The sequence below is a fragment of the Schistocerca americana genome, chromosome 2 (genome assembly GCF_021461395.2).
Source record: "Schistocerca americana isolate TAMUIC-IGC-003095 chromosome 2, iqSchAmer2.1, whole genome shotgun sequence".
Lineage (NCBI taxonomy): Eukaryota > Metazoa > Arthropoda > Insecta > Orthoptera > Acrididae > Schistocerca > Schistocerca americana.
Genome location: NC_060120.1, coordinates 759,632,483 through 759,704,571, shown reverse-complemented (window position 1 = coordinate 759,704,571; position 72,089 = coordinate 759,632,483). Strand labels below are relative to the sequence as shown.

Sequence of the window (72,089 nt, the reverse complement as noted above, 5' to 3'; positions counted from 1 at the left end):
GTAGTCATGAGATCATTCTCAGATGGGACTTTTTGAAAGCTTCTCAGGCAGTTATAGATTGTGGTCGCTCGAAGATAATACTAGACTAGATGAGATACTGTGGACGGGAAGATGCACATCCGAGTGGGTGGAGACTATGTGTGCTGGATGAAGTGATCGTTCCTGCAATCAGCGCTAGAAAGGCAACTGTCATGTGTCATGGTATGCATCAACCCATGGATCTTGTAGTGAAATGTAAGAGAAGCATACCACTGAAGAATAACTCGGTCATCCCAGCCTCTGTCATCTCGTTTAAGAATGGATTCGGTGAATTGTGGATAGTTAACTGTCGCTGAGAACTGCAGATCCTTCCAAGACGGATGTGCATAGCAAATGCTGAGCTGTTAATTGAAGAACAGCTGAGAGTCATAGAAACCTCCCATGCCGAGTCTGTGGGCGAAATTTGCGCTACCACTACGAGACAAGATCTTCTAGCTCGACTATCACCAGATCTCACTAAGGGACAACAGAAGAAGCTACTTGCCATTCTTCAACAGTTCTCTGAATGCTTCGATCCACAGGTAAAGAGCAAATTAGACAATTCGATAGTGAAGCACCGGATTAGAACTGGAGACCATCAACCAATAAGCCAGAGAGCATACCATGTGTCAGCAACGGAATGTCGAACAATTCTCGACGAGGTAGAGAAAATGATGAAGAATGACATCATTCAGCCTTCGCAGAGCCCATGTCGTCACCAGTGGTCCTCATCAGGAAGAAGGATGGCAGTTGACGCTTTTGTGTTGATTACAGGAAGCTTAATAAGATAACTGAAAAGGACGTTTACCCTCTTTCACAAATTGACGATACACTAGATTGTCTGAAGAGGGCTTAGTTTTTCTCAACCATGGACATGTACTCAGGATACTGGCAAATCAAAGTAGATGCTGATCGTGAGAAAACTGCATTCATCACCCCTGAAGGCCTGTATGAGTTTAAGGTAATGCCGTTTGGTTTGTGTAATGCACCAGCAACTTTTGAAGGGATGATGGATAATCTTCTAAGGCACATGAGGTGGACGTTGTGTCTTTTTTATTTAGATGACATTATAGTGTTCTCAGAGACATTTGATGAACATATAAAAAGGCTGAGGGCCGTTCTTAAGTGTCTCCAACAAGGCGGACTGAAACTTAATCCAAGAAAGTGTCTCTTTGGAGCAAAAGAAATCAAACTACTTGGACACCTTATGTCAAACGAAGGTGTGCGGCCAGAACCAGAAAAGGTGAGATCTATAACGTAATTTCCTACTCCTAAAAGTATTCGAGATGTGTGAAGCTTCCTCGGATTATGTTCTTATTACTGCTATTTTATCAAAGACTTTTGTTTCAAAGTCAGGCCACTCCAAGAGCTGTTAAAAGCTGATGCTAAATTTATCTGGGGTGGTGCTCAACAAGATTTTTTTGATGTGCTGCGAAAAGCTCTGGCGACTGACCCTGTACTTGGTCTGTATGATCAGAGAGCACCTACAGAACTACACACAGATGCCAGAGGGTACAGGGCCAATGCTGTTCTGGTGCCAATTTCGGATGGAAAAGAGAAGGTTTTAGCCTATGCTTCTAGGCCACTTAGGCCGGCCGGAGTGGCCGAGCGGTTCTAGGCGTTTCAGTCTGGAACCGTGCGACCGCTACGGTCGCAAGTTCGAATCCTGCCTCGGGCATGGATGTGTGTGATGTCCTTAGGTTAGTTAGGTTAAAGTAGTTCTAAGTTCTAGGGGACTGATAACCTCAGATGTTAGGTCCCGTAGTGCTCAGAGACATTTGAACCATTTTTCTAGGACACTTACAAAAGCCAAGAGAAGCTACTCAACTACAGAAAGGGAATGTCTTTCTGTGATCTGGGCCATGTGCAAGTTTCGACAGTATCTCTATGGAAGGCCATTCACAGTTGTTACAGACCATCATTTACTTTGTTGGTTGACACGTCTTAAGGATCCATCAGGACGACTCGCCAGGTGGTCACTACGTCTTCAAGAGTATGACATTACCATAGTGTACAAAAGTGGAAGAAAACACCAAGATGCCGACTGTCTCTCAAGAAACCCTGTGCAAGACCATCAAGACTTTGATGAAGATAGTGACTGTCTCGCTGCACTCCAGGAGCTGAGCAGAAGAACGACGCCAAGATATCTCAAATCATGCTTGCCTTAAATCGGTCAGAAGATGTGAAAGGACAATTTAAGGTAGTTAATGGATTACTTTGCAAGAAAAACTTTGATCTGTTTGGAAAGAGGTGGCTACCAGTGGTTCCTAAACACATGCGCTTAGATGTTCTACAGAAATTCCATGACACACCTGAGGCCAGACATTTAAGATTTATTAAGACATACGTTAGAATCATCATGAGATTTTTCTGGCCAGGTTTGTTTAGGAGTGTCCGTCACTATGTGTCGCACTGTCGAGAGTGCCTGAGGAGAAAGGCAGTTCCTCAGAAACCACCTGGTCGACTCATACCAATTCCACCAGCCAAAACGCCTTTCTAGTGTATTGGGATTGACCTCCTCTTACGATTTCCAACGTCTGCTAGTGGCAATAAATGGATTATTGTTTGCACTGATTATCTGACACACTATGCCATTACAAAAACTGTGAAAACAGCTGAAGCTTCCGAGGTAGCCAAATTCATCGTGGAAGACATTGTATTAAAACACGGTGCCCCAAGGTCGTTAATTACGAATCGAGGTAAAGTTTTTCAGTCGAATATTGTGACAGAGATAAACTGTCGGTTCAACATTACTCATCACATGACGACTTTTTTTATTCGTGTCAGAAGCACCATGGATACAGGAATACAAAAAAAATGAATAGCACACAGAAAAAATTAATTACAGGCATATGAAAATATATATAAAATATATATACAAATATGTGTGCGCAGAAACAAAATGTTATAGGCATTTGGCCCATTAGCGGGCTGCGTCGACAGCATTTGGGGTTGCCAACATCAGATCCTCTAAAGTGCAGTGTGAAGGACATTCAGGGCAGTTATACATGTGCTGGGTCGTCTGCACCTCTCCACAGTCGCAGAGATTAGATGTAGTAGAATATCCCCACTTCAGAAGGTTATCTCTTGACCGTGCAGTGTTGGTGCGTAGCCTGTTTAGTGATCTCCAGACCACCCAATCCTCATTGTAACCTGGTGCCAATTCTTCCGTTGGTTCCATCCAGTGCCCTTCTCCCGACCACTTCCATCTCTCCACCCTAGATCCAGGTTGGTCGCTAAAATCTTCGGTTGCTCTGAGAAAACTGCATCTAGATTTCAAGCGTTTGGTGGCTGGCTGAGTTTTGTGGAGGGGATGGCTCTCTTCCATCTCAGCCCTCGCTCTTTCACTATAGGCTGCCGCTTCTCTTCGCACTGCAGGAGGTGCAATCCCAGCAAGATGGTAGAGCTTGTCTGTTGGCGTCGGTTTCAGACATCCAGTGACGAGCCTGCAGGTCTCGTTCAGAGCAATGTCGATCTGTTTAGCGTGGGTAGAGTTGTACCAGACACTGCTTGCATATTCGCCTGCTGGGAAGCAAACTGCTAGTGCTGTGGTCCTCACTACCTCTGGCTTTGCGCCACAGGAGGAGTTCGTTATTTTCCGAAGAATATTATTTCTGCCGCTCACCTTCATTTTGGTGTTAATACAGTGCTGTTTATACGTCAGAGCCCTGTCTAGGGTTACTCCTAGGTATTTGGGGTTAACGCAGTGTTCGAGGAGTGTGTCCTTCCAGAAGACACGCAGCTTACGGGATGCCTGCTTGTTATGGAGATGGAAGGCACAAACTTGTGTTTTGCTAGGGTTCGGCTTGAGTTGACAGAGCATGTCTAGCGCATCCGTGAGCTTCGTCTCAACATCCTCAAAGGAGTCACCCTGTACGGCCATAGCACGGTCATCGGCGTAGATATAGTTTTCAGTACCAGCTGGCAGTGGTTGATCGTTGGTGTATATGTTAAAAAGTGAGGGTGCCAGTACGCTGCCCTGAGGGAGACCATTTTTCTGGGCCCGCCACCTGCTATGCATCCCTTGGAAATCCACAGAGAACCTACGGTTCTCTAACAGACTTCTAACTGTGGATGTGAATTTAAAGTCCCTGGTAATGGCATACAGCTTCTTCATTAGCAGACGTAAGTTGACGGTGTCATATGCGGCTGTCAAGTCTATAAAGGCGACACCGGTTATTTTCCGGTTCTCATAGCAATCTTCAATCAGCTGCGTGAGGTTAATTACCTGAGATGTAGTGCTTTTCCCTGGGCGGAAACCTGCTTGTTGGGGGATTAGGTAGGGTTCTATGGCACTGGAGAGGCGATCCTGGAGTATTCTTTCAAAGATTTTAAAGATATGGCAGAGAAGTGATACGGGTCGGAAATTTCTGGGGTCATCAGCATTTTTGCCTGGTTTTAAAATGGCAATAACTTTAGCCTTCCTCCAGATTGTGGGAATCTGACCTGTTTCCATGCAATTGTTAAACAGTTTCAGTAGCCATTGTTTAACATTGGGACCAAAGTGTTTAATCTGTTCAACAAAAATCCCATCCAGGCCCGGGGCCTTCCTTAGCTTGGATTTCGCTATGGCTTTGTCCAGATCTGCCATTGTGAGAGGGTTGGCCAGAGTTGAATTTTCTTGGTGTTCAATCCTGTCTATTTTGGTCTCCGACTTCCTGATTTTGGTGTCGGGTTTCCCATTCTTGAGAAGCTGGTGGGCTATTTGGTCGGCTGTGACGGGAGCATGTCCTGGAGAGAAAGTCGGGTCATTGTTGAGGCGTTTAAGGAGTGTCCGGGCTTTCTGACTGCTCCTTTTCATGTCCAATTCCTCTATTGTCCTCAGCCATTTCTCTCTCCTGGTTTTAGCTAGTGACTCGGTTAGCTGCTCGCCCGCAGTGATAGTTTCCACGGATAGAGGGTTTGCGTCAAACAGTGTCAGGTATTGCTGCAACTGATCCTCTAAATCTGGCATAAGACCTTCAACATAATTGCTTCTGCATCCTCTAGGGATCGATTGCTTGGAACACCACTGCACAGCCTTCACGAAATTGTCATAGAATCTTGGTTCAGGTGGTAGGTTGTTTACAGAATCTTCCATGAGGTTTTGAAAGGTTGACCATTCTGCTTTCTTAAAACTGTACCTACGGCGAAAAGGTACACTATGGGGTTTAACAGCAGATGTGATCTGGCACATTATTGGACGGTGCTGGGTGTTTGGTATTGGTGAGCAAACTCCTTTTGAGCATTGGGACATTACTTGATGGCTAACGAAGATGAGGTCCGGGTTATAACCTCTCCCTCATCTGCCACTGTTGTAGGAAGCAGGCAGTTTATTGTCATGTATCAGTTTTAGGTTGTTTAGCTCAGTCCAGCAGATCACAGCCGTGCCATTGTCGTCACCTTCTTGGTAGCCCCACTGCGTACTGTGGCTGTTGAAATCACCGATTACAAAATTAATTCTGTCTTTATTAAAATTGTTTACGTTGGAGCTGGAAAAGTCCACAGTTGGTGGTTTGTACACTGATGTAACAGTGCAGTCACTAAGTTCAATGGTTAGCACTTCAGTATCATTGATGTAGTTTATACTGCTGGAAATGATCTGTATGTTTGGCCTGGTAAAGATTGCGCTGCCATACTGTCGGTGTAGCCTTTCAGCTACTAGTCGCCTGCCGTTTATCTTGGGTCTTTTGAGTGTGCTATCTCTGTGAGTTTCTTGTAGACACAGGACGTCACATTTCTCTTTCTGACAGAGGTCTTGTAGTAGACGTTCTTTGCATGCAGACAGGCCTTCAATATTTACAGAGATAATCGTCAGTGCTGGGCCTCATAAGGTCCTTTTCTGTAGGATTGTCATGTTGCTTCTGGAGTGAAAGGATCAGCCGGTATACAACCGCCCAGGGGACACCCGAGTATGTGTATTGCATTCACATACTCTTCGTGGAGGCTCCTTTCTTGTCCCCCACATGACGACTGCCTACCATCCACAAACTAACGGGCTTACTGAACGCCTTGGTCGACATGCTATCAATATTCGTCAATGTTGAGCAGAGCAACTGGGATGAGGTGCTACCTTTCGTGACGTTTGCCTACAACACCGCCAGACAAGACACCATAGGATTTACGCCATTTTTCCTGGTGCATGGGCGTGGGGCGACTACGACGATGGACATTGTGTTTCCGTTACTTCCTGATGACGTGGACGACGACTTCATCAGCCAGGTGTTAACCAGAGCTGAGGAAACTCGGCAATTAGCTCGAATGCGCACGCTGCAGGCTCAAAAAAACGATCGCCGAAGGTATGACGCAAGCCACCACCCTATTTTCTACCAGCTTGGTGACCTCGTCTGGATCTTCACTCCTATTCAGAAGATTGGTCTCTCTGAGAAGCCCCTCAGGCGCTGCTTTGGACCTTATAAGGTTGTAAGACAGTTGTCTGATGTTACTTATGAAGGTAAAGATTTCGACCCCGACACAAGACGATGAAAGATCAGAGACACGGTCCACGTCCTTCGAATGAAGCCCTATAGGGATCCTGCAACCCAGGGTAAATTCGAAGTTTCAGCGACAGGCAACAAGCGGAAAGGTGACGAAGAGCGTAGCAGCAAAAGAAGTTCAAAAAAGAACGCTGTCAGGGCGAGATTCAGCCATTAGGAGTCGGAGTTTCAGGACTGATGACTCGTTCCTGAACTAGGACGACCTAACACTGAGACGCTGTTCTCTGGAGGAGGGAGCAATGACACTGATGAAGCTGAGTAGCACTGTGGTGTAGTGGTTATGATACCAAACTGTTGCATGGCGGGTTGAGAGCTCAAAACTCACCTGGACTGTATAATTTCAATTCCTACATTCAGTTCGAGTACATTCTAGAAGTATCCACAAATGTCAAGAACCATTTTACTGGAATATTCTGTAGCTGTATATATACTGTATGTGTTCTGGCCGGAGGCAGTTCGCTCTGTGCTCTTGTACGTGCAAGTGCTGAATAAACCTTTGTTAAGTGAAGTTAGTAGTAGTAGTAGTAGTAGTAGTAGCTTTATTCATCTGTAGATCTCTTTTTACAAGAATATTGGACATGTCAAAGTATTTACAAATTTAGATCAATTTAAAATACGCTAATTCGTATACACATATATTTACAGACTTCTTGTTAGAGACAATCATTAGATTTACTCCTGGTATACAATGCTTTTTTTTACAAATAACTCATTAAATAAGGTAATGCTACATTGTTTACTCATATCTCACTATCAGTCACTGCACACACTATACATACATTGTTTCATAACAATTCACTCACTAGACACACACACCTGCTTGTCAGTTAAAGAACCCTCCTTATCCTCCAAATAAATATGCTGTGGTTATTAAATGTTAATGTAACTTTGAAACTGAAATAATTTGTTAATCTGGCACTCATCTATTATTGATACTTAAGTCATTGTCAGGCATTTCTCCATTATTAATACTTGTCAAACTATTATTGGTCATGATAATTTCTGAAGTTTTTAAATAGACTTAACATATGAAATCCCTACTTACAAGTTATTTAGTAGTTAACAGGACCCAAGCAAACTCCTTTTTATTAAATTCACTCTTAGTAACAATAAGCTTTAGACGCTGCTGCTGTATGCTGCTGTGAACCACCTGGAAAAAGGCAGTAATCTAAAGAGGTGAGTGCAAAACTCGGTGCCAAAACAGAGACACTGACACACCACAACATTTCATGTACTCTAATCCAGTAAATTCCGTTGCACAAGCCAGATTCTGTATCACAATACGCAGTCAGATAACTTAGGTATTCATTGTTACAGGTTCATTTGTTCCTGTATTTTTTCATATTGAAATACGCAATCAAATAGCTTACCCAAATGTTTTAAGTTTTTCATGTAACGATCTTTTGAAACTGACACTCATACAATGCGCACACAGTCTTATGCAGGTTAGATTCCGATTACTGATGGTTCAGGTTGGTTATACAGTCCATTTCCACAGACGAACACGTTACATATTAGTTATAAGTAAGTTACAATGAAGTTGAGTAAGGATCTCAATGTAGTAAAGCTGATTAATAATTTGACCTTCAGGAACCCAGCGAAGATACACAACTGCATGAACACTGGAAAAAACAATCACCATCGCTTTGAATCTTGACTTAGTCATTAGAGACTTTTTCGTCCTTGGTGAAATTGGGCCCTTCTAAAGCATGGATTGGCGCTTAGTTTCTGGATCATAAGTGAAAAGCCAAAATTTATCACATGCTATCGAAGAAATTAGGATAATTTTCAACTGTATTCAAGGTATCAGTAAAAAAATTTCACTAACTTCTTTTTCGTTCGATCGTGAGAATTTTTGCCAGTAGTTTTGCACACACTTTTCTCACAGTAAACTTGTTATGTAAAAATTGCCTCATGTATTCCTTCTGTTTCAGCAATCTCAACCAGTTGTCAGATCGAATCAAATCACCTACTTTCTCGATACCGGTATTTTCATTCTTATCTGATGTTGAAGGGCGTCCCGGGCATGTGTCATCATCAACGTCTTCTCTGACAACTTGGAAACGCTTCAACCAGTCAAAAAACCGCGTACATGATAAACAACCTTCACCATACACTTCTTTCAGTAAACTATAGGTTTCAATAGCAGTTTTTGCTTGTCTCATGTGAAACTACACGACGGTTGGTTGCTTTATTATTACATTCACATTTTTCCAGCAAAACAAAATAAAAACTTACATAAACGAAGGCCCCAGCCACAAAGACTTGTCTATAGACGCCAGAGAGACCGCATTCTACTGGGAACATGGAGGTAGGGTAAAAATAAGAGGAGTTGTCATGACGTCACAAACTTGAAGCCGACCCAAGAGAAGGTCCGCCATGTTAGCTACCCCAAAACATTCGCTTCTGGTGGGTTGATTCCGTGTAGTCGTGAAGTGTTTTGATAAAAAAAAAATGCCGGCTGCGTCGCTTACGGGTGTACTAAATGTTCTGATTGTAGTCTAAAGTTGAAACAAATCACATTTCATTCGTAAGTGGACTTATTTAAGCGCTATTTTCTTATATATACTTGAAATTCTGATGCACTGTAAAGTTTTACAGTATGGTTTTATTTCTGTGATTTAACTTTAGATTTCCTATCAATCCAAGGCGAAGAGCTGCCTGGAAGTGAGCATTACACTTGGTTTTCACTGTGTGGTTATTCTGAAGTAACTGAAAAGTCCTAGCAAGAAATATCCTGGAAATGGGGACTAATGTTTTAAAATGCAATAATTTAATATAAAACTAATGTAACTACATGTAGTTAATTAAATCTTCAGTAAAATGTGTGGAACACCTGTTACAGTGGTTAAATTATAAGTACTTAAATGGTTACATATTTGTTAAAGCAAAGTCCCCTATCGAAGTCCAGGCTTAGATCATTACATTAATCACTGTGTTGTTGTATTACCCTGTAAATTTCTATTCTTTGCCACACTGAATGTCATTTGGTAGGTACAATTTAAAAAGAAAGCAGATGTGGAAATTGCAATGGGCCTGACAATCTTAAATTCAGTTCTGTTCCTTCGTAATTTAACGTATTTTTCACTTTGTTGACATGACAGCTGGCTTGTTTATATCATCCCTGCATACATCTATGGGACACCAAAGGAAATAAGGTAAGTTTCCTGCAAACGTGAACATTTAAAATTTGCATTTGACTTGAAAATGCAACGAATACAAATCGGTGCCTCTAAACTATCAATCATTGTTTTTGGAGCTCTGGCTTTATCAATTATCGACACAAACACAATGAAAGTGAATAGAAATGGATTGCAAAAGCACACTTTTCATAGCACATACGTCTCTTCTCGGTTATTCTAAATGTATAAACAAAAAGGAATTACAGTACTGAGGCAAGAAGCGTAATATTTTTACATATTACTGTATCGAATACGCATTTAAGACCAGAAAAACGTTTGAAGTTGCGTTCCTTATGCTGTGTTGTTCACTAAAACCGAGTAACATTTACTATATAAAACAAATATCACGTGCACACGACATAAATAACGAACAAGAAGCAATTGTAAACACGCGTCTGCTAATGTTTTGGGGGAACCAAGATGGCGGCAGGCCCCGCCCACTGGCTTCAAAACAACATGCAGCGCAAGTCTGTAGCGCCATCTCCCCTTATTCTACCTCCATGTTTTTACCTCCATGACTGGGAAGGCTTCGCACTTCACAGTTATTGGTCGTTCATGTTTGGTGCATGTGTACTTTTTTCTGTGAGAACCAGTCGCGTTATTTTATAGCCACACCTTGCAAATATAATAGCTAGATACACTGATGTGCAAAACTTGAAGGATGAAAATAATCTTCATATGATGTGTCACTGCCAAGTGGCTGAGCTCGACGAAACTTGGACCATAAATAGAAAGAATTGCTGCAGTGTAGCACAAAAGATAACTAAAGGAATACGTGATGAGACAAACAGAAAATACATTTTTATTCAAAGCCAATAACTACACTGAAGTCACAACGATTTATTGTGGTTCCCTGGACATTGCAAAAGCCAGGACATGTTTCTTAATAGGATTTGTGATCACCATGGATGGCAATGCATGTTCTGCAACGTGCTCCTATGCTGGCTACTAAGGATGCTAAGAAGTTCTTGTTGTAGGGCGTTCCATTCCACCATCAGTGTGTTTGACAACTGCCGAGTCGACGTTGGTACATGTGGAAGTGCTGCAATACATCTCCCAAAAACATACCACATGTGCTCAACCGGATTTAAATCAGAAGAACGAGCAGGCCAGCCCATTTGCCGAATATCCTATTGTTCCAAAAGCTCCTCCAGTTGCGCTATCTGATGCGGTCGTACATTGTCATCCATAAAAATAAAGTCAGGGGCAAGTACACCCCTGAAATAACACATGTGACGAAGAAGTACTGTATCACAATAATGCTGATAGGTGAGTGTTCCACGTTCAAAGATTTGGTGGTCGATATGAGATTTTCACTCTGCATTACAGTGTGCACTGATATAAAACTTCCTGGCAGGTTAAAACTGTGTGCCAGACCGAGAGCGGAACTTGGGAGTTTTGCTTTTTCATCTGTGTGTACATCTATGAAGACACACCGCCAGCTACCATACGGTGCGTGGCGAAGAGCACCCTGTTCCACTCGTAAAAAGTGCCTCCTTATGAGCCTTTTTGTGGGCAAGTGTTCTACCAACTGAGTTACTAAAGCACAACTCACGACGTAGCCTCACAGATGAGGAGATGAAGTACTGGAAGAAGTAAAGCTGTCAGGACGGGTCATGAGTCGTGCTTGGGTAGCTCAGTCAGTAGAGCACTTGCTCACAATAGGCGAAGGTCATGTGTTTGAATCTAGTGTTGGCACACAGTTTTAATTTGCTAGGAAGTTTCATTTGGCAATCAGTACATCCAAGCAACATTATGCCTCCCCATGTCATAACACCTGAACTACCGCAATAATCATGTTTGACAATTTTCCTGGGTGTATTACGTGTTCCCACATGTCACTGTGTTAGGGTACGTCCAGCATTAGAAAGAAATGAAATCATATTGAAATAATGCTTGCTGAAACGAAGGACCCCAAGAATTATACAGAGGCTCTTATGTCCATAGGCCATGCAGATGAGAAAAAAAGCAATGAAGGAAGAAATGGTTACATTGGAGGAAAATGCTTCACAGACTTTGCAACATCTGCTGCCAGACAGTAAGATGACTGCAGTTGGGTTTATACAGTACAATTAAGAGTAAAGCTGATGGTAAATTGATCGCTATAAAACCATATTAGTAGTTCAATGATTTAGCCAACAAAATATTATTGAAACATTTAGTCCTGTGCTAGATATGATACAATTTGAACAATGTTGATTGTGGACACTAGCGGGCTTCTTCTGTTAAAAATCTGCTTTCTTGAATCGATTCCTAAAAGAAGGTTGAGGGATTTATTTATGGGACTAGCCTGGTGAGCAAGTTTCGTAAAAGTTCATATGAATCAAAGCAATCGATCAGGTGAGGGAATCAACAGTTCAAGGACTGGAAAGTAAGGCAGATCCTCACCTGTTCTGTTGAGAAGAGTGAGAGGACTAATAGATGGCAGCTCTGTATGTCAATGATGGATTAAGATCAGGTTGGCGCATAACTTCATAGCGTTTTTCCATAAGTTTAATAAACACAATGGATGCATTTAACAGAAACTTTAGTTATCAATAATATAGTCTCCTTCACTATTTACAACAGTCTGCCCACGCTGGAGTAACTTTCCGAATCCGCGACTTTAGAAACAACATGGTTTTGAGGCAAAGAACACGTCGAACCTTGTTTGGAACGCATTTTCTCGAAACCTGTTTGGAGCGCATTTTCATCCTGAAAGTAAGTTCCTTGAAGGTTGTTCGACAGAGAGCAGGAAAGGTGAAAATCTGAGGGCACAAAATAAACTGAATAAGCTGAGTGAGGAATGACTTCTCAACACAAATCGTATGTACCGTTTTTTTGTGAGTCTACCAGGATGCAGGCGATGGTTATTGTTGAGTAGCATCACTTCAAGCAGTCTTCCTGGTCGTTGTTCTTTAATTGCGTCTACAAGACGTCTCAGTTGTTGATAATGAATGTAGCAGTGATGGTTACCTTTAGGGGAAGCCTTTCATAGTACACCATATCATTGATGTTCCACTAGATGCATAACATTATTTTTTGTGGCTCAGTGCAGTGCAGTATTCATGATCCATGGAACTAGTATTAATCTAATCTAATCTTCGTACGGGAAGTTGCTGCTTATTTTGGGCTCAACCATTCCTTTCTTTTCCTTGTGTTAGCATAAAGCCACGATTTCTCGTCACAAGTAGCGATACAGATAGGAATAGTCAATGTTGTTCATGAGCTAACTGATGAGGAAGCAGAGATGCACATATGGCGACCCACTGATTTTTGTTATTTTGGCTTAGAGCATGTGATAACCATACACCCGATTTTTTAATCTTCCCCGTTGCATGCGAATGTTGCATGATGATGGAATGATCACAGTTCATAACATCTGCCACTTCTCTAGTACACTGATGATGGCTGCAAGATACCGATACAAATGTCGCACATAGCGACATCATGACGTGTTCTAATGTGTGCTTATTTCTGTGACCTAAAATACATTGGGTCGAGAACATTTCTCGCTACTTTTTGCAGGAACTGACATAATCGTACTGGCGCTGTGAATACTACCAGAAACAAGGCTATCGATTTGTCGGTCACTATAGCGCTGAGTTGATGTTTATGGATGTTTTGGTGAGAGGAGAAGTTGTAACGAGAACTCTTTACAGGAGTGTGTTTGCGGCTGCGCAAGGTGGGAAATATTTGCGACAAGGAAGAATATGAATGTTGGTGCTCAGATGTGCGGTCCTCTTCTCACTAACACATCCCAAACATCAGCTCGGCACTATAGCAATCCACCAATCGGTAGCCTCGTTTCTTGCCGTCTTCACAGCGCCACTACGCCAGAATACGTCAGTTCCCACAAAAAGTAGTGAAATGAAATGAACATATGGCATTGTTGGCCGGGAGGCCCCATCCGGGGAAGTTCGGCCACCGAGTGCAAGTCTTATTTCAGTCTACGCGCCGGCCGCGGTGGTCTAGCGGTTCTAGGCGCTCAGTCCGGAACCTCGTGACTGCTACGGTCGCAGGTTCGAATCCTGCCTCGGGCATGGATGTGTGTGATGTCCTTAGGTTAGTTAGGTTTAAGTAGTTCTAAGTTCTAGGGGACTGATGACCACAGATGTTAAGTCCCATAGTGCTCAGAGCCATTTGAACAATTTTTCAGTCTACGCCACATTGGGTGACTTGCGTACCGGTTATGAGGATGAAATACGTTGAGGACAACATAACACCCAGTCCACGAGCGGAGAAAATCCCCAAACCATACAGGAATCGAACCTGGGCCCGCTGCATGGGAGGCAAGCACATAACCACCCAGCTAAGCAGTGCGAAAGTGTCCTCAACCTAATGTATTTTCATACCAAAGATTTTTTGCTCCATACCGCAGTCCGCCAATGATGATAGAGGCTACCATGAGTGGCGTTACATGGGCCCGTTACATAGAGATGGGCCAAACGATTGTTTTGGAGTATCAGTTATCAAAGTTACAGTTATTTTTAACGGTTATAAGTAACTGTCAGTTATTCCTCACTACCAAATTCTCCCGAAGGAGTTACAGTTAAATAACTAGGTGGAGTCTATCAGTTCAGTTCACCAAAAATTGCGAGTAGCACGAAGTGGCAGGAATGTTGCATGAGTCGAGCGATAACCTTAGCATATTAACAGTCCAGTGCATTTCAGTTGATGTTTGAACGATTATTGGTGTTTCATATTATATGTACTATTCATGCAAACTAAGTTGACACTCGTTGCCGTGGCTGCTGGGAGCAACCGTTAAAGGGAAATGGCTTTACGGTTGCTCCCATCACCAATCGCACCGAGTGTCAACGTAGTTGGCGCGAATAACATATAGGTTATCGGTTGCTTTTTCTTTTTACAGTTTAGTATCATGACAGTTAACTGTCTAAATATATTACAGGCTACTTCATGAATGAGACAGATGACCACTCCAAGTTAAGGGCTAAGTTTTGTATATAACAAAACCTCAGCATGGTAATGAGTTTTTCAGTGTTACATAAGAAACGTAACTAACTTGAGCTCTTTGAAACCAAAAAAGTATATATTATTCTAAATGTTCATATAGTGTGCACAAGTACTAGTAGGCCCTAATGTAAATAAATCTATACTTTTATTTAAATAGCACTGACAAATATCTGACTAGATTAATGTTGTAAACACCTGTATTCATTCCAAATATGCCTCCATGAAATACTTAATTTGCCATAAATGTGCATAAAGTGTAAATATTCCATTGTACAATTTTCCTTTATAAAACTGATGTGCTTAATACTTTGTAGAAAATGTTTCCAAGATAATGACCACTAAGCATTGCAGATATGGTGTATTTTGATGAGACAGTCAACTATTTTCCATTTCACATCACCCACAATTCGCAGATATTTCAGTAAGTGTAAAACCTCTAAAAATTATTAATATGTTGCATACTCTTTACAATACTTCATAGGTTTCCGTACTATGTACGAGGTAACACACAATGAGTGTTTTTCCTCAAGGTAATGCCAAAAATTATTAAGATCATTTTTTTGAGAAAGTCTTGAGATGGGCAACATCTTGTATTACTGCTGACATGAGTTTCGTATATCGACCAAAATTAAGACAGTATATTGTTACAAAATTCCTACACTGTATGATTTCTGGCTGTCGGTTAGTTCCGTAGCAGTATGAAAATACATGTGCACTTCAATAACTACCCTCTCTGGGAGTATCACCAGCTTCTACAAGCTTTAACTGGAGTCCGGAATGGAGGTACGAACTTTCAGGTTACCTGTAGCAGTAACCCATTAACACACAGAGAACAAGAACTATGAGCGATTACAGTAACTGCCACAGACTATTTCCATAGTCACTCGAATTTGTTATGGTCTGTATTGGTACTACCCGCCCAAACTAAGTTGAAAACCAGTGCAGTGGTTTAAGGGAAAGATGCCACATGTGAAATGCCTTTACGGTCACTCCTATCAGCCACCGCTTTGACACCAATTTTGTTTGTGCTAAATTTAGTGACTAGTGAGAGTGCACAGAAGAGTAGTATACAGTTCTGTGAACAGATGGCGCACAGCCTCACAGGTATTTCCATGACCTATAGACCACTGTATATACAAAGACAGTAACTTGTTCTCGAAAGAACAGTTACTGTTGATGACCGCTTTTCCCTGGAATAAATGATGACTAACTGACAACCTCATCTGCCGACAGGTGTTGTTGATATACCTCTATGTGGACAGCCGAAAATGTGTGCCCCGACCGGGACTCGAACCCGGGATCTCCTGCTTACATGGCAGATGCTCTATCCATCTGAGCCACCGAGGACACAGATGAATAGCGCGACTGCAAAGACCTATCCCTTGCATGCTTCCTGTGAGACTCACATTCCCAACTGTCCACAATTCTACATATGTATTGTACCTTACAGACATTTGCCCACCCACTCATTATTCGCACATGCTTTGGCGATTCCCGTAAGAGTTTGGGCAACCTGTGCGCATTCGCACAGACGAAGGTCAATGGCTGGGTAGCCTTTAACTGTATATACGAAGACAGTAACTTGTTCTCGAAAGAACAGTTACTGTTGATGACCATGCAGCTTTTCCCTGGAATAAATGATGACTAACTGACAACCTCAGCTGCCGACAGGTGTTGTTGATATACCTCGACGTGGACAGCTGAAAATGTGTGCCCCGACCGGGACTCGAACCCGGGATCTCCTGCTTACATGGCAGACGCTATATCCATCTGAGCCACCGAGGACACAGATGAATAGCGCGACTGCAGGGACCTATCCCTTGCATGCAGGAAAATGTAGACTGGTAAAACGTTTCTGAAGAACAAAATTTGTTAACATCAAATATAGATTTAAGTGTAGCTTTGTATGGAAGTGAAACATGGATGATAATTGATTCAGATAAGAAGAGAACAGAACGTTTTGAAATGTCATGTTACAGAAGAATGTTGAAGATTAGATATGTAGGTCATGCAGCTAATGAGAAGATACTGAATAGTACTGAGGAGAAAAAAAAATTGTGGGACAGTTCAACTAAAAGAAGGGATCAGTTGACAGGAAGCATTCTGAGGCGTCAAGGGATCACCAGTTTAGCACTGGAGGAAAATTGTGTGTGTGTGTGTGTGTGTGTGTGTGTGTGTGTGTGTGTGTGTGTGTGTGTGTGTGTGTGTGTGTGTTTGTCAGGGGGGAGGGGAGCAGTAAAAATTGTATAGGGAAACCAGGAAATGAATACAGTAAGCAGGAAAAATCAGGGAAATCTCCAGAAATTTCATAAAATCTCAGGAGATTCTGCATTTTTAATCTAGCATTATATTCAGTTTTACTGAGTTTTATAAATCACAGATTTTAAAATGCTTAATATCTCAAAGTGTGTTAATTAAATGAATATTATACCATATAAATTATCGATGTTTAAAAACTGTGGTTAAACTACTGCTTGTGCCTGGTGTATAGCTTGGCTGAGAGGAAAGAAAAGTCATTATTGTGTTAATCTGCCACTCCCCCCCCCCCCCCCCTCAAACCTGCCCACCAATAATACCATTAATTTATGAGGAGCTTCTTGACACCATCTTCCCCACCACATCTGGAATTCTCAGGGAATTTTTTTACAAGTTTGGGTAGACGTCCTGCAAATGGACATAGGTTGCAGCAGTTATTTGAAGATGAAGAGATTTGCACAGGACACATTAGTATGGAGAGTTGCATCAAACCAGTCTTTGAACTGAAGACCACAACAACAACAATAACAACAACAATGATATAGTTAAGGAAGCACCAGAGAGGCAGTTCTGACATTGCAGTTGATAACTGAAGCAAGATTGCAGAAAACTGAAGAGACGTTGATAGGATTTGTCAACCAGGAAAAAGCATTCAACAATGTTAAATAGTACGAGATGTTCAAAATTCTGAGAAAAATAGAAGTAAACTGTAGAGTAAGATGGGTAACATACAATATGTGCAAGAACCAAGAGGCAACAATAAGACCAGAAGACCAAGATTGGAAAGGGTGTAAGACAGAGAGGTAGTCTTTCATCCAGGTGTTTGGGCTGTACATGGAACAAGCAAAGACAGAAGAAAAAGACAGGTTCAAGAACAGGATTAAAATTCAAGGTGAAGGCATATTAATAATAAGATTCACTGATGACACTGCTATCCACACTGAAAGTGAAAAAGAATTACAGGATGTGTTGAATGGAATACACAGTCTAGTGAGTACAGAATATGTAGTGAAAATAAAAAAGTCAAGGAATTCTGCTACTTACACACCAAAATAACCCATGATGAATGAAGCAAGATGGAGATAAAAAGCAAACTAACACTGGCAAAGAGGGCATACCTGGCCAGGAGAAGCCTACTAGTATCTAACATAGGCCTCAATTTGAGGAAGAAATTTCTGAGAATGTACATTTGGACTACGGCATTGTATGTTAGTGAAACATAGACTTTGGGAAAACTGGAACAAAAGGGAATCAAAGTATTTGAGATATGGTGCTACAGAAGAATGTCGAAAATAAGGTGGACTGATGAGGTAAGGAATGAGGAGGCTCTCCACAGAATCAGTGAGGAAAGGAGTGTATGGAAGACAGTGAAAAGAAGAAGGGACAGGGCAATAGTACATCTCTTAAGACATCAGGGAGTAACCTGTCTGGTACTCGTGGCAGCTGTAGATGGTAAACACTGTAGAGAAAGACAGAGGTTGGAATACATCTGACAAATAATTGAGGATGCAGGGTGCAAGTGCTACTCTGAAATGAAGAGATTGGTACAGGAGAGGAATTTGTGGCAGGCCGCCCCCAAACCAGTACTATGTGTTTGGTTTGAATATTTAAAATAGGTACTGAAATGCTTTAATTACTGAATTTATTAGCAATATAAACATTTAGGAAAAGTGTTGAAGTGAAATGTTTGTACTGACATTCAAGTGAACCATCGCGGCTATGTAGTTGTGTATACCTGTATGCAATTTCTTTTGTTGTCTCACATACATGTTCCAAGAATTACATCCCACATTTGCTTTATTAGTTTCATTTTCTTTGAATTTCTGCATTAGTTTTGATAAGAGTGAAGTGATATAAAATTTAATTGCATAAATATACTGATGTTTCTGGAAAAACTAGAACTTCACTTCCTTGGAATGTGTTATGCGACCATTTCCTTATTGTTATATGAATTATCTCCTGCAAAACTATAAGTCAGTACAGCTCTAGCTGTAAATACACTTCTGCAACTATGAAATTGTAAACAGCACCACCTAAACTACCTTGTAAGCTTACCTCTGCAAGAATTCAATAATAAGCATCACACTCGCCTCAGCAATCAGATGAATTCCAGATACTGGCAGCAAACAGATCAATCATCACAGGAAGAATCACACTTTATGGCTTTCCTACTATACACCAGTCCTATAGGAAGAATAATGAGACACATATTGGAGAAGAATACCTGGTTAAGACATGAGCACTAGTAGTCACATTCAAAAACAATCTCTTGGTCCCAAAACCAGGAGTGTATTGCATTCAGTGTGACTGCAGAAAGAAATATGTCAGTTGGACAGTAAGAAGAATTGGCAGAACAGAAACTAGGTGAACACATGTTCCATACCAAGCTGCTCCAGCCCAAGAAGTCAGCCATTGCTGAACACATGCTGGCATGTAAATAAGCTAAGCAGTAAGAAAAATTAAAAATTGTTGCACACTCCTCTTGTGTTGTTATTGTGTTGTCGAGGGAGCTGTGAAAATTTGCCTTTTGTGTAACCTCATGAACAGGAACAACTGATTCATCAGTAAAGTATGAGACCCTACATTACAATGAAATTTTTGCATAATTTGCCTTAGCACAACAATTCCAAAGGGAGCTGGAGAAGGAGGTGGAGGGACCATTGCTCAGTGACATGGTCCAGAAGTAGAAGTAATTGGTATACAAGAAGAATATATGGAGCAGACAACACTGTAAATTGGAGAGTTGAAGACTAAGGTTGATTTTGGATTCTTAATTAGTATGCTTGTGTGAACAACAAGCATTACAGTTTCTGAACATTCCTCTATAGCCACTGATAAATCATTTATGTAGGTCAGAACCAGGAGCAGCAACAGTGGCACTCCATATATTATGTTCCCTCACTCCGAGATTAATTTCATGCTTGTGGAAGTCTGTTGAGACTCGATACTCTTTGTTATGAAGTAAGACATAACACAAGTGAGTGAGTCCATTAAGGTCATAACACTATGGTTTGCCAAGTAGAATTTTGATCTACATAAGCAGAGACTTTGGCAAGGACAAAAATATAACAACTATATATTTTTTCTTGTTTGTCTCTGTCTTTATTTTTGAGACCTTCTACAGCTTTCTCTGTGGAGTATCCTTTGAAAAACTCAGAGGCAATTATTAAGATCTACTCAGTTAAACGAGTCACTATTCCATCATAGGTTTCTTTTCAAACACATTTGGAAAGATTGAGAAGAATAGTATAGGTTTGCAATTGGAGGCAGTATGCATATCTCCTGTTGTGTAGATGAGTATTACTGTAGCATATTTAAGTCTGTCAGAAAATATGCCCAAATCATTGATTGATCACAAAGATAGTTTACTGGTAATCCTATCAATCCAGCACAAGATTTTAATGTTCTGCTAGAAACACCTTAGTAATCAGCAGAATTACTACTTTTTAGTGACCTGGCACATTTACATTCCTGTATGTATTTTTAAAACTAATATCTGTTGTTGGTGCATACTCCTGCACAAGTTAAGCTAATGCATCTATTGTGCCTTCGATTCACACAGCCTGGTCAGCACATATAAGACGCGGCCACTGCCTTCTCAAGCAACGTGTGCCGACACTCCAGTGGCAGCAACACGGCATACTTCAAAGTGCTCAGAGTGGGGACGCCACAAGAGATGCAGCAGTCATACCACTGGAGTCAACTGAGCCAATCAGGATCCAGCCCCACACGATTAAGTCGCATCGTCGTGGCCCGGAAGGTGACTCATCTGGTGGGTCTCCTGAAGTATGGGGCAGGTCTCCCCTTTGTTGCGACACTGTTGCTGTGATAGTGTGTACGGGAGATGAACTGTGGCTATTGATCTGGACACGAGTGATTATGCTGAATTACGTTTCACCTTGTTTTTAGAATAAATCTTCTAAGTTGTAATTAAATCCGACTTTCCACATGTGGTAGTTCGTAACCTGGGACACAACAGCATCTTTATTTGTTTATTTATTACTTGACACAGTGTTTACCGCTACTGTAAGGAAATTATCATTGAATTTGTTCTCCAACGATGTAAAAGTGCCATCATTTCTGCCAGAAATATTTTCTGGTGACGGGCTGGGGGGGAGAGGAGCGAGTTGATCAATTTAATTTGCACCATTGTTTCTGTTTGTTTTTCATTTAATAAAATTTCAGGTAGTTTTTGTGTTATTCTTGGAATGTTTAATTTTTTGGCATTATTGCATGAGTTTTTCTTTTTTAATGACAGGCTGTAGAATTTTACAATAATGATGGTAATGGAGTTTCAAATCTGCGACTACAGTTTGTTCACTGAGTTAGGTAGATCTCACTCTTCCTAGCACAGGATACTCTAATCTCAAGAGTTATCCTACCCTTTATTTAAGGAGATGGGACCTGGATAAACTGACTAAACCAGAGGTTGTACTGAGTTTCGGGGAGAGCATAAGGGAACAATTGACAAGAATGGGGGAAAGGAATGCAGTAGAAGAAAAATGGGTAGCTTTATGGGATGAAGTAGTGAAGGCAGCAGAGGATCAAGTAGGTAAAAAGACGAGGGCTAGTAGAAATCCTTGGGTGACAGAAGAAATACTGAATTTAATTGATGAAAGAAGAAAATATAAAAATGCAGTAAATGAAGCAGGCAAAAAGGAATACAAACGTCTCAAAAATGAGATTGACAGGAAGTGCAAAATGGCTAAGCAGGCATGGCTAGAGGACAAACGTAAGGATGTAGAGGCTTATCTCACTAGGGGTAAGATAGATACTGCCTACAGGAAAATTAAAGAGACCTTTGGAGAAAAGAGAACCACTTGCATGGATATCAAGAGCTCAGATGGAAACCCAGTTCTAAGCAAAGAAGGGAAAGCAGAAAGGTGGAAGGAGTATATAGACTGTCTATACAAGGGTGATGTACTTCAGGGCTATATTATGGAAATGGCAGAGGATGTAGATGAAGATGAAATGGGAGAAACGATACTGCGTGAAGAGTTTGACAGAGCATTCAAAGACCTGAGTCGAAACAAGGCCCCGGGAGTAGACAACATTCTATTAGAACTACTGACAGCCTTTGGAGAGCCAGTCCTGACAAAACCATCAGGTGAGCAAAATGTATGAGACAGGCAAAATACCCTCAGTCTTCAAGAAGAATAAAATAATTCCAATCCCAAAGAAAACAGGTGCTGGCAGATGTGAAATTTACCGAACTACCAGTTTAATAAGTCACGGCTGCAAAATACTAACTCGAATTCTTTACACACGAATGGAAAAACTGGTAGAAGCTGACCTCGGGGAAGATCAGTTTGGAATCCGTAGAAATATTGGAACATATGAGGCAATACTGACCCTACGACTTATCTTAGAAGAAAGATTAAGGAAAGGCAAACCTACATTTATAGCATTTGTAGACTTAGAGAAAGCTTTTGACAATGTTGATTGGAATACTCTCTTTCAAATTCTAAAGGTGGCAGAAGTAAAATACAGGGAATGAAAGGCTATTTACAAAATGTACAGAAACCAGATGGCAGTTATAAGAGTCGAGGGGCACGAAAGGGATGCAGTGATTGGGAAGGGAGTGAGACAGGTTTGTAGCCTCTCCCCGATGTTATTCAATCTGTATATTGAGCAAGCAGTAAAGGAAACAAAAGAAAAATTTGGAGTAGGAATTAAAATCCATGGAGAAGAAATAAAAACTTTGCGGTTCGCCGATGACATTGTAATTCTGTCAGAGACAGCAAAGGACTTGGAAGAAAAGTTGAACAGAATGGACAGTGTCTTGAATGGAGGGTATAAGATGAACATCAACAAAAGCAAACCGAAGATAATGGAATGTAGTTGAGTTAACTCGGGTGATGCTGAGGGAATTAGATTAGGAAATGAAACACTTAAAGATGTAGTATAGGAGTTTTGCTATTTGGGGAGCAAAATAACTGATGATGGTCGAAGTAGAGACGATATAAAATGAAGACTGCCAATGGCAAGGAAAGCGTTTCTGAAGAAGAGAAATTTGTTAACATCAAGTATAGATTTAAGTGTCAGGAAGTCGTTTCTGGAAGTAATTGTATGGAGTGTGGCCTTGTATGGAAGTGAAACATGGATGATAAATAGTTTGGACAAGAAGAGAATAGAAGCTTTCGAAATGTGGTGCTACAGAAGAATGCCTGAAGATTAGATGGGTAGATCACATAACTAATGAGGAGGTATTGAATAGATTTGGGGAGCAGAGGAGTTTGTGGCACAACTTGACTAGAAGAAGCGATTGGTTGTTAGGACATGTTCTGAGGCATCAAGGGATCACCAATTTAGTATTGGAGGGCAGCGTTTAGGGTAAAAATCGTAGAGGGAGACCAAGAGATGAATACACTAGGCAAATTTGGAAAGATGTAGGTTGCGGTATGTACTGGGAGATGAAGAAGCTTGCACAGGATAGAGTAGCATGGAGAGCTGCATCAAACCAGTTTCAGGACTGAAGACCACAACAACAACAACAATCCTACCCTCATTCTCTCTTCAGTTCAGTATCATCTTTATTTGTTAGGAAACAACAAGGCTCAAAGTGTTTCATGAAGAAGTTTAAGAAGGAGTTAAATTATTTTCCAGCGCTATCTGCTTTCGAATTTCTCCCTAGGATTCATCTCACAATTTCTCTTTAAGCACTGTGATCAAATCATTGTTTATGATTCTGAAATAAAAACTTTTCTTCTACAATTTGTACCATTAGTATATTTAATTCTTAAAGTTGACAATCATGATGAGATAGACCACCGACTATTGATTTTACAGCTAAACCATTGCAGGTTGTTGGAATTGAAAACAATTTTCCAATAGCTTTGCACTATGTCCTTCAGTCATCATAGGGAATTTTACTCTAGATCATAATCCAAAGCTGGACATCAACAATGCTAGATGCCCTCTGTCAGTACTATCTGAGAGAAAATCAACTCTAAAATCTCAACGAATTATTCTCGCACTAAGTGTCCATAACCATATTAAAACTGTTTCTAGTTGCCTTATCAAAGCTATGATACTTCCATCTGGTGACCAGTAATCTGTCAATACTACAAACATGTGTATTTTCTGGTTCACACATATAGCACAGCATTCAATAACCTGTCCGACACAACATTCCTTGATTTGAAGGGCTCGGGACTTAACTCCATCTCTTTTCATTTACAGCTACTCCCCATTTCTTCTTAGGGGTTCTACTGTAGTATGCTATTAGCTCGTGTCCATTGATATGTGTTTATTCCATTCCATGTGATGTTCTGATATGCACAAGGTTGCTGAAATTTCATCTCTGCTGTCATTTTCCTTTATGGGTATATGAAGTTCATGCTTTATAATCATTTGTTTTGTCTAAGCTTCAGTATTTTGTTGTGCTGGAAGCTGTTTCATCTATAAATGTGTTTTGGATTAATTTACCCCCAAAGAAGGCCTAGAGAACACATTGGAATTTATTGGGATAAGATGGATACTGTTTCGGTTATATGGATGTTTCCGGTAGTTATCTGTGCAAGTAACTTGTTGCCGGAAACATTCACATGCAAACAATGGCATGTGAGGGGCAGTGTGTCAGTCACATGCGAATGCTGTTATAGCTGGGTAGTTTTTGAAGTTTTGCATTAACACACTGCGCAGAACACATCATCCAGGACTTATCATATTGCTCACATGATTTCTTGAGAAATCTATGGAATGAATGACAAGTTGCATTTCTGATCTTAACACAATACTGAGCTGTAGCACATTCAAATCATATAAAATCAATCCTGAAACAGGAATATGCCCTAGGAAAACATACACAAATAGAAATACACAAGCAGAAAATGTGGTTAGTTGAGTAACAACCAACAAAAAGTAATCCAGTGCACATTTATTTAAAAACTTTCAAACAGTACATCTTTCTCTCTTAAGACAAGATAGTGTTTCATACATGATTATCTTTAAGTACTCATTGATGCACCGAAAGAATACAAAAGTGACTTTTTTAAATTTTCCGAGGAAATTCATGGTTGTGGTACGTGTAGATGTTGTTTATTCACGCAGATTATTCTTAACACTGAATATATGTAACACGAAACAGTCAGTGACAAAAACACAAACCAGATGTCACTTGCAAATTTATTGCCTCACTTAAAGGCACATTGAGGCTGGAGTAATGATTTTCATGGTATTTCACCCAAGTCAGCAGACATATCTATGTTCATGTAAGCACTTTACCTAAAGTGTGCAGCACAAGTGAAAATAATATGTAATAAAATATGTTGTATACCTTATATGAAATTAAATTTCTGTAGTAGCATAAATAATAAAATGTGAGAATACTGAGTTTCAGCTATTATGCTTTGGTGAAACTAAATACAGTAATATCAGTGTCAGCTATTGGTCATGATAGTGTCATATAGTAGCAATATAAATGTATATTTTTACTATGTAGAGTTCATTACAAAAATACTAAATTCTGACATCAACATATTACTGAAAACATAACTTTCAGTTGATATTTCCTATATTGTCTGTGCTGAATCATACATATGTCCTCATCTGTATTGCATCATTCCAGAAAAAGAAACAATAAGTTCCTCAACATTTACTTCTTGAAATCAATTTATTAGGCTATTCGTCTGAGAAAAGTGTCACTTCAAATGTTTCTTAAACATCGTTCTTACAAACAGATTTATTTATTTGATGGCAAATAATTACTTTTTTAGAATTCCTAACATTCACGTTTCAAATGAAGAAATGAATATGGTGCCAATATAAGAGACTCTATTCCTTTAAATGTATATCACAGTTTCATATATACTGAAGAATAGTTTTGACTTTGTAGGCTAAAATTTTAGTGACAGAAGTTACATACATTGGCAGCAAATAATACAACAGCTGTGGAAAAATGTTTAAGTTTAAGTTATAGATGGCACACATCTGGAAGCCCACAATATTGACAGTAAGCAGGGAATGTTAAATAATGAAATTTTGCCACATTTCATTTCATTTAGTAAACTTCACACCTTATAAATGAAGAGAAGAGCACTGTATGTCAGCACAGGCATCCATACTGTCATGGAGAAATGTTCACAGTATAGCTGTGATTTTAAATAAAATAATTAAAAATTATGCTTGACATACAGAGATTTCTTCTGAAATCCATCATAAATTTTCTACATTCATTTCACATAAATGAAGGTATTAACGCCATTACAAATGTATGAGATCAATATAACTCATTGAAGGAAACTTCAAATGTGTATTTGTATGCATACTCTGGATACATAGAACAGCAGTCTTTTTCTTAGTAGGAAAGCTGTAATCTGATTTTATGTAATAACTATTTTAGCAGTATTAAACTCAGTATACTTCTTCAGCTTGCCACATTATAGTCAATGTAGAACTATGAGTTAAAACTTTTAGCCAGTGTATTTCTCTCCTTAGAAAATAATTGCATTTTTTGCTTTCAAAGTTTATTACCAGTAAATTAAAAGTTCAGTGTGTTTGTTTTTTCAAATCTGCACATGACTTGCCAAAAGGACAAATGAGTAACCATAAAGATTAGATGCATTATGTGCCATTTCAATTCTTTGAAAATAGTTCAGTGCTTGGATGCAGCAACTCTTCAGAGAGCACAATCACTTGTTCATATTGTAATGCTATAAAATTTACCTTAATTTCTTCATAAAAATACACATATAAGTACTTAATACTTCTTCTCTTACTGCTGACAATTTCTTACACACATTGCTTTAACTCTTAAGCATTTTCAAGTAGTAGGAAACATCCTCATGTATATCATTTCTTTTTAATTTGCATTTGTATCACTGTAACAGAGATTTACTTTCCTTTACTGGATACAAGAAAATCATGTTATAACCTCTTACATTTTTAACAGTAAAACCAAACTTTCATAGAAGATTTTACACAGTAATGGAAGCAGAAAACAAGCTCTTTCATACACCTTTAATACTATATTCCTTGTAAAACCTGAAGACATAGTGTCTTGCATATTGTTCACTTGTATTATTCTATCAGATTTCAGTTTCCCCAGAATGCACTTGACTCTCAAACCACTCTTACATAATCTTCTTGCTGTTTTATAAAGATTGTAGCTTGCAAGTCTTTCAAAGCAGTTTATGAGAAGTGTTTAGAGTGATGTCTTTTTGTGGATGGAAACCGAGGAACTATAACACTTGATAGTGAAACTATCTTTTATTCTTTTTTGTAGAAACAAAAAAGACGATTCATTTTTTACTTCAGTCATTAGTCATTCATACAGGAGCCAATGCAGTCTTTTCTGTTGCTCCAAATGATGGTGATTTTACAAAGTCACTAAACTGTGTAGTGTCATAAGTAGGGACATATTTGTAATGACAAGGTTCACATTTAGACTGCCTGTCCCCACTAGTATAGCGAGGTGGTGCAAAAGAATCTCTGTGCACATAATTATTATATGCAGAACTGGGACACGATTTCAGACTGCCCAGTTTGTATTGCTTCTTTCTGTAACACTGCCACATTAGGTAGAATGCCATTACAGCAACCAGGAAAAATAGTAGTCCAATAATAATGCTGTATGTTCTCTCATCAAATAATGGCCCTTCTGCAGGTGCTCTTCCAGATGCATGATCTGTGAAAGAATTAACAATATTATTTTTGTGAGTTTGGCCAGAATAGCAGAATAAATCAGATAAACTGCACTGACATTAAATTACTATTAAGGTAGCTTCATGCTTTAGACAGGTGTATGATATTTGGAACTCCAAGGCTAAAAAAAGATTCTCCTGGGGCAACAAAAAAACAACAATAAAAACATTAACTGTTTGTATTATAGGAACTTTTATGACACTAAATATTAATCAGTGAACCTTATAAAACTGAATTTTGAAAGCTGAAAATTTAAATCTAAAAAGTGTAATGGGCAATTAAAACACCTCTGTATAACTAAAACACAAGAGATGAATCATTGCCAACATATGCAGAATTCAACTGAATTCAATCTGTATCTTTAGCAGCAAGGTTTCCTTTTCTGGAAATGAAAATATTCAGTGAGTCAGTAGAATTTGTGAAAGTATAGAACCACTTCTAAGTAATGGTCAAGAGGCTTAAGTGTTCCTTCCCCATCTGCAAGTAGGATGTGATTATCAAGTGTGGAAGTAGGCAGTAATACAATGGAAAGGAAAATTACTCATGCCCAGGAATATTCTTGGGATGATCAAAATTTGTGGTATGGAAACGTATGACTTTTTTTCCCAGATCGAAGCTGCAGTTATGTTTTGGTAGAGTCACCTTTCAGGTTACTAGACTTTGAGTTATGTTTTTCTAGAGAGTAGATTATACTAAAAATAAACATTTTTTACAGGTTTCTTCTGTGATTTTGTATTTAATCCTTAAATAAATAAACACAACATAACTAGTGGCTAAATTTAAACATTTTAAAATATGACATGTTACAGAGGCTTTGCTTCATCATTAGTTTGGGTTTTTAGCTTATCAGCATTCCTCACGATAGGCCTGAGGTGTGATTCTGCAAAGTGTGCAAAATATGCATTTACAACTGCCATATCTTTAAATGCAGAATTGCCTGGAAGTCCTAAGGTGTAAAATCTGATGAATGTGATGGGTAGTCGAAGTCACAAATCAGATACTTTAATTTTGTCTTTGCCAAGAACCTTCGTTAACAGGTTCATACTCCTGATGAGAGATTTTTTTCCTTTTGCAATACAGGCATATTTTCACATTATTTGTTGTGTTGGTCCATATTATTTGCCAGTTATTACCATCTGAAATGTAGTCAATGAGAAAAATAATTTTTACAGCCATAAAACACTGCCAGATTTGATCAACTCAGACTTTTTATAGTGGCAGGCCACTGAATGCCACCCACTGATCTGAACGCTATTCTACTCTTCCATTTCTGACCTGAAATGATGGATTCACATCTCATTTGCAGTGACAAATAGGTGCGCATAACTCTGCTGTATTCTTTTGTAAATGATCCAAATATTTACAAGAAATTCATTTCCACTTTTGCTTTGTCACTCAACAAATGTGACACTACCTCTCTCGATGTGAAATGTTCAAATAAAATGTATCTCACTCTTTCTTTTAATAAGTATATAAGTATTTTGCCTTTAAAACACACACACACACACACACACACACACACACACACGTAACACTACATTGTGATGAACTCACAATGACTGCAGTTCGGCAGATAGCCTGTGGCCTGGGGCTGTGTTGGGTGGGATGGGTAGAGGAAGAAAAGAAGTGGGAAGTGGGAGGGAAGGCTGGGGATGGGTATCTGGCAGACTGGAAGGAAGGCAGCAGGTGAAGGCAGAGCAGGAATGTGGGAGGGAAAGGCAGCAGATGTGCAGGATAGGAATGCAGCAGAGAGAGGAAGCAGGGTGCTCGAGTTCAATGGGTGCTTCACAACCTGTGCCATCTGGAGTCTTCCCTCCCACACCAGCTTTTCTGAACTGCATAGATGGGAGTTATCCTTTGAACACATCCTTTGTTCCCTTAATCCTCCCGGCCTCAGTCACTGTGAACAAACTGCATCATACCCTCTATCCACCCTATCCAACAGTCCTCTGTGCTTCATCTTCTCCCAATCCACTTTTCCATGTCATTGCAATCATGCACTACACAATGTCTTCAGCTCTGGTGCCCGTGTGTCGCATTCCTACTCCGTGCTCCTGCTTCCTCTCTCTCCCACATTCCTGTATTGGACACCTGTTGCCTCCAGCTGAGCCGCCAGCTGCTCTTCGTCAATCCTCCCTCCCACCTCTCGTCTCTTTACTCCTGTACCCACCCCAACTGATGCAACCTCTCACCCCAGACTACCTGCTGAACTGCAGGCGCTGTGTGTTCAGCTGGCTCAATGTAGCACACAACAGTTTAGTCATGGTATCAGTCAGTTCACTAAGTAATCTAGGGAGGTATTGAATCTTGCAGAATATGTTGTTGGGTACTGAAATCTTCACACTCCTTTTTCAGTGAATATGCTTGTAATTGGAATGTCAGTCTTCAAAAAACTATGTGAAATATCTGTGCTTATCCAAGGTCACAAAATTTGTATTATAGTCTTATGTGTAGCAAATAGAACAATGTTTGTTGACAAACCATGATCATAATCATGTTTGAAATTTGCAATAATCCAAACCAATAGATTGCAAAACAATTTAAATAACAACAGCACTCAATCCAGTTTGATAATGACCACAATGTTTGGGGGAAACTAGAAAGTTGTCCTCACTACAGGATATTAAACAAACAGAAATTAAATTAAAAACATAATTTGCAAATATATTTACTTATTAAAAGTAACCACCTTTTCAAAATTCAGCATTCACTGGGAAGCTTACGTTGCAGAGGATCGAGAATGCATTTTATTCCTTGCCAGTCTCACTGGATAGCAATTTTATCAAAATATGAAACATTTAAATTGCATCATAATTCACATTTTCAAAATATGCCTTGTGGCACAACTCGGTGGCTCTACCTCATCTGCCATATTTCAGTTCCTGCTGATAACTAGGTTTTTTTTCTTTACTCTAATACTGCTATAATTTATAAGTAACTAGCCGTTAATGGCTTCTGTGCCAAAATACTAGTAGTTTTGTTGTGATGGTGAGTAAGGAAGACAGTGGTATATAGTATATAGTGGGTACATAGTGATGTAGATATGTATGTGTGTATGTATAAATGTATGTTATGCTGATATATAGGTGAATTCTCCTTAAGATGACTAATCAATGTTTTACATAGTCAGTTAATGGCTCATAATGAAATACAGCCTTATAAAAGGCTTCCATGTTCTATATGTAAAAACATGATAACTCCTTCGTACAGCATGTAAATGAAGTTGTCATTGTGGATCTTCAAATGTCTCAGAAGCCATATGAGACAAGTGATGCTAAGTGTCTAAAATGTGATGGGCTTCTGTCTGTTCTGTCTCTCTAGCTCTTAAGGCAGCATGATGTTCTGCATCTCAGTTCTGGCTGATTTGAGAATGCTCCGAGGTTTGTTGGGTTCAAGTAACTTTTGCTATTTGAGCTCTCTTACAACTCTGTGCTGAATCAGACTTATGTTTGTGAGGCAGGTCATAAAATAAATAATATTAATATGTTTCTTAGGGTCTTGCCTGCTAAATAGTTTTAAATATGGTTCACAAACTTAGCATAGGATTTTATTATTATATCTCCGCAGTATTTCATGGTAAAAACTGTCCAGCTTTGCCAGTTGGTGTAGCAATTCTTTTTAAAATTTCAGAAAGAGTTTGAAAGCTTATGAGTATGAACTGTGTCAGTTGCATTACAAGTGGTTCTGTATGCAGAAATGTGCACACCAGAAACTGTGCAACTCAAGATCCTTGATGTTTAATAACTTCTGAGTGATTTGTATAACATAAATTAATGAATGTCTTTACTAAACTGTGTTATGATTTACAACTGGCATGGAAAGCTATTGTCATCAAAATTAGTGATTGTTGGACAGGATACATATTGACTTAATTGAACAACCAGAGTGTGTTTTTCTCTGATAAATTACTACGGGATTGTGCTAAGTGTGAATTGTGACTTTTTCATAGGAATTTGAACTGTTTTTGTGACTCAATAGAACAGTTAACTTTGCCACTGTAATTGTATGTGCTGGTCTGGTTCAGTGTGCTAGTATAATTTTCATAGTTGATAAACTGTTCCCATTCCTATTAATCAAACTTTGTGAAGAATAAATGTGTGTTTTAACACAATATAAATGGTGACGGTATGTACAATTTTGAGCAAATGCTATTCTGCACTCATTTATACTTCCAGCATTATGGTGATCAAAAGTGGTGCTGCCAAGGAGAGACTGTGAGAATCAGATCAGTAGCATTACAACCTTATTGGTATTCTTGATCACACCTGAATTCATTTTAGACTTTTATAATTTTAACTTAATAAACAACACTTGAAAAGTCCCTCTAAAGAGAAAAGTGATGTTTAAAATATAAACACTATAAATTGTAATTCCATAAATTGTAATTCCATAAATAGCATCCACTATGAAACTATGAAATTTAGTCATGACAATCTTAGAAATCTGATACATTTGTATAACAAATATTGTGCACTTTTAATCAATTGTGTAAGGAGGTCAAAATTTATTTGAAATTTGCAGAGTGCCAGCCATTTTTTGAAGCTGTGGCACTGACAGGCATTTTGTTTATTGCTGAAATGTTGAGCTGATGTGTTTTCTGATGTGCTCTCCTATGATAAGTGTGATGCAGTGATGTCAGCTACTGTGCTATGTTTTGTTATTCTGAACTGGCATTACTCTTCTCATGAATAAATGCAGATTATAAACTAATATATGTGGTTACTGGTTTTATTTGAAATTTCACATGAACCAATTAAAATAAACTGTTTGTAGAAAGCTGAACCTGAGATGCTTAGTGACACAGTTTCAACATCAAGGAGGTTAATGCAAAGAAAGATAATAAGTTATTACTTGAATGCACTATAGTTTTCAAACAAATTTGATTTTTTTTGTACTGACATCACGTGATGAGTGATAGCAACCATGAATTCCTGCAGAGAACTGTGAGTTCTCTCTATCCCCCCCCCCCCCTCTCTCTCTCTCTCTCTCTCTCTCTCTCTCTCTCTGTGTGTGTGTGTGTGTGTGTGTGTGTGTGTGTGTGTGTGTGTGTGTGTGTGTGTGTGCGCACCATGTAATGGTGAATTAAATAGAAAATGAACTGGCATATGTTACTTACAAACCTGCTACAGTTCAGGTAGAATAGTAATAATACCAGAGTAGCTAGGACAAGGCAAGAAAGTAGGAAAATATGACACACCCAAAATGTAAGGTGCACCATGAAAATATGACTGCCTTCTTACAACAGCAAACACCCTTACTCACACAAAAGCAAATATAATTGTGTCATAGAGGAATAAAATTCCATTTCTAAATATCTAGATAACAAACAAGAATAATGCTGAAGTATAAATGAAAATCTTTGATACTTTATTTAGGGCAAAAATATATAGACCATTAATTCGTTTTTTTACCTTCACATGTAGAACAGCAGTCTGATCTTGCAACCATGTTTGGGCATTTCTCTGAGCAGGTCTGTCTAATGCAAAATCTTTCTCCATTCAGGCATTCACATTTGTTACAGTCATCTTCATCCCACTTCTCTCCAGATTTATATGTTATGTTTCCAACAGTGCAGCTGCTTGATATGCCTTTATCTGTAGGAATTAAAGTAATTGGCTTAAAATAGATGACTACATAATATAACTGATCTCAGTTTTACAGCTCTAGATAGTTTTTCTGTAGAATATCTAAAGAGTGTGAGACAAAAGCAACATACAGAATTTTCATGTAATTGCTAAAATGAATGGATAGGTGAAGAAAACTTATAGAAAGATTTGGAGATCAAAGCTCGCAGAGTCAATTAAATGAAAGAAAACTCACCAAGACAAACTGGGCAGCACTGGTTTTTAATCAATACTGATATCTCACATTGTGTTTCAGGACATTTTTCAGAGAAGCATTCTGTCTTTCCATCATTGCAGATACAGCTGCTGCAACTGTGTTCTCTCCATAATTCACCATGAGCTCTTCTGTGTGTGACACACGCTTCTTTATCTTCCACTGACGGTAATGTGAAATTAGGACAGGATGGACAGCATCTGTCACTGTGAAAGACAGGCTGCAAACATGGTGTTGGTGGGCACTCTTCAGCTTTGCACATAATCTGGCCAGAGTGGCAAAGACATCTTGTGCATGTATTCAGTGACCAGGTTTCTCCTTCCAAGTGGAATAAACCATCAACAGAGAAGCATCCAGTAGTTGGTTGATGCTGTGGTTGTTCCTCTGCATTATCTGAAAGTGTTCAATGGATTAAGTTTTATAATCCTGTATTAACCACATCAAACATGCATTCTCCAGTTTATAGAAACAGTTCAGATACTCATGTATGCACAAAATTTTTATTGTTAGTTACTATATCTTATAATATTCAGATGTATTGAGTCTTATGCAATTCATATCTCTTATGTTACAATGTATATTAAATGTTATACAATTCATATAAGGGATGTTGCCAACAAACTTATGATATTTAAAGATATGAATGAAAAATGTTAGATGAAAGGAATAACTGAAATATGAGTTGAAAAGGTAAAGGAGGGAACAAAATGGACAGTGAAAATAAGACTGAAGAGACTAAAGTGCAGTCTTACAGGCTGTAATTTATTGACTTGAAATCAATAAAAAGTGAACTACCACATACTACACTTTTCAAAAGAGTATCCATATGCCCAAGAAGAAAGATTTTTCTTTGCAAGAAAGAAAAACCGTCTCATTGCAAGCATAGCTATCTCTGAAAGGACAAATCATCTGAGATCCTTTATGAGAGTGGTCATGTCATGAAGTTTTATAAATATTACTTAACCCAGCAATAGACATTCCATTGATAGCTTACTTAACCCAGCAATAGACATTCCATTGATAGCTTTTATTTAGAACAAGTGATATGCCACAGTGGGCCTCATTAACAAAAAAGATATAGTGAGTATATCTCAATACGGGTTTAAATGAGCGCTGACAAACAAATCTATTTCATCTTTCATAAGAAATCACTTACAAAAGGTCAAAGCTATGTACAAAGACAAGCAACTGAAATCATTAACTGAAATTCTATCTGAAAGTACAGGGTGGTGCAAGAAAAACCAGCCCCGAGTACAACCTGCTCATTAGTTACGCACAAACTGTTGCCTCCCATGAGGAGATACAACAACAAACAGTTTAAAATGTAACATTTAGATAATGAAGAAATAACAAATAAGCTAATACTTTTGTTGTATCTGCTAGTGGCTCTGAATGTGCTACAAGTCAGAAAACAGTAGAAAGTGCATACTGTTCATACATACAGGCTCATGTAAGATATGGCCTCACAGTTTGGTCCCTTTAACCCCATCAATCCCATCGCCGCATAATTTTGGGATAATTCTCCAGCTGCTCTTGGCAGAAGAGAACCATGACGACCATTAATGGAAGCAAAACTAGAGACTCTTGCATATCTTTTTTCAGAAAGTTTGAAATCTTAACATTGTTCTGAGACAGTAAAATTCTTTAAAAAACTACATAGTGCCAATGGAATGCAGTCTAAAGAAAAACAGTGACATTCACAAATGTTACACTACGATAAACTGAAACACGTATGTGTTACACGCTTATACACAACTTCATCAAAAGGGACCATTTCACATGGGCCTTCAGCTGATCAATAAGCTTGCCACAAGCATAAAGTCTATTGAAGACAAGACACAATTTTATAAAGTTATGAAGTCTAATTTACTAAGTCAATGTTTTTACTTTATGATTAAGTGCAACACATGAACTACTGAGTGATAATACCATAATCTATTGAATGTAATTATTAACATAATTTTGGATTGGATTGGATTGGATTGCTGCGGTTAAAGGGACCAAACTATGAGGCTATCAACCCCTCCATATTATATGCATCAAGCCAGGATGAGTCTTTCATGAGGAAAGACACAGATGACAAATACCGAGGAATCTGATTTAACTGAGAATCCACAAAACCAAGAGACAGGAGCAAGCAGATGTAAGAGAGGGGTAAGAGGATGTAGGTGAGTGAGTTGCTCCACCCAGAAAGCAGCTGGAAGCCCCTGGGACATCTTATGCAATGTAAGATTCTCACTCTATTACCACAAGAAAACTAACATGTGGACAAGATGATAACATACATTAAATGTATTTGCAGTTGCAAATATGGACAACCATCAGCTGTATAATGGAATGACAACAATGAAAATTTGTACCGGACAGGGACTCAAACCTGTATTTTCCACTTATCATGAGCAGATGCACCACAGACATTGCAGTATCATAAGATGATAACACTTCAGGAAAATGAACAATGATGATGGACAGTAAATCAACAAAAGATGTAAAACAATAAGAATAATTACAAAAGGTGGGAAGGGCAGGAGCTAGGTTGGCCACCAACCAAGGGCAGCCCTGGGACACATGGGCCAGTGCAGGCACTGGGGCATCCTTCCAATCCCTCCAGTAGCCAAGAAGGCAAATGTGCCCGGCTTCACAGAGGGGAATAGGAACCAACTTTACAGGCAAACGTAAAACTTGATCAGATGTTTTGATGCTGTCCGCTAGCACCAGAGGCAGCATGTCAGCAAGTTTAATGCTTTGCTATAACGTGGCCAAATTAAGGCTCTCTAGTAGGATGTGGACCACTGTCAGGCAGACACATCAACAATGGGGTGGACCCTAACATCAGAGGACATAGCCATGGGTCAATCAAGTATGGCCAAAGCAAAAATGTTGGAGAATGGTAGATTTGCTGTGAGAAGCACAAAGGGAATATTGCTGCATGGTTGTGGTCCTGTTTATTGTTGATGGTTTGTTTGGAGAAACCAGGGCACACCAATCTGTGTTCCAGGTCTCTAGCAACTGATGGCTTAGGGTCTACTGAAGTTTTGGTTCTGGTATACCCATCTCCAAGTCAGCAGCCTGGTAGCCAACTTGGTCAAGCAGTCAACATGTTTGTTTCCTGGGATACCAACATGAACTGGATTCCAGACAAAGGCAAATGGCTGTACAGCTTGATGAAGGTAAGAGAGGAGATCCAGGACAGCCACTACCAATGGTATAGCCACTACCAATGGTATAGCTTGAAGACTATTCAGGGAGTCACTGCCTATTGAGAATATCTTGCTGGTGCAAGAACACATTTGACTGAGGGCTTTAGCAATGGCCACCAAATCTGCATAGAACACATGGCATTCATTTAGCATCTTGCATGCATATGGGAAAAACTGGTTTGTCTGTCCACCATACAGCCATCAACGTATACCACTTCTGAACATGGAAATGAATCAAGTGTGGCCAGAAACAGGTGGAGAAAGACCATGGGATCAACAAAGTCATTCAGTCCAAAGGATGGATCGAGACAGAGTCAAGGACAGGGTATACACTATGGGGGCATATGTGATTGCTCCCTGACAAGAGGCGACAATAGGAAAAGTTGGATACACCAACTGTGACTGGGACTCTAGTCCTGGAGCTCTTTTGTGGGTGGTGGATCTCCCTAACAGGAGAAATGGCATGATACTTCAGGTGCTCAAGGAAGCAGTGAATGTGTACCCATATTGAGCAGCAGTTGCTGGAACCTGATCTGTAGTGGAGGGACCCCAGTCTCTGTGAGCAGGCTGTTCACTGGGCTGATCAGAAAGGCACCTGTCACAAGTAGAACCCCACAATGGTGTACTGAGTTCACCATCTAAAAAGCCGAAGGTGATTCTGATCCATTTGCCAGATTTTCATAATCAAGATCAGACAGGATCAGAGCTCTGCAACAGCATGGAGTGGTCTGCACCCCAGCTGGTGTTACTGAGGCAGCAAAGAGTATTAGAGCATGACAAGCACTTTCATTTAAAGTGGCAAAGATGGTGAAGCCATATCAACCAAGTCCCAAAAAGTGATAAAACTCCATCACATTGAGAAATTGGCTGTTGAGGTACAGTACTGGTTGTGGATGGACAATACAGTGGTGACAGATGTGTGTAATGCATATCTTGGTGGCTGAAAACCCAAAACCATTGTAAGAAGCCAGGACTGCAACTTTCATATGGCATCCTGCAATCAGCCTTCAGCAATACCCACAGTGGAGGAGCAATAGTAAATGCAAAAATCAACATCGTACAGAGAGGGCGACAATGTGACGCCACAGTTGCAGCTAGGCCATTAATAGCCACTAGAAAAAAGGACACACTCAGAACTGAGCCCTGCATGATCCCATTCTCTTATATATGGGAGATACTGTGGGAAGCACCAACCTGAACCCAGGAAGTACAGTTGCATCAAGAAGTTCTGGACTAAAAAACGGTAACAAGGATGTGACAATGCCTCGTGGTGTCATAAGCCTTCTGCTAATAACAAGAGACATTGACTGTATTGACACCAGGCAAAAGCTGATCAGCTCACAGACTCCAAGCAGACTAAAATTGTCAGCAGTAGAACAGCCTTGAGGAAAACCACCCTGGGACAGAGCCAAACAACCTCGAGACTCAAGGTACCAACATAACCACCAGCTGTCTTTCGAGCAACTTGCAGAAAATATTAGTGAGAATATTTGGGCAATAGCTCTCCATCTCAAGGGGTGTTTACCTGGTTTCAGAACTGGGACAATCACACTTTTTCACCATATAGACGGGAACTCACCTTTGCTCCTGATACGATTGAAGATGGCAAGGATATGACATTGGCAATCCACTGATTGGTGAATGTGGTCTGACCTTGTAGCCAAGTCAGGGCAAAGGCATAGGGTACTGAGGATTCCCCACTCATTGAACGGACAATTAAATGGCTCTATGTGAGGTGTATCAAAAGGTAAGTGAATTTGCTCCATCCACTATTTGAGGCCGTGAAATACAGGCTGATAATTCTCATACACAGAAGCTCGAGCATAACAGAGAGCAAAATGTTTGGTGACAGCATCTGGGTCAGTATAGACAACACCATTCAGAGAGGTACTGTGTACAACTGTGGGGGCTGGTGTCTATAGAGATTTCTGAAATCTGATTGGGGGTGGGGGGTCCCAAGCAAGGAATAGGGAATCGCTAAGTTAGCTGCTGACAGAACGACTGCAATTGTGCTCTGGACAGCTGCACTGATACCTCCACCTGGTAAGGTGCTAAGGACAACAGAAGAGGCAAAGGGGTCACACTCAGCATTGTTGAGAGCACATCTGGGTGGTCATCCAAGTCAGTGATGCTGAGGGAGGCAGAGGGCGACTGGAAAATTATCACAGTCACAAAGGTCATCATGGACTCTCCAATGGATGGAGGGGAGAAGACCAGGGCTGCAGATGGAAAATTCAATGGCTGAACACGAGCCATATGCCACACTGATGTGCGGGAGCACTGGCACTCAAGAGACAAAGATTAAGCTCTGCGAGCAAAGTTTCAATAGCTTTACTGATGCCAGTGGTTGTAGTTCCACCCCACAAAGAGTAGTTGGCTTTCAACTTACCCAAAATGAGAAGGGGGAGAGGGAACTGAGAAATCAATGCAGTTTGAGACACTTGATCACAGGGAGTAAGATACACATTAGAATGATAAAATCTATAAATATCCTGACACGAACAGCTACAGCCTCCAAAGTCATACTGAGTGACACATGTTCACAGTAAAGTCCACACATAATTGCAAACTCTGCTCAACAATCTGTCATAGTCATTTTGATTCTTCAAATAGCCCCAGCAGCCATGGAGGATAGAGGGTTGCAATGCTGGGAACCAAGTCTCCTGGAGGGCAAAGCAGAAAGCAAGGAAAACACATAAGATAAAGTTCCAAAATAGGTGGTGCCACAAGGGCCATCAGGAACACTGTATTAGGTTCAGAGGTGAAACACACAAGGTTCTGTGACATGGGGACCACAAGAAACTCGTTCACCTTGGGGGTCTTGATGTTTTTGCCAATGATTTCAATGTCTGCGAGGGCTTGTCTGTCCCAGTCTCAGGGACAGAGGAGGAACATGAAGTCCCACAACCAGCAACCTGTAGCTCCTTCAGCTTCTAGCTGGTACCCAGTTGCAGATCAGCAGAATCCTGCAAGATGAGCATCCCAAGGGACCCCTTCCACATGAGAGATGTCAGGGGAGGTTGCTGGGTCTCCGGCTGTGGTTTGGGGAACAACAACCCAGGTGGGTGGGGAGTTAATGCTCCCAAAGTCGGTGCGGGAGAAACAGTAGGTGGAGGGCCACTGACCACCAGGGGAGTGGGTGTAGTCAAGCATCCCTGAGAGGCTGGTGAAGAAGGCACGAAGGGTGAGGGTACTGTTGCTAGAGAGGATTGTCTTGTTATAGCCACAGCAAATTTCATTGTCATACATACAGGATGAAAATGATCGTATTTCTTCTTGGCCTGCTGATACATGAGTCAGTCAAGAGTCTTGTGTTCTTGGATTTTCTTTCTTCTTTGGAAGACGGAGCAGACAAGTGAACAGGGGGAATGGTTCTTACCGCAGATGGAGGGGCACAAGGAGTGTTTATGTGCAACTGATCTCCACAGTCCCTACAGGTGGACCTGGTGTTACAACTCAATGACATGTGCCCAAGTCTCAGGCATTTGAAGCACTACATGGGATGTTGAACATACAGTTTCACACTGCACTGATATACCACCACCTTGACCTTTTCAATGATTTGCCTTCAGAGGCCAAATGATGGCCCCAGTATCAATCCTATTGTCCTTCGGTCATCACTAGACATGACAGACAAAATGCCCACCCTGTCACTCCAAGTTGGCATGTAACTTGTCATCGGTCTGGAAAAGTAGGTCATGGTGGAAGCAGATACCTTGTATCTATTGAGACTGTTATGGGGGTAGGGGGATGATAGTTACAGGAAAGTCACCCAGCTTTTCATAGGTGAGTTGGGTGGGTAAGGGTTTCAGTAAATCACCTGAGCCAGGTGCTTGGACAGTTCATTAAAGAGGTCATAGCTACTTCTTTTTTCATTATTGACCAACTGAGTCAGTGCTTATTTCTAATATCACAATGAATCAGATATTAAATAAAACTTTGCTTCATTGCTTTTCATCTCTAGTGACAAAAACAGAATAGACATTCTTTTCTTCCAGTCTGTTAAAGTTGGAAGTACAACATCACAACTGATGATAGAAATTTGCCATACTGTTTTGATACAGAGATGAACTGGCACTCATTTTTCTTTTCTTACTAAACTATGAAATAAAAATAAAAAGAGAAATAACTGTAGGTAAAGAGACTGCAGCACCACAGTTATGCTGAAAGAAGATAACAAAGAAATGAAAGATTTATGTGCCAGCCTATGGCTTCCAAGGACTTTCAAAAGAGGCCAGGAGGACTAATTAAAGAAGGCCTGTGTGGAATCTTGTTACTGCCCTGTAGCTACACATACTGGTATCATTGCAATACAAGACACAGAGGACCAAACCATGAGTTCTGTAGATAATGTGATCCCTCTCATTGTAATTAAGTGTGAAAGTGATGATGCATTACAGCATACAGTTTCTGAATGTGTCCTAAGGCACATATGTTATACCATTATTTCTACAATCATAGGCACAGACTGTCCAGAGGATATGCCAGTGGATGATAATGGAGCAGATTTTGTCCTAGTATATCCAAAATGTATTCGGTTCATGTACAGCCTGAGAATTTGATAGACAATGGACTATTGTGGTATCCTCATAAGCCTACATGTAAACCTGGAACATAATATTCCATAATGACATTGCAAAACTATGACAGAAAGTAAAAAAAAATAGCTTCCATAAATTTGTAAAACTCAGTTCACAGACTGAATGTAGAGATGCCAGAGTCATCTTCAATTCAGAGTTGAATATATGGCAAAAAAACCATGTCATAATGAAACAAATGCATTTTTACTTCTGGATTCTTGTGATAAATGCTACTCTTTGAAAAATTACGCACAATAAGAACAAAGCATTGCAAAATTACAATAAATGTTATGCTAACAATGAAGATATTCAAAATATCCTTATCTCACCTTGACAGTGTGGGCAGCAGTCTTCTGGTGGATTGAAGATGGGTTTGTCACATTTGATAACAGGACACTTAATGACATTACACATCTCCAAACCAGCATGGCAGTAGCACTGGTGACACCCATCAGGCCATGTCATTCCATCTTCAAAAATATGTCCAGCTGCCAAAAGAACTTCTTTTAGAATTTGGGTATATATATCAGAAGATTGAGAAGAAGAAATGGTTATCAGAATTGTAGAAATTCCAGGACAGAAAAGACAGACCACCACTCACATCAGAGAAGAAATGAAAACTAATGTGTATGTATCTCATAAGTTGTTGTTGCCTCTGGGGTATCAAAATTTTGTTTTCCCCTGGAGCAGAGAGTGAGTTTATACTATAAATAAACATACACTTATGATGTAGCAGAAAGATGGTCTTGTCAGAAACAGATGAAACAGAACAGGAGGAAGGGGAAGATGACAGAAGATTTTGCAGAATGGAAACAGAGAGGAAGGAAGGACATGGGATAGGAACAAAGGAACAGTGTCAACTGAAAGAAGGCCATTTAGCAGACAGGAAGGAGAAAAAGTTTTTGTAAAATAGGGGCAGAATGAGAGCAAGTAGCTAAAGAAGATGAAGTAATAACGGTAAGAATTAATAAAGCAAAAATAGGGTAAATTGGAAAATCTTGAAGTCACCATGAGAAAATAATGGAAACATAACCAGAAAATAAAATAACAGTGGAGAAACAGGGTCAGGAGAGAGAGAATGTGAGTAAAGGTAGATGGATAGGGAGGAAATAGGGGGAATGCTGAGCTGTGGAATGATTTGGAGGGACACTGGACACTCATCACTAGGTAAAGAGTTCAGAGAGGCTGTTTCTGTTGACAAGAAGGCTGTGGGAGAGAGGAAGGAGAATCAATGAGCTATGAGCCAGAAGGCAACTAAAGAAATCAAATTATTGTGATGTGTAATATACTCTGTAACAGAATGGACTATTTTAATCTTAATGGCAGATAAAAATTGCTGTTATCTAAGGTTACAGCTCTTTGATTGTCATGGCCCCATGTAAGGATGCAAAGTATGTTCACTGTTATCAGCTGATTACCTAGTTTCATTCACAAAATTTCTACCATTTACTCATTAGCTGTTGCTTATTGTAAGACTAATATAGGAAGTGATTATCTTATACACAGGACAGATCTTACTATTGGATCACTGGAATATGATTGGGCAAGGGGTTGGCAGTAAGAGTGGTTCAAGAATAGACCAAGACACTTCACTGGTTGGATGGATAGCAGAGTGCTTCTTTAGGGATATGTGGGAAGAATACTGGGCAAAAGTTCCTCACCATAGGGCACATCGAATGGTAGGTTGTTAAGCCCTGCCTGAATAACAAAATATGTGGTTACTATTTCTTTGTGGATGGCCAACTATGGTGCAGAAATTGTCAGGGGTATGGAACAATGTAACGTAGTTGATACAAGAGTGACAACCAGAAAGGTTAATTCCACTTTCTGACATCATTGTGTTCGTGGTTGCTAAGTTGATGGATCAACAAAGTTCTTGATGCCATAAAGTCATCCTCCATCAATCTGATGGTTTCAAATGAACTTATGTTTATAGGAAACTCTCTGGCAATTAATACTACTGCACTGTGTAATTGTTATTTATTATTTTTAATACTGAGATCTTTAAATAATGCTTAAGTTAGTTGTTGACTCTTGATCATAGCAATAAAAGACTTTCAGACCACAATTTTTACATTTTACAGGATACCACAGGTTATTTGTGATGCAGGTTTAATGCCAAGATCAGATTATTCATGTCCTGATTTTTATCACAGCAGCAGTAAAATTGTAAAACCCGTACTTACAAAGTGTTTTGCACATATTTTCAGACAATTCTTCAACTGGATACAATTCATCATCATCTTCCATTTCTTGTTCTTCATCAACATCTTCTTCCTCATAATCATGTTCCTCACCTTCTTCTTTACCTTCAGTATTATCCTCAGGTTGCAAAGGAGTAGTATCAGTTTCAACTTCTTTCACTAAAATGAAATAATAATTTGTTAATTAATCAAATGTATGCATTAGCCATAAGAATGGTTAGTGTTTACATAAAATGTTTGGATGTCTTATGTTATCCACAAATATAGTTCACTACAAAATACTGTCACATCTAAACCACAATCAACTCCAAATCCAATGGCAGGGTCATAAATGAAGTTCAATACTTACTACTGAATGCACATTTATTACTTACAGCAAAGTACAGCCAGATCTCCTGAATGGAGAATGTGATTATTTATACAAATATTGAATACTCCAGCATGTTAGTATTTAAACAGACTTTTCAAGCATAAGATATTTCAAGACATTCCAGAAATGATAAATATCAAATAACAAATAACTGCTGGTGGGCAAGTTTGAATTGGTGACCCACAGCACACTAACCAGTGATGCTAATGGCTATACCACACCGCATGCAACAGAGCTGGTGGCATTGCTCCCTCGCCTAGAGAAACAGTGACACACTGTTCGAGGAGTCATTATTGGAGCTGACTACAGCACCCTGGATCTAAATCTTGTTAATGGTCCTTTGTATGACTTCACTTGTGGATTCTCATGTTCTGGTCAATTTGCTACATTTTCTACACTATGAGCATTAAAAGTGACCATTACCATTGAAGCTTCATGATCATCTGGTGGTTCTTCAGTTTCCTTGAACCTCCCATCATCTATCTGCACCTCATTACTGTAGTAGTATTTCATCTATGCTCTTTTGTCTTTTTGATGATATCTTTGGCTTTTCATGTGATGAAGGATATGGTATGGCCCCAAATAATGCATTAGCAACCTTTTTGATAGTCCCACTTTCCACAAATCTGTAAAAATCCATACCAAGTCTCCCAGGTTGTATCTCACTGGCTGGTGCTCAGAGTTATAGTGTTCTCAGCCTTTCCCCATATGCAAGCTAGCTGTCTTGCTTCTTCAATCCTGTAATGAGGTGTTTCACATAGTCATCCTGAGTATTGTCCAGCTGAAAGGGGAACAGTATATCCATTGTCATTTCATCCTCGTGACTGTGGAGCAGAAAGAATGGTATGAAGGCTGCAGTGTTTTGCTTTGCTGTGTTGTATGAGAATGACATGATGGTCAGCATCGTATCCCAATCTTTCTGTTCGGCATCAGTGTACATTGAGAGCGTATCTACCAATGTCTTATTAAAGTGTTTGTGAGGCCATTTATCTGCTAATGGTAGGAAGTTGTCATCCTGTGGCTTATGTCACAATGTGAAATTATCTCTGGCACTAGTCTCAACTGGAAAATTTTTCCATGATCAGAGATTATCTCCCAGGGTAGTCCTTGCTTCAGAATGATGTCTTCTACAAGTAAATCATTATTTCTGGAGCTTCAGCAGTTGGCACAGCTTTGGTGATAGCATAACAAGTGTGGCAATCAGTACAGGCTATTATACAGTTGTTCCAATTTGTCAGACTCAAGAACCTCCCCACTTTAGTGGAATGCTGCTGCTGCAGGCAGGATTGATACCAGATGCCCCGGAGGTAACTACAGCATGTGCATCTGTCATTGACACTCCTTAAAGTGGCACAAGTAGTGTCTAATGAAATGGTAGAGACCTAGCCAGTAATACCTGCATTTGGTTCGGTCTAGAGTCTTCCAAGTTCCAGATAATTGCGATGATGAGAAACCATTTCCACCACATAGATCACGGGTCCTCTTACATAAAGTTACATCTATTAACTGTAATCCTGCCTTGGTCAGTTCCTCATTTTTCAAGGCTTCTATGGTGTTCAGCAATGCTGGATCTCCCTCTGATCAGCAGCAACATCATTTAATGCAGAAATTACTGAGATTCCATCCACACTGCAGTATTATACCAAAGGATTCCTTGAAAAGCAGTCAGCATCCTTTTGTATGGTTTAATTTTTGTATACCATTGTGGCGTTGTGCTCCTGATGCCTCGGTGCCCACCATACCAGTCAACTTAATAGATCCTTCAAGCTAGTCAGTCAGCATAGAGAATTTTATCCCTCACAACTATGGTTCAAATGGCTCTGAGCACTATGGGACTCAACTGCTGAGGTCATTAGTCCCCTAGGACTTAGAACTAGTTAAACCTAACTAACCTAAGGACATCACAAACATCCATGCCCGAGGCAGGATTCGAACCTGCGACCGTAGCGGTCTCGCGGTTCCAGACTGCAGCGCCTTTAACCGCACGGCCACTTCGGCCGGCTCACAACTATGAACGGTTTTCCAAATAATATGGCTGGAATTTGTTGATGGCCCACCAGACAACTGCAAGATACTTTATATGGTTCTAGAGTAATTCTCTTCCGACTTGGAGGGTACTCTGGAGGAATAAGCTATCACATTTCCAGCACATTGCTTAATTTTTGCTAGAATGGACACTGCCCAAAAACTGCTAGCATCAGTGTGTAGTTCTGTCTTGGCTTTCTCTTAATAGAATGCTAGAACTGGATACAATGCTAGCACCTCCTTAAAAGCAAGGAAAGACCTTTCTTATGCCTTGTTCCAAAAAATGTTGGTTTGTCCCTGCAGTAGTTCTTGCAAGTAGTATGCCTTGGTATAGAAGTCCTTTATGAATTGCCAGTAGTATGAGCATATTAAGAAAACTTCTCATGTCACAAATGTGCTGAGGAGTCAAAAAATCTGTAGCTACTCTTATTTACTCTGGACTGTGACAGACTTCATTGCCATTCACTAAGTGCCCCAAGATTTTTATTTCTTGGGCACTGAAGAGGCACTTTTTCGGATTCAGGCATAGACTTTCACTTTGAACATACTTCAACAACGCTGTCAGTCAGCTTAGATGTTCTTCAAATGTTTTTGAAAAAATGATGGTGTCATACAGACAGCAAAGGCACATTGTTCGTTTAAGGTGTTGATGCAGTTTGTCTGTCGTATGTCCAAAGATGGCTGGATTCTTGCATAGTCCAAACGGCATGAATTTGAACTCTTAGAGGCCATCAGGAGTTACAAAGCCAATCTTTTTCTGGTCATCCCCATCAACATTGATGTACTAGTAGGCTGTCTATATGTCAGTAGTTGAGAAGTGCATAGCTTCTTTCAACCAGTCCAGGGAGTCATCAGTGTGCATCAATGGATACACATCTTTCTTTTTGATTTCGTTCAGTCTTCAGTAGTCAATGCAAGAAATGCCATGTGCCACTCTTCTTCCTCACAAGGACCACTGGAGAGGACCAAGGACTCTCTGAATGTTCAGTGATTTCATCTCGCAGCATTTCCTCTACTTCCTCCCAGGTTAACTATTGTTCACCTAGTGACACTCTACTTGAGTGCTGGCTAATTGGTGGATGATACCCAGTATTGATCTGGTATTTTACAAGGGGCTGCTTGGTGTATCTTTTCTTCAATCTGAATTTGAGGGCACCAGAAAATTGATACAGAATGGCTACTACTCACAAACACAGTTCCTCAGTGAGGTCAGATCCTGTTGATAGTTCGATAATAGCTTTCTCTGTTGTGTTGTCTGTAGTGGTAGTTGAGTATGATTCTTTGTCGGTGCTGCTAAGCTGTTGTTCCTAGACTTGTTTGGCTGTCCCTACACAAATACCTTTAGGGGTGAGTTGTGACTGTTCATGACAGTAATCCAAATTTCCCTTGACTGCACACAATGCTTATAACTGTCACTGGCTTGTGGATTTCTTTTGTGAGGCTGAGTAGCTTTTTTCAATTGACAAAAGCAGTAGTAAAGAATGGGGTGAGTGAAATAAATCAAAGAGAAATTTGGGAAAGGGAATTATAATTCACAGAGGAAAAATAAAACCTTTAAGGTCTGCCGATGATATTTTTATTCTGTCAGAGACTCATCTACTATTTTTAATGTATCATTGCATACTCTAATTGCCTCAACATTGTCTGATTCAGTTTGACTGTATTCCATTCCCTCCATTTTACTTTTTTAAAATGTTTATCTTGTAACCTATTTTCAAGCCACTCTTCATTCTGTTGAGTCCGCAGCTTGTGGTCTTGTGGTAGCGTTCTTGCTTCCTGCGCACAGGATCCCGGGTTTGATTCCTGGCGGGGTCAGGGATTTTTCCTGCCTTGAGATGACTGGGTGTTGGTGTGTCATCTTCATCATCATCATCATCATCATCATCATCATCACCATTCATGCCCATTATGGTCAGAGGAAGGCAATGGCAAAACACCTCCACTAGGACCTTGCCTAGTACAGCAGTACACGTCTCCCACATTGTCGCCTATGCTCCTTGGAGAATGGGACCTCATCATCATCATCATCATCATCATCATCATCATCATTCTGTTCAACAGCTCTTTCCTTTGCCATCTCTGACAGAATAGCAATGTCATTGGCAAATCTTAAAATTTTTATTTCTCCTCTGTGAATTACACTTCCCTTTCCCAAATTTCTCCTTGATTTCCTTCAGTCACTCAGTACTTTGCTAGTGTCCCCATTCACAGCCTTCGACTTGTATAAGAGCAGTCTTGTTACTGTGCAAGTTTTCTTTTTTTAAATTCTCTAATCTAAGCTGTTGCAACAATAACAAATTAAAAATGTGTGTGATGTGGAACTCAGAACCTGATCTTTGTCAGCAACATTTATTTGGAAGTTTGATTTAAATATAAACTCCACTTAATGAAAAAGTTCGCTTCTAGGACTTTATCAATTGGAAATATGCATAGTAGATGAGTTGAGATTGGGCTCAATTATTATAATGTTGAAGAAGAAAAGGCAGATACAAATCTGAGGAAAAGATGCCCAGGCACCAGAAATGTCATGCCAACAGATAGTGAGTTGTGTATTTATATAAGGCTAGTGCAAACAGCCATACACAACCATAACAAATGAAGTATGTAGAAAATTGACTAAAAGATACTGGGTTTGTAACAACTACTTGGTATTGCTGGACACACAAGGTATCTGTATTCAATCATTGTGCCATGAAACTGCAGAAAAGAATATGCGGGTGAGAACACATCCGGGAATGTATCACCATGAAGGTTATCTGCAAGTCACTGCTGTCACAAGACAGGTAAAATACCATTTATTGTTTTCTCAGTTACTTAAAAACTATGCTAATAAATGCTACTACCATTCTTCCATTTAAACTATTACTTACTATCTTCCTTCACCAATACTTTCAGTGATTCACTCCTGCAACTACCATCTATATGCCGACGACATCCAACTGTACATAAGTGCAAGCCCCAAGAACACTGCTGACGCAGTAGCGAGTATGAACGCAGATCTTTGCTCTGTTTCTCGATGGGCACAGAACCTAGGTCTGAAACTAAACCCCAAGAAATCCCAGGTCATACTTATATCTCATCCAAAGTTAATCAGTCGGTACTTTCACGAAACAGTCCCTCAAATACTCCTCAATGGTACCCAACTAACATACCAAAAAACAGTAAAACACCTTGGAATAATCTTGGATGAACACCTAAACTGGGAAGAACAAACAGTCACAGCTTGCCGGAAATCGCTCTCCTCCCTACATGCAATTCAAAAATTTAGAAAAATATTACCAACCCATGTTAAACAAAAATTAGTCCAAACACTAGTCTTGCCTAATCTTTACTACTGTGATGTAGTTCAACATGGCACAAATAGTGAAAATTCGAGATGCCTCGAGCTAGTGATGAATGCTTGTGTTAGATATATATGCAATATATGGTTGTATGATCATATCAGTCCTTCATGCTCCCAGCTAGGTTGGATGCGCCCACATAAGGCACGCGATCTCCACACGATGTGCTTACTTCATCGATTTCTTAGCCACTGGTGCCCGCAATACTTATCTTCTCACATTAAACACCCATCATCATTCCACAACCACAATACCAGATCGGACACGTCTAGCATCTTGGCTGTACCTTTTACATAACACGAAATCTCTCCGTGTCATTCTCCATCTCAGCCATACGACTATGGAACGTGCTCCCCTGTGATCTGCATCTTATCCAGAACCACTCAACATTCAAGAGGGAACTCAAGACTTACATATTAGGGACGGTATAGCCACCATTGTTGTGCCCCTATCATCTTTTTCTTTCTCCTCTCCATCAGAGCTTCGAATTTTACCATTCTATTTCTCTTCCTCTAACCTATCTACCTCTTCTATATCTCTTTCACCCCATTCTATCATCTTATGTCTCTGCTTGATGAGAATAACTCACAAGCTGCAAGAATATAACGAGTAAATTCCCAACTAGCAATAGGACTGACATTCATAAAAGAAAAATAAGTTTACTTTCATATACACAGTCATTACTATTATTATTATTATTATTATTATTATTATTCTTGATTGTTATAATTATTTTTTGATTGTTATAATTATCATTGTACTACTTTCATAATCTCTCTTTTTTTTCTTTAACATTAATACTGTATAACATGTTATATGTCCTTAATGTTCTGTAGAAACTAAAATTTGTTGAATCTGAGTATGCCTGGTTAGGTGGAAGAGAGGGCCCGAAGGCTCTAATCTTGCCAGGTAAAATAAATGCATAAATAAATAAATAAATAAATACTCTGAGTATTTCCTCTTTTCTGCCTCTTCATTTACCAATGTTCATTGGAGTTCTCATTTTCTTTTTGTTTTCCTTCTCTTTTCCTTATTTTACACTATTAGCCCTCTGATCATTTTCATCTACAATATTGTCTCATCACACAGTCTGTTACTGAATCTTTCTTCAGAGCTTTTATGAAATTAAATTTGTAAATTCTGTTTAACAACCCAGGGATGTGAATTTTATCTGCTAGATGCTTGAGACGGTATTAACCAATTTGCTGCTAACAAACTTTTCCAGGATGACTTCTCCAAATTAATTTTGCCTTTGTTACCAGAGAAAGTGTATCTTCCTCTGAAAAGTCATGTTGCAAAACATCAAACTTTTTGTGCAACCGAGAGACTCAGGAAGAAATGTGATGTCTTTCAATACAGAAATATTGCTTGTAATATCTCCTTTCCCTGGGGTTTCACTGAAGTATCATTATTTTATGTGTGTCACAGCTTTTTCCCAGTTATTTGGAAAGCAAGAAGTTCATGTTGGTTTCCCAAATACTGGGGAGTGACATGGTAATCATACATTGTTCTTACACAGAAATGACTCTAACAGACCCTCCTCCGAATTCATTCATTTTCTTTTCTAAATAATAATTGGTATCAATAGGAAGTTTTATTAACATATTCTGCTTTGAGTTTTCTTATCATAAGACTGTTACAATGGCTCTGTAACTTACCTTGTTTGCACTGGCATATGGGACATCTGGTATTATCTCTTTCAAGTCCATTGGGGCAGTACTGCGAACAGTTAAGTGTTGGGCACTGAGATACTTTGTGGGCATGTTCACCTTCTGAAACAAGTCAAGCAATATATTTTTGTGTAATCTATTCAAAAGAAAACAACAAAACAATGAAACAGGTAATGATATCAAATAGTAAAGCATTAAGATGTGGATAAGCAGAGAATGAGTGAGTGAGTGAGTGTGTGTGTGTGTGTGTGTGTGTGTGTGTGTGTGTGTGTGTGTATTATAATCTTAATGTTAATTTTATACATAAATATATAAAGCTAATTTATTGAAATTTTCATCCTATGTATCATTTTTAAGGAAACCACAGTAATTTGAAATAGCACATTTGGTACATGTGCTTTAATCATGAATCCTTAACAAATTTAAAGACTGTGTTTTCATGTAAGCAGAGCAGATCAGACAAGTTTGATTCCTGACCCACTCGCAAAACTGAATCTTCTGGTATTTCATATTTAAAGATGTGCAGTTTGGACTGTAGGTAGATTCCTTTCAAATCTGTTTAAACAAATATATTACAGACTCATAAAAGAGAAAGCAGTTCATGATTTACTTTAAGAAAAAAGACCATTTCTATACTGCTGAACATAGCTTGTTTAAGCCAGAAAGGCAGATGTGCCTGAGACTGGCCAACTTAACCCAGCAATCACCATGACCAAATAGACATGAGAAGCGCTGTTCTTGGCATACATCAGAAAACAGTGAGTGGATGGAGTTTGATGTGAACAGTTGATTGTGAATCTGGAGAGAAGGTATTATTTCTACATGATATTTGTTCCACTATGAGTGGTTAAAAAGGTGTCTAGCCTTGGATGAGCGACTTGTGTTTGCCAGTGATTTGACTTTGTGAAAGTGTAAGCAACCTATTCGACTACAGAAAAGTGTGACTGTACCATTGAGACATCTTGGAACAATATGTTGCAAGTGATAGGATGGAAAGAACAGTGTCATGTTTACCATTGTAACCTTGACTTTACCGTTGATTTAGAGAGTTAGTCTCCTTGTCAAGAGAAAATTCCACATGGTAGACATGTATCTGAAGTGAACAATTTTAGCTTTGTTTATCAGCATTGTTATTAAGCTAGAAGTTTGATTAGCTGAATTTGGAAGTACAAATGAACAAAGTTGAACACAACCAATATAAACCTGCCACTCCACAGAGCTATATGAACTGAGCAGTGAGTGCCCTGTAATCAGTCATATATAAATCAAGAAATTAATCTATAAATTAGGAAGTAATACTCATGGCATCATCACCTTCTAGGTGCTACATATTTGTGATTAACAGAGGTGGCTACCAAATTTGTCTCTTACCTGGGTTACTTCTCTAAGATGACAGCATTTTATCATAGATTTAATTACTATTACTTGAAGACTGGATCCCTCTTGATATATTAAATTTGCATATATGGGCAGCAACCGAATAAAGCATCTTGCAAAGTTCAGTAACGCTGCTGTATAAACTAATATAGCACACTGGCCAAAATATCTCAAAACTGGTTCTGTGTGATACTTTGCATCCTTTTAGCAGTAAAAAACTACATTAGTTGACACTGTCATGTCTTGTAATATGACAATGCAGGAATGGGATTTCTTGTTTATCTGCCTGCTCAAATCCTCTTCTATTTGCTGGTGCTCTAGCTTGAAAAATGATTCATTTGAAAGATAGCGAGTTTCCAACCTTGTTTATGTGCTTGTTATGACTCAATGGCCCTATTATTTGGTGAGTTGTTAATTTTGTTCCTAAATTATTTACATCTTGCACATATGCCATTTATGGATGATATGGACCAAAGAATTATTGGTATACTATTTACAATAACACTTTTCAGGTGCCTGGAAAGAGTGTTAATTCAAAGATATTACAATATTAAGTGATCTTCATTACCTTCACAAACGGGGCAGCATTCATTTTCTACATGTTTTGGGTTTGAGCATTTTATTTCACACATAAAAGACCAACATTCTTTCTTCCCATCAGTGCAAATGCATGTTGTGCATGGATCCTCTTGCCATTTTTCTCCATCTTTCATGACCATGCTCTTTGAATGAACAACACAGCCAGGTGTGTCAGCTGAAATAAGCAAAATGATGGTATTGGAAACATTATACATAATCATTCACTTGTAAAGACTTGTTATTAACACTTGCAATACCTTCATTGTCAACCATAATGACTTTCAATAAAACTATTTATTTATCATCCATCCTTGACCATTAAATGCAACTGATGTCATCTGTGATGTACATACACACTTACATTTACAGTTACATAAATAACACATTTGGTGATACTGTACATCATTACTGTCTACCAAGGTACAAAACTGTTCATCATACAACAAATGATATATGCAATATATTCAGCACCGTAGGAAAATATAGACTGCTACTTACCATACAGAATTCACTTACATAAGATTAAGATTAAATGAAACTATACTGGTTGAGATGGTGCAGTATTTAGCACACTGGACTCACATTTGGGAGGACAATGGTTCAAACCCACGTCAAATTGCTTCAGGCAAATGCCAGGATGGTTCCTTTGAAAGGGCATGGCTAACTTCCTTCCTCATCCTTCCCTAATCTGATGGGACTGATGACCTTGCCGTTTGGTCCCCTCCCGCATACCAACCAACCAACAAATTTGCTTGTTATTGTCACGAGACCTGAACTATGTGACCCACTGTGTGCCTGTACTGGCAACATGTTAAATAGTTTTACTCCCATGTCCACTTTAGGAAAGAGGGACTGACCACAAAGGAATTATCTGAAAGTGATAGAAATCGATAGAGCTGATGTACATGTGCAAACAAACAAATGGTTACAATTTCAGAAAAAAACTGTATGATTTATTTAAGAGAAAGAGCTTCACAAACTGAGCAACTCAATAACACGTTGGTCCGCCTCTGGCCATTATGCAAACAGTATCCAGCTTGGCAGTGATTGATGGAGTTGTTGGATGTCATCCTGAGGGATGTAGTGCCTAATTTTGTCTAATCGGCGCACGCTAAACTCCGCCATAGCCGGTCCCAAGCCCGGTTGAGAAAGGAGGAGGGAGATGACATGGTTTTAGTGGCAGAAAGTGAGCGGGCAGTGAATAACATGCTCAAAGATCTGAAAGATCTGAATGAAGCTTGTGTGGAATATGGGATGCAAATAAACACAGCAAAAACAAAGAGTATGGTCATCAGTACAAGATGCAGACTGTCCAATATTAAAATAGGACAATCTACCATTAGCCAAGTAAGTGAATTTAAATATCTCGGAAGCACAATAACTAAAGACTTGAGATGTCACCAGGAGGTGAAAATTCAAATTGCCATAACGAAGGAGGCATTCAACAGAAAGAGGAGACTCTTATGTGGCAAATTAGATAAAGGACTAAGGAAAAGGCTTGGCAAATGTTTTCTCTGGAGTGTGGCACTATATGGGGCAGAAACATGGACACTGAGATGAGAGGATGAAAAATGGTTAGAAGGATTTGAGATGTGGATGTGGAAGAGAATGAAGAGAATAAGCTGGATGGAAAGAGTGAGTAATGAAAGAGTATTGGAAAGGGATGGTGATAGACAATGTCTGCTGAAGGTTGTAAGAGAAAGGAAAAAGAACTGGTTGGGATATTCACTGAGAAGGGAGTGCTTGTTAGTAGATGCTTTGGAAGGATTGGTTTGTGGGAGAAGACTGAGAGGAAGAAGGAGATGCAAGTTGATAGACGACATAAAAGGAGGGGGAAATTATGCAGACCTGAAGAGGATGGCAGAAGACTGGACAGCCTGGAGAACTACCATGTGAAAACCTGCCTTTAGGCAGAACACTGATGATGATGGGGCACGCTAGAACTGGTTGGAGGGCCCTGGCCATTAAGCTCCAAACGTTATCAATTGGGGAAAGATCCGATGACCTTGCTGGCCAAAGTAGGATTTGGCAAACCTGAAGACCAGCAGTAGAAAATCTTGCGTATGAGGGCGGGCATTATCTTGCTGAAATATAAGCCCATGAAGGACAGTAACATGGTGCATAGAATTTCACAGAGGTACCAGTGTTCTGTAAGTGTGCTGTGGATGACAACCAAAGGGATCCTGCTATGAAAAGAAATGGCACCCTAGATCATGTCTTGTAGTTGTCAGGCCATATGGCAGGTGACAGTCAGGTTGGTATCCCACAGTGAGGGCCTCTCCAGACATGTTTTTGGCATGGAGTAGAATTGTCTTCAATGATAAGTTGCACTTCAAATTGATCCTTGATGATCATCAAAGATGTGTCTGGAGATGTGCCAGACAGCGGTGGGATACTAACATGACTGTTGCCTGCCATATTGGCTGACAATCAGGAGTGATGGTCTGGGCTGCCATTTCTTGTCATAGTAGGACCTCTTTGGTTGTGATTTGTGACAACTTTACACTACAGCAGTATGTCAACAAAATTCTACACCTCATTTTGTTGCCCTTCATGGCAAGCCATCCTGAGGTTACGTTTCAGTAAGTTAATGCCCACTTGCAGATGGCAAGAGTCTCTACTGTTTGTCTTCTTGCTCGGCAACCCTACCTTGGCCAGTAAGGTTGACAGATCTTTACTCAGGTAGAGAACATTTGGTGCATAGTGGGCAGGGCCCCCACATACAGATCAGGATTTTGATGATTTAATGCACAACTATAACCATTTGTCTGTCTGTACATGTGCGTCACATCTATCGATTTCCATCCCACTCAGATAATTCCTACATGGTACATCATTTCTTTGGTCGTAGAGTGTATTTGTAACTATCTTGAGTTTTCTTAAGAGATCAATTTGCTGTTTCAGGCGCATGTTGGTTTGATGAACAGATTGTAGTAGTTTGTGACTGTATTGACATTCTTTTTTGATGTATAAACAGCTTAGTATAAAGAGGGATGTTACAGTTGGTATTTTTAGTTGTTTTGAAATATGGTCTACAAGGCTCATTATTTCTGAGTCCCCAGATGCATCTGATTGCCTTCTTTTCCTAAATGGGAATTTATTTTGCTTCGGGGGAATTCTCCCATAACAAAATGGTGTATGTTAAGTGGGTGTGGAGAAAGACATAGTATGCACTGAGCAATAGCTTATCACTAACACGAGACCTTAGTTTACCTTACAAATATGTGAACACATGTCAATCGGTATGACTGTTTCATGTTTTGAGTAAAGATGGATCCCAAGAAGTTGAGATGAAGCACAATCATTGCCATATTGGCATCATCTCTAATGCATAAACTAAAGGGAATAGTTACAGGTTTTTTCATGATTGATATGCAATTTGTTGATTTGCAACCAATTACTGGCTGCTCTGAGATCATCCCTACTTTGCTGCTTCAATGCTCCTAAAAGTTTCCCAGCTGTAAAAAAGTGGTGTCATCTGTGTGGAGTGTGGATTTATACAACATAATGCTGGACAAATCATTTACATGTATTATGAAGAGTAAAGGCCCAAACACAGAACCATGTGCCACACCCTGCCTGATGTCCAAGACATTTGACCTCATATAGTTGAATTGCATAATTTGTTTTCTGTCACCCAGATAGGATATGATCAGAGATAGTTCTGAGCCTCTAAAATATTAGCAGTATAGTTTTCCTAGCAGAATTCAATGGCTGACAGAGCCAAATTCCTTGCTGAGATCCTCGAGGATAGTGTTAACAGGTAATCTTGATTCAAATGTTAATAGTATAAACAAAATAATATTTTCATCTGCTTTTACTGTTAACAAGCCAGACCGGAAGCCATACTGTGACTCACTAACAATATTATTCACAGACAGATGTTCACTGATTAGGAACTGTATGCAATATTTCACTACTTTTTGCAGGATGGATACAAGACGGGTTTGGCAGTAATTATTAGGACAAGATTTGTCACCTTTTTTGTGCACAGGAGTAATAACTGTCATTATTAAGGATGAGGGGAAACAGTTGTTGACAAACACCTGGTTTATAAAAGAACATAGTGGATGTGCTATTACATCCAGAATTCTTTTCAACACAAAATTGCTGAGACCATAAATGTCTTCCAATTTTGAGTAACTTAATTTTTCTGTTGCAGCTGTGTTACTGCTTAGTTTTACTTCTTCCAGTTTAAATACAGGAACTACATTTTCAAAATTCTGTCGGTAGAAGTTTCCATGATTTGAGTTTTGGATGTTGCCTTGTTTATGGCTATGTTCTGTAGCAGCCGTTTTATTCACATTGCCAGCATTAATGAAGAATATATTGAAATTATCTGACATAATACCAGAGTTACAAGAATTATTTTTGCTAAAATATTTACTTCTACCCAGATGAGTCTTGACAACAGTCCAAGCTGCTTTACATTTACTTTGGTACTTATTAATGTAATCATCATTCGCCTTGCACTTGACTGATTTAATTTCTGTCATGTAGTTATTCTTCAACCTTATGTGGTTTCTTCTTTCTGCTTCACTTTTCTTTTGTTTCTCATGGGAAATCATGAAGGGAGCCGCTCACTGTTCTGTAAATCAGCTAGAGGACGAATCCTTTAATTCAAGAAAATTTTGATTGTTGTTCAGAGCTCAAAAAACGGCATCAGAGCTTTTCCACTGCTAACTCAGCGTACTGCTGTATAATATGGTAAGAACTTTCTTCAATCTCGTCAATAAACTGGCACAACTGACGGGACTGAGGGCATGTGATCTTATATAATTAACAGCTGACATGACTGGCTTTAGAAACTGCAGCATAACAGAGCACTTTCGTCATAGAGACGTCTTTTCCTGCTGCCTTTGACACAAGAGCAAAGACATTTTATTTTTTCCATGCTACTACTTCTTAGTATTTTACGTAGTTCTGCTGTCTTAGAAGCACAGACTGTTGAATGGTTTAATGGGGTTTCACTGGTTGTTCTTTCTAAATGTTAATAAAGAAGCAACAACTGATACAGCATATGAATTTCATTCAGTGTAAACTGTGCAAAAGTGATTGGTGATTTACAGTTTCCAGGCTGTTACTATTGGGATACATTTCCTGTCAGATCATTTCTGCAAAATTATACTTACTTTTCCTGAATTTGACAGCTATGACATGATGTAAAATATATTTTTTTGATGAGAGTATATGTAATTGAACACTGCTAAGATGAGCTTCGTATGTTCTCCATAAATCAGTATGATTACAAATTTTGGTGTAGATATGAATGTCTGTTTCTAATTGTTCTCTGATCATCATTTTTGCTTGAGACTGTGGTTCTGTAATGGCAAATTTGAAGGAGCTATTTGCTTGCCTTTAATGTTGTTTAAGATTGAATCCAACAGCTGCAGACAGATGTAAAATATTATTTCTAGTGTTTGGTAATGACAGTTTGGGTGAGCAACAGTTGTATGCTAATGTTGCTTTCACAGGCTATATATACTCTGGTAGATGTCTTTGGCCTTTGAAGAACGACATAAACAGCACATCCAATTAGTATGTTACACAGTTGGATCATCAAATATCAGTTGTTAGTGTTTATTATATAAACAGTTGTGTGTGAGAAGGATTAATTGTATGGCATTGAATACTTACAACAATATTTAAAGGTGCTCTGTAATTAACCAGTGTGTTTGTTGAGGGAGAATTTTGTAGAATAACAAGTATTTATATTTATCAGCAAACTTTATTTATTTTTCTGGTTTGACTATTTCACTACTAGCTGTAAATTCTGGGAAATTAAAGCTAATAGACAGGAGCTAAAAAAAACAGGAGAGAAGTAATAGTTTTCTTTGGTAACAGTTATCATTTAATAATACTAATATTTATTATTATTTTAATAATAATAATAATGATGATGATGATGATGACGACAATGACATTTATACACCTCAAATTTATACACATCAAATGATGGTGCATATGTCCAAAGTCGTAAATGCAATTACCATCAATAAGTGTGAAATTGGTGACACTTTAGTCTCCTGTTAAATACAAACAAACATTAGAAGGAATACCTACTGTAAGAGGTATCATACTCCCTGGGCCAGCTTAAGGCCCAAGCAACACAAATGTCCACTTGGTGTGTCAAGCTCAGAGGGATGCCTCTAGTGCAAAATTTTCCACAGAGTGTATCACAATTAGTAATGGAAACAACTCATTTACAAGCTCACTTGATTTTTTATTTACTTTTAAATATCTTACCAAGTGCCGAAGGAATGGCATCTAGAGTGTGAAGGAGATAGGGAATGATAAGTCGCTTCTGTGGAAAAATTGTGGGAAGGGGGGGGGGGGGGGGGGGGGAGAGAGAGGGACTATGACACTTATGTCGAAAAATCTTCTCAAACTGGAACTGCATACTCCACTTACTCAGACAAACTGGACAACATTTTCCTTTTGGTGTGTGCTTCTCAGGGCATGAAGCAGGTATCTCAGGACATACTTCTTTTTCAGTGCAAACAACAATACCATCTTCACATCTGCAGACAGTGCAATCATCCTTTGACCATACTGTGCCATTCTTCTTCCACTCATTATTCCATGAACACTGATAGTTTGTACCTGTAACAGTAAAGAGAAAAGTGCCACACACAAGAACAACATAGCAGGAAATAAAATATTATGAATAAAACAAAAATAAACAAACAAATCAACAACCAAGTATTTTGCACTGAGAAAACTGTTCACAATAAATGACGCCCCCAGGTGGACTGACAAAGGGTTGAACACAGCATACTAAAAAGCCTATATTACATGACACTAGGCTACCGGCAACTATGCTATCGGCCACTGCGCATGCGCGCCGCGCGTTTGCACAACTCGTTGCTGAAACTAAAGTATAAACACTTCTTGCCGTGTTCCAACTTTGGCAACACTAGTTGCATGAGTTTTGAGGTTATGTGTGTTCGTAGAGTATAGACAAACTGAAATATGAAGTGGGAGAACAGAGAATAATATTCGCTTTTCGGATATCTATGCTTTGCATAGGTGTTTGTGGGATTTCAGTGATGCCGACTACAAAAATAAGCAACATATTGCTACTCCTGAGACTGTCACGTGCGATCAGAACATTGATGGTTTCACAGTATCTGAGCCGCAGGGAAAATTTTATTGGGTTAGGAGCACATATATGACTGAATTAAGAAAATGTTGTTGTTGTCTTCAGTCCTGAGACTGGTTTGATGCATCTCTCCATGCTACTGTACCCTGTTCAAGCTTCTTCATCTCCAAGTACTTACTGCAACCTACATCCTTCTGAATCTGCTTAGTGTATTCATCTCTTGGTCTCCCTCTACGATTTTTACCCTCCACGCTGCCCTCCAATGCTAAATTTGTGATCCATTGATGCCTCAGAACATGTCCTACCAACCGGTCCCTTCTTCTTGTCAAGTTGTTCCACAAACTCCCCTTCTCCCCAATTCTATTCAATGCCTCCTCATTAGTTATGTGATCTACCCATCTAATCTTCAGCATTCTTCTGTAGCACCACATTTCAAAAGCTTCTATTCTCTTCTTGTCCAAACTATTTATCGTCTATGTTTCACTTCCATACATGGCTACACTCCATACAAATACTTTCAGGAACGACTTCCTGACACTTAAATCTATACTCGATGTTAACAAATTTCTCTTCTTCAGAAACGCTTTCCTTGCCATTGGCAGTCTACATTTTATATCCTCTCTACTTCGACCATCATCAGTTATTTTGCTCCCGAAATAGGAAAACTCCTTTACTACCTTATGTGTCTCATTTCCTAATCTAATTCCCTCAGCATCACCCGACTTAATTCGACTACATTCCATCATCCTTTGCTTTTGTTGATGTTCATCTTATATCCTCCTTTCAAGACACTGTCCATTCCGTTCAACTGCTCTTCCAAGTCCTTTGCTGTCTCTGACAGAATTACAATGTCATCGGCAAACCTCAACGTTTTTATGTCTTCTCCATGGACTTTAATACCTACTCCGAATTTTTCTTTTGTTTCCTTTACTGCTTGCTCAATATACAGATTGGATAACATTGGGGACAGGCTACAAACCTGTCTCACTCCCTTCCCAACCGTTGCTTCCCTTTCATGCCCCTCGACTCTTATAACTGCCATCTGGTTTCTGTACAAATTGTAAATAGCCTTTCGCTCCCTGTATTTTACCCCTGCCACCTTTAGAATTGGAAAGAGTGTATTCCAGTCAACACTGTCAAAAGCTTTCTCTAAGTCTACAAATGCTAGAAATGTAGGTTTGCCTTTCCTTGATCTATTTTCTAAGATAAGTGGTAGGGTCAGTATTGCCTCACGTGTTCCAATGCTGGGTAAAGGAAAAGAAATAGGAATAAAATTCGCGCAATTATGACGTTCCCTCCCATCTGCGCAGGCCGGAGGCAGGATCGATCATGGGCGGCTTAAACTCAGACACCACCGGGGAGTAGGGTGGGGGGTGGGGAGTCAGTGGTAGGTGCCCAACTCCAGGCATCCCCCCAACTTAGTAAAGGTCTAACAAAGACCTCCCGAAGATAATTAGCTAATAGTGTTCGGTAATGTGCTATGTTTTCGAGAGCTGCAAAGGGTGGGAAGGGGGGGGGGGGGGAGGGGGAAGAAAGAAAGCGCTAATATCACAACTTTAATTTATTTCCTTTTGCGTTTCTATGCGCCGCTTGCTCGCGTGTGCGATGTTGCCGGACCTCTGAACAGGATTTCCACTTCATTGTTCATCTTTGCAGTGTTTACATCGTGGCTTCCTGTCAGATAGGAAACAATCGTCCTCCCATTTGTTGTTAGGTATTCGTGTGGGACAGTGCTCGTAACATAATTAGTTCCCTTGTGCTTGTGTGAAACCAAGCATCATTTACGGAGTTGTGAAAAGTCTAACGTGATCAGTGTGCGTGCTTACTTTGGGGCCGAAAGAGAACAGGGCGCGAGCAGTCCCGCATCACAGTCAGTAATGAGAACATCCGAATGTCTCGGTATTAGTGAAAGTACAGCGAAGCGAATTGCGAGAAAATGTGGAGAAACTTCATGTGTTGTATCACCAAAAACGAGTTCTGACAGGCTGCAGAAGTTTGTATTTGACGAGTTTACACAAGGAGTCATACGAAGAAAAATCCACGACTTCTTTGTGGAAAATGATTTCGAACAGTGGGAGCCTTGCTAGAGAAGTCGAAGAAGTGGTAGATTTTCCTGATATAAGTGAAACAACCCTTTGGCGTGCTGTTCGAAAATTGGGCTTCAGATAGAATGGACTATTTATTACACTGATGAGAGTTGGTATGGTGCAAATCGTTCCAGAAAGTTTTGTTGACAGGAACAAAAAAATGCCTTACGCATCAGAAAATGTGTACGCTTATCACAGAACAAGCATTCAAGAGTGGAATGGCTGGAGAGAAGGAATTTAAACACCGTTCGGTTCTGGGAAAAGGATTATAATGTGCCGCGAAGGGAGCGAATATGGATTCGAGCAAAACGCTGGCTTATGTTTTAGTGGACAAAAAGGAGGTGCAGATTGTCATTCTGAAATGAATTCTACACAATACGAAGAGTTGTTTAGGAGCGTTCTCGAAAAATTACCAAAAATATCTGCCATTTTTTAGATCAGGCTCCATATCACACGATAATAAATCCAGTATCACGAAATCCATCTACGCGATGGAGAAAGGATTCTATTACTGGATGGTTGGAAGGCAATACTATAGAGCTTCCATCTAATACCACATCACATGAGGAATTTACTAAAGCTGGCCGAATGGAACACGCGCGACCGCACTTCAGGGCGCAGGAATACTTTAGAAAAGTATATTACGATCAGTGAACAAGAAAATTAAACTTCTGTGGTTGTTTGTAGCGCACTGCGAATTGAAAGCCACTGAAATTATCTGGACATTTATGAAGAACGGAAAGGGTTATGCACGAAGAGCCCACTGTCTGAACGTAGCAGTAGAACCGATGCTGCAATAGCAGCAGGGAGACGTCAGCCAGCAGCGAACGCGATTAAGGGCGGTTTTATTTAAGTCATCATTGTTTGCTGAAGAATTTATTCGAGCTAATCGACTTTTCCATTTACTATTGAAATGTGCTATACATATGTTCATTTATTATGAGCTGCCTCCACATCGAGCATTTATTTGCAATTTATCATGTTATTTCCCTCTACTCGCAACAAAAACTGAACACGGCAATGCTGTACTGGAATATCACAACGAAGCTGTTCGCTGATGAGCAGGCGCTTATGGCGCTTCACGACAGTGGCGGCGCGCTGGTGTGACAACTACGCTCCACCAGTCTCGCATACGTTGCAGCTACGAAAACAATTGCTTTACAAATTCTTAAGCAACAGACAAGCGGAGTATTATTATTAAAGACATTTGATGTATCCAACAGAAGTTGAAGCTTAACACCAGTGCCTTCTCCGTCGCAATAGCTACAACGGTAGGCTCAATCGCAGCGTCTTGCGTTTGACATTATAGCGATGAAACGAGTAATCAGAAATATAATGAAAATCCTCCTGCAAATAGAGCAAGGCTGCATCTTTAAACTGTGCAAACGAAATTTTTCTCCTAATTACGGTCTGATTTTTATGCATTCTTAAAAATTGACACAAGCCGAAAAAAAGCTATAAAAAGCACTCTTCAATATTTCCCCGTATGTCACCCCCATTTCAGGTAAGATGTAATATTCATACACTAAATAAAAACAGACATTTCTTGCATTCCGGCATGGAGAGACGTCTACAGACGTTAAAGTAACCTCTGGCGTGCCACAGGGGAGTGTTATGGGACCATTGTTTTTCACAATATATATAAATGACCTAGTAGATAGTGTCGGAAGTTCCTTGCGGCTTTTCGCAGATGGGCCGGCCGAAGTGGCCGTGCGGTTAAAGGCGCTGCAGTCTGGAACCGCAAGACCGCTACGGTCGCAGGTTCGAATCCTGCCTCGGGCATGGATGTTTGTGATGTCCTTAGGTTAGTTAGGTTTAACTAGTTCTAAGTTCTAGGGGACTAATGACCTCAGCAGTTGAGTCCCATAGTGCTCAGAGCCATTTGAACCATTTTGAACCTTTTCGCAGATGATGCTGTAGTATACAGAGAAGTTGCAGCATTAGAAAATTGCAGCGAAATGCAGGAAGATCTACAGCGGATAGGCACTTGGTGCGGGGAGTGGCAACTGACCCTTAACATAAACAAATGTAATGTATTGCGAATACATAGAAAGAAGGATCCTTTATTGTATGATTATATGATAGCGGAACAAACACTGGTAGCAGTTACTTCTGTAAAATATCTGGGAGTATGCGTACGGAACGATTTGAAGTGGAATGATCATATAAAATTAATTGTTGGTAAGGCGGGTGCAAGGTTTAGATTCATTGGGAGAGTCCTTAGAAAATGTAGTCCATCAACAAAGGAGGTGGCTTACAAAACACTCGTTCGACCTATACTTGAGTACTGCTCATCAGTGTGGGATCCGTACCAGGTCAGGTTGACAGAGGAGATCCAAAGAAGAGCGGCGCGTTTCGTTACAGTGTTATTTGGTAAGAGTGATAGCATTACGGAGATGTTTAGCAAAAGCAAGTGGCAGACTCTGCAAGAGAGGCGCTCTGCAACGCGGTGTAGCTTGCTGTCCAGGTTTCGAAAGGTTGCGTTTCTGGATGAGATATCGAATATATTGCTTCCCCCTGCTTACACCCCGCGAGAAGATCACGAATGTAAAATTAGAGAGATTCGAGCACGCACGGAGGCTTTCCGGCAATCGTTCTTCCCTCGAGCCATACGCGACTGGAACAGGAAAGGGAGGTAATGACAGTGGCAAGTAAAGTGCCGTCCGCCACACACTGCTGGGTGGCTTCCGGAGTACAAATGTAGATCTAAATCTGTAGTAGGTACAACGCACCGATGTTCGTAATGCAGTGTTCCCAGAATATGTGCTAAACGTCAGTGGTCAGTTATTATGAAACAGACAATAGGCAATACAATTCCCTGCAACACATGACGAAGGCGGCTGTCTCCACGGTCCAGGAAACTGTTTATCAGGTGAGATCCTGTCTATCTACTGATAGGGAAACAGCGACAGTAGATTTCATTTACACCCTATCAAGCAACCAAACGCCAGCATCTACACACCTATCAGATTAGATATCTGCACACCTTTCAGATTAGACTTTGGGCTAACTGGTATAATGGTAACTTTGTGACATGTTGTGTGGAACACACTTCATCATGATGAACAATACGAAATGTAACACTGAACTATGACTGAGCAAATTATTAAGGGTCATTGCACTAGAATGTTTAGCTTAATGTCTTCATAAAAAAAAACTCTTAACAAATACTGTGCATTAAAACTGAATTAAAATGAGGATAGAAAATGATATTTAATTCATATAATAAAGTTTATATTGATCATATAGTGTGCTATGGTAACAGTGTAAGGTACTTCTCTCTGGAAACATTGGTGGGTTGCTTTATCGTACAGTTGCTGTCTCTGTGCCAGTAACGTACCCTGCAGTCATGTCAATCTATTTACTGAAGGTACCATCTTATTATTTGTTGATGTAAGGATGATTTGTCTGCCTGGCCACCATTTACCCAGAAACTCACACATACATTTTTTTACTCAAAATTATTATTCTTAAAGACATTGCTACCATTTAGAATGCAGTGTGGAATGGTGTGATGGAATTAAGATATACTTCCACTGAGATAAATGAATTCTTTACAGACGGATGGAAATAGTGGTAGAAACGGACCTCGGGGAACATCAGTTTGGATTCCGAAGAAATGTTGGAACACGTGAGGCAATGCTGACCCTACCACTTATCTTAGAAGATAGATTAAGGAATGGCAAACCTAAGTTTCTAGCATTTGTAGGCTTAGAGAAAGCTTTTGACAATGTTAACTGGAATAGTCTCTTCCAAATTCTGAAGATGACAGGCGACAAATACAGGGAGCGAACGGATATTAGGGAATGAGACACTTAAATTAGTAGATGAGTTTTGCTATTTGGGGAGAAAAATAACTGGTGATGGTCAAAGTAGGGAGGATATAAAATGTAGACTGGCAATGGCAAGAAAAGCGTTTCTGAAGAAGAGAAATTTGTTAACATTGAGTGTAGATTTAAGTGTCAGGACGTCTTTTCTCAAACTATTTGTATGGAATGTAGCAATGTATGGATGTGAAAGGTGGACGATAAATAGCTTAGACAAGAAGAGAATAGAAGCTTTCGAAATGTGGTGCTACAGGAGAATGTTGAAGATTAGATGGGTAGATCGTGTGTAACTAATGAAGTACTGAGCAGAATTGGGGAGAAGAGGAATTTGTGGCACAACTTGTCTAGAAGAAGAGATCGGTTGGTAGGACATGTTCTGAAGCATCAAGGGATCACCAATTTAGTGTTGGAGGGCAGCGTGGAGGGAAAAAATCGTAGAGGGAGACTAAGAGATGAATACACTAAGCAGATTCAAAAGGATGTAGGGTGCAGAAATTTCTTGGAAATGAAGAAACTTGCACAGGATAGAGTAGCGTGGAGAGCTGCATCAAACCAGTCTCTGGACTGAAGACCATAACAACAACAGGTTTTATATTTCATACCAAGTATTTGTGAAGGGAAAAATGACAGACATAATGAATGTGCCTGATGCATTCTAATGTTTTGTGATATATAACAAAATGAAGTATAACATCTGCTAATGGCAAACACTGCACAGCAGTACTGTGTAGTAGTTGCCATTAGCACATACTACATTTCATTTTGTTGTACAGCATGACGAGTATGTGCCAAACAAGATCGTAAGAGATGGAAAAGAGCCACCATGGTACAACAACCGTGTTAGAAAACTGCTGCGGAAGCAAAGGGAACCTCACAGCAAACATAGATATAGCCAAAGCCTTGCAGACAAACAAAAATTACGCGAAGCGAAATGTAGTGTGAGGAGGGCTATGCGAGAGGCGTTCAATGAATTCGAAAGTAAAGTTCTATGTACTGATTTGGCAGAAAATCCTAAGAAATTTTGGTCTTATGTCAAAGCGGTAGGTGGATCAAAACAAAATGTCCAGACACTCTGTGACCAAAAAGGTACTGAAACAGAGGATGACAGACTAAAGGCCGAAATACTAAATGTCTTTTTCCAAAGCTGTTTCACAGAGGAAGACTGCACTGTAGTTCCTTCTCTAGATTGTCGCACAGATGAGAAAATGGTAGATATCGAAGTAGACGACAGAGGGATATAGAAACAATTAAAATCGCTCAAAAGAGGAGAGGCCGTTGGACCTGATGGGATACCAGTTCGATTTTACACAGAGTACGCGAAGGAACTTGCCTCCCTTCTTGCGGCGGTGTACCGTAGGTCTCTAGAAGAGCGTAGCGTTGCTAAGGAATGGAAAAGGGCACAGGTCATCCCCGTTTTCAAGAAGGGACGTCGAACAGATGTGCAGAACTATAGACCTATATCTCTAACGTCGATCAGTTGTAGAGTTTTGCAACACGTATTATGTTCGAGTATAATGACTTTCTGGAGACTAGAAATCTACTCTGTAGGAATCAGCATGGGTTTCGAAAAAGTCGATCGTGTGAAATCCAGCTAGCGCTATTCGTCCACGAGACTCATAGGGCCATAGACACGGGTTCCCAGGTAGATGCCGTGTTTCTTGACTTCCGCAAGGCGTTCGATACAGTTCCCCACAGTCGTTTAATGAACAAAGTAAGAGCATATGAACTATCAGACCAATTGTGTGATTGGATTGAAGAGTTACTAGATAACAGAACGCAGCATATCATTCTCAATGGAGAGAAGTCTTCTGAAGTAAGAGTGATTTCAGGTGTGCCGCAGGGGAGTGTCGTAGGACCGTTGCTATTCACAATATACATAAATGACCTTGTGGATGACATCGGAAGTTCACTGAGGCTTTTTGCAGATGATGCTGTAGTATATAGAGAGGTTGTAACAATGGAAAATTGTGCTGAAATGCAGGAGGATCTGCAACGAATTGACGCATGGTGCAGGGAATGGCAATTGAATCTCAATGTAGACAAGTATAATGTGCTGCGAATACATAGAAAGAAAGACCCTTTATTATTTAGCTACAATATAGCAGGTCAGCAACTGGAAGCAGTTAATTCCATAAATTATCTGTGAGTACGCATTAGGAGTGATTTAAAATGGAATGATCATATAAAGTTGATCGTCGGTAAAGCAGATGCCAGACTGAGATTCATTGGAAGAATCCTAAGGAAATGCAATACGAAAACAAAGGAAGTAGGTTACAGTACACTTGTTCGCCCACTGCTTGAATACTGCTCACCAGTGTGGGATCCGTACCAGATAGGGTTGATAGAAGAGATAGAAAAGATCCAACGGAGAGCAGCGCGCTTCGTTACAGGATCATTTAGTAATCGCTAAAGCGTTACGGAGATGATAGATAAACTCCAGTGGAAGACTCTGCAGGAGAGACGCTCGGTAGCTCGGTACGGGCTTTTGCTGAAGTTTCGAGAACACACCTTCACCGAGGAGTCAAGCTGCATATTGCTCCCTCCTACGTATATCTCGCGAAGAGACCATGAGGATAAAATCTTTGCGCGAACAATACGAGACTGGAATAGAAGGGAGAACCGATAGAGGTACTCAAGGTATCCTCCGCCACACACCGTCAGGTGGCTTGCGGAGTATGGATGTAGATGTAGATCTGAATATATACATGAGTTATTTCAGTTATGATTATACGAAACATGTTCACTGTATCTGTGTTTCACTTCTCCCATTGTCAATGCTTGGTATAAAGTATAAGAATATAGAACCATATATTGCAAAGAAGGTATACCTTACTCCCACTACACCACTCTACACTGCTAGGCAATCAGTGTGTAACACATAACTTTCTTCCAGCATTACTCAGACTCCACTCCAGGAAAAGTTGCTTGGGTAATGCATGTATGTGTCTTCCCACTGGTAGGGTTTCACTGTTGATTGAGCATTAAAGCTGATAATAAAATGTGCTGATAATGGAGTTCTACACACACACACACACACACACATTATCTTCACTGCTTTATGAAATCCTATTAAAAATATTTTAGATTTTGCTAAGAACACGTACTTTCAGTGGCAGGGCATTCAAACACATCACAGCAGTCTCCAGGAAGTCCAGCTGCCTTGTGGAGAAGCTGTGCTTCTCGTCCATCACATGTTGGCTGTGTGCAGTTCTCTAGATCACACAGGCATGTCACATTCATTTCATCTGTACTAAGGATAGAGTCTGCAGGGCAATCTATTTCTGCACAGTTTCCATCGCTGCATCCATCAATGGAATCTATAACAAAAAGTTGAAAATATATTATGTAAATACATTCAACTAAATTTCAGCAACTTCTTTAATAGAATGTGTGTGCATTGCCATAACAGAAGAGTAAAATAGATTTGTGTGAAAAAAATATAATGAAGCATATTTATGCTTAAGGAAAAACAGTTCAATCAGTCTGCCCATGTCTGCCTCTGAATGAAAGCAGCATCATCTGCATTTGAGGAAATATTTTCTTATTTTGAATAATAAATTTTTGTGTTGCAGTTAAGATTTAGAAACAAGCATTTGCAATAACATATAGGAGCACGTGTAACAATATATTTGGCACTGTTAAACTAGTGTAGAAGATATGAACCCAGACTTTTTAAGTTGAAGAACAATTTTTATTTTTTTAAAAAAAGAACCTCTCTGACTGATATATTTTGCATATTGAAAATGGCTCCAGAAACAAACGATATGTATTATAAGTTCACATTTTCTATTTTCAGTAATAATACAGGGATTGAATGTAGATTACTTCTTTCACATGGATGTAGAAGTTACGAATGAAAGCCTCAACTGGGACTGCCTGTGCCAATTGTCAAGTCACCTGCTATGTGATTTAGGTCGTCAGTCCCCTAGAACTAAGAACTACTTGAACCCAACTAACCTTAGGACATCACACACATCCATGCCCGCGGCAGGATTCGAACCTGCGACCGTAGCGGTCGCGCGGTTCCGGACTGAAGTGCCCAGAACAGCTCGGACACATCGGCCGACTCCTGGCACTCGCCTTAACTCGTTTGAGGGAATCATGGCACACGTAAATCTGGGTGGCTGGACGTGGGTTTGAACGGCACGCCTGTGAAACACGAACCCAAACTCTTACCACTGTGCCATCTCATTCGGCGTTATTCATCTGAGTAAAACACGGTCAATGCATTAGTGTGGAAAAACAAAAAGAATTGTGCTCCGAAAGTAATCCGGAGATCGATTTGACACCTGATGTTTACAACCATAAAAAATAAAATTTCACTAATAGCAAGGGCACCTCGGTGCCAGCTAGAGGTCTTTTCGCCTTACCCTCGTAGAATGCAGAGGATGCTGTCATGCAGCTGCTTCGTGTCAGTCTCTCGGGGACTAGTACGTCACATATTTTTTTATCGTAACAGGTTCCTGTGCTCGTTTGATGTAGACATTCAGCAGGGAGCGGCAGTGCGGATGGAGAAGCGGAAACGAGAGACGCAGCTGCCGTCGTCGCTATCTGAAGAAGCCGTGCCACGCGAATAAGAGGATTTGCGAGACGGCGCAGGTTAAAGACGAACGGTACCTTCGGGGCCCGTAATTCGCAAGAGAGGCCCCAAGGTGCAAACATTTCTTTCTCTCACTGCGACACCCGCGCAATCCCTTTTAACGCATCGCACTCCACACTGTTCCACAGGCTTCAAGTGCACTTACTCTGTGGTTATATATATATATATATATATATATATATATATATATATATATATATATATATATATACGGGGTGCATTCAAGTTCTAAGGCCTCCGATTTTTTTTCTAATTAACTACTCACCCGAAATCGATGAACTGGCGTTACTTCTCGACGTAATCGCCCTGCAGAGGTACACATTTTTCACAACGCTGACGCCATGATTCCATGGCAGCGGCGAAGGCTTCTTTAGGAGTCTGTTTTGACCACTGGAAAATCGCTGAGGTAATAGCAGCACGGCTGGTGAATATGCTGCCACGGAGAGTGTCTTTCACTGTTGGAAAAAGCCAAAAGTCACTAGGAGCCAGGTCAGGTGAATAGGGAGCATGAGGAATCACTTCAAAGTTGTTATCACGAAAAAACTGTTGCGTAACATTAGCTCGATATGCGGGTGCGTTGTCTTGGTGAAACAGCACACGTGCAGCCCTTCCCGGACGTTTTTGTTGCAGTGCAGGAAGGAATTTGTTCTTCAAAACATTTTCGTAGGATGCACCTGTTACCGTAGTGCCCTTTGGAACACAATGGGTAAGGATTATGCCCTCGCTGTCCCAGAACATGGACACCATCATTTTTTGAGCACTGGTGGTTACCCGAAATTTTTTTGGTGGTGGTGAATCTGTGTGCTTCCATTGAGCTGACTGGCGCTTTGTTTCCGGATTGAAAAATGGCATCCACGTCTCATCCATTGTCACAACCGATGAAAAGAAAGTCCCATTCATGCTGTCGTTGCACATCAACATTGCTTGGCAACATGCCACACGGGCAGCCATGTGGTTGTCCGTCAGCATTCGTGGCACCCACCTGGATGACACTTTTCACATTTTCAGGTCGTCATGCAGGATTGTGTGCACAGAACCCACAGAAATGCCAACTCTGGAGCCGATCTGTTCAACAGTCATTCGGCGATTCCCCAAAACAATTTTCTCCACTTTCTCGACCATGTCGTCAGACTGGCTTGTGGGAGCCCGAGGTTGTTTCGGTTTGTTGTCACACGATGTTCTGCCTTCATTAAACTGTCACACCCACGAACGCACTTTCGACACATCTATAACTCCATCACCACATGTCTCCTTCAACTGTCGATGAATTTCAATTGGTTTCACTCCACGCAAATTCAGAAAATGAATGATTGCACACTGTTCAAGTAAGGAAAACGTCGCCATTTTAAGTATTTAAAACAGTTCTCATTCTCGCCGCTGGCGGTAAAATTCCATCTGCCGTACGGTGCTGCCATCTCTGGGACGTATTGACAATGAACGCGGCCTCATTTTAAAACAATGCGCATGTTTCTATCTCTTTCCAGTCCGGAGAAAAAAAATCGGAGGCCTTAGAACTTGAATGCACCTCGTATATATACGGTTGTCTCTATAAACAGAATAGTGTGCTATGGCGAGGGAAAGTTCCGTACACAGCCTACAAAAATCGACGGTCCGCGCAAGCAACAAACTTCGAAAAATGCGCCAAAATATGTGGATGATTTAAATATGTGGAAAATTTTGCGACAGCGGTTTCATTTGAGACCGTACCGTCTGCAACTCGTGCAACAATTAAAACCAGAAGATTATGACCAGCGTCT

General features: G+C 40.0%; 1 protein-coding gene and 1 non-coding gene across 2 annotated transcripts; both read right to left on the bottom strand.

Moving 5' to 3' along the window:
• Positions 1-15,905: 15,905 nt before the first annotated feature.
• Positions 15,906-15,979, bottom strand: Trnat-ugu. The gene has a single exon. It is a non-coding gene; the product is annotated as a tRNA-Thr (tRNA).
• Positions 15,980-24,752: 8,773 nt separating this feature from the next.
• On the bottom strand, positions 24,753-69,048 carry LOC124592155 (cysteine-rich motor neuron 1 protein-like). Its single transcript, XM_047131808.1, has 9 exons — positions 68,837-69,048; positions 59,128-59,319; positions 52,706-52,891; positions 50,749-50,862; positions 43,337-43,513; positions 41,480-41,638; positions 33,353-33,763; positions 32,944-33,126; positions 24,753-27,515 (listed from the first exon to the last, which is right to left on the bottom strand). The coding sequence occupies exons 1-9, from the start codon at positions 68,970-68,972 to the stop codon at positions 27,157-27,159; spliced, it is 1,917 nt and encodes a 638-aa protein (XP_046987764.1). The 5' UTR covers positions 68,973-69,048; the 3' UTR covers positions 24,753-27,156.
• Between the last annotated feature and the right edge of the window lie 3,041 nt (positions 69,049-72,089).

What these genes read in the sequence shown, in the direction of transcription:
- LOC124592155 (XM_047131808.1), bottom strand. Translation starts at nt 68,972, where the DNA reads ATGAATGTGACATGCCTGTGTGATCTAGAGAACTGCACACAGCCAACA. An exon ending in ATGCTGCCCCGTTTGTGAAG is followed by an intron (nt 50,863 to 52,705) that starts GTAATGAAGATC and finishes GACTTGTTTCAG; the next exon opens with AAGGTGAACATGCCCACAAA. An exon ending in CATATGCCAGTGCAAACAAG is followed by an intron (nt 43,514 to 50,748) that starts GTAAGTTACAGA and finishes ATTTCATTTTAG; the next exon opens with TGAAAGAAGTTGAAACTGAT.